Raw genomic sequence first — 72,089 nt, 5'->3', positions numbered from 1 at the left:
TTTTCTAGATACATGTCAAAGCTAGTGGGAGCATAAGTGTTGGTGGGAGCATGATAATTATGATAAGTATTGCAAGTTAGCAATGTTAATTATAGAAAACAAAAGTTTCAATTCGTGAGGTTGCAGGGGTTGAAAAAGTTGTTTTGCTATAATTAAGGGAGAGGAAATTATACTTCATTTCAATTCTAAAAGGCTTAGATTGAGATTTTAATCACCTTTAGTCAAGAATATATATATGAATTTCATGTTGGATTGGTTCAACTTAACAAAATTCTATATATTGCGTTCTCAAAATTTGATTATGATTACGACATCCCTTTTCATAGTCAAATTTTGAGAATATGGCAAACAAAAAAATTATTATGGCAAAAGACTGGTCTAGAACCATGTCTTTATGTGAAACATCATGAATCGTGTCCCATTTACTTTGGGTACAAGATCGATTACATGTACTATAATATTTATCCTTTCTGAATTTTTCAAATGCCTTGGGGCATTAAGAAGGAAAATGTCTAGAATTGGATATGACTAAAGTGATTAAGCAATTGTCGAGGACAATCTGAGGTTTACCAAAGATTGGTTGCTCAGGGACAGTTGGAAGTATAGTGCTAATTTTGGAAGGACCATATTGACATATTCTGAAAAGAGGCATCTCTTATTCAGAAGTGATAGTCAAAATGAGAATATGGAGTTGTCTCCATAGGTGGAAGTTATCTGTGTAAGATTAGAAAACTTAATGCAAGAAGCATGTCCAAAGCAATGTACTTTAAATATGAGACTTAGTTTCCATGGAGTTGATCTCCATTGGAATACCTTATAATGACTGTTGACAAGTCTTTGTGACTTTGTACATATTCATTACAGGAGGGTCAGTGCATATAAGTTTAAAATCTAAACAGATTTCGATAAATGATAGGAATTTGAAATTCTCACATTTTTCGATAAGGATTTGGGAGTGTGAAATTAGAATCATTGAAATTATGTTCAATTGGTTTATTTCACAAAGTAAGGATCATAGACAAACATAGAGTGCATACTTGGTGTATGGCAAAGCTATTGTTTAAGAAAAACATAGTGTACATGCTTGGAGCATGGGACAACTAGTGTTTTTAATTCAAGTATAAAGTTGATAAAACCGAAACAATGAATAATGAGTAATCAGTATGGTGATAAATAAAAGTGTTTATTTATATTCATAGGGTTTGATACCATATTTGATTCATTTATTCTTGTGTTTCACTTTGCATGTTTTGACTTCCAGAATAACTAAGTCGCTCTTCCTGAATGATTAAGTTATTCAAACCATCCACAGTCAGTCATATGTTGGAAGTAGATATGAATCAAGACTGTCATGGGTTGGTTTGTAGAGGTCCAAGTTGGTGGACAAAGTGGTGCTAAAACACTCATGAGTGCTCATAAGTTCTGAGTATTGGATTCAACCCACGCTCATTTGAATCACTTCATGGATTTTATCACGAGTGATCATGAGACGATAATATCTTATATTCTTAAAACCTAGAGATATGAGTTGTTACTATGAGTTGGTTATACATTGATTGCACGAAAACGCATTGGTAACTCAATGTTATAAAACGTGCCTTTGTGTATGATTCAACAAGTAGTAGAACAAGCCATATGAGTCGAAGTTTATCCATTCCTTTTACCTTCGGGATAAAAGCGATATCTGTGGGCCCCTCGATGATTTAGCGATGACACATGTGAGTGCTTGGCCAAGCCAGGACTGATTTGATTTGTTCAATCAGTCAGTCATCATCAATCGAAAATCGGGAAACAACAAATGGACAGAGAGAATGATTATAATCCATGTCTCAGTCCATATGATATCTAGAATGGAGGAATATATGATCCCTTATCTAATGGACAAGTCATTGACAAGGTCAGAGTTCGACAGCGGCTTTAAGAGCTACGATTGCCAGTTAGGTTTTGAAGTCATACTCAATAATAGTTTTAGACTTATCCAAGTGGGATACTGTTGGATTAATGTCTAAGTCCATAACTATATTTGGTATGTACTTGACCCGACCCGGCATGGTCCATTTGGGTTGCACTTCACCGGCATAATTTATATGGATAGTCTTTTGAGAATAGTATATTTATGATTTATATTAATATATTATAAGTTCTAATATATTAATATGGAATCATATTATTTAATTAGTATTGATCAAGAATTAATTTAGAATTAATTAAGTGATCAAAAAGAACTAATTAAATATGGACTCTTATATATATGGAATGAGCCAAGTTCATTTAGGTTGGGCTAAGCTTTCATGGATGGTCCATGGAGCTTTTAACCCATGGATCCTATGTAAATGAAAGGTCATGGGTATTAGGGTTTACATGGATGTAACCCTAATCCTCCATAATATATAAAGGGGTCCTTGGCTCACAAAATTGAAAAAACAAGTGTGTGAAAATAAGAGTGGGCCGATTTTAGTGTGCATACATATTCTCTCAAGTTCTTCCAAGGTGTTTTGGTGATTTGTGATTCCATTTGAGGCTTCCAAAATATTGGGGCTAAGCTTTTAAATCTTGAAGACATCAAGCTACATCAAAAGGTATGTCATCTAACTAGAACTTTGTAGTATAGATGCTTCATAATATGCTAGTTAGGATGAAACCTTGGAATAGTTAATATTTGCATGTATAATAGAGAAAACATAGATCCAATGTTTATAGGGTTGCGTGTACACCATAGGAGTGTTAGAATGCTCAAAACCCAACAGTGGTATCAGAGCCATGGGTTGTTTTCTGTTATATTGATGCAAATGTTTTATTTTCAAGTTGAAAAAAAAAGGAAAAAAAAACATGACGTTTGTCAAATTTTAAGATAATTACTTGTTTTGTGAAAAACGAATTATTTGTAAAATATGAATCATTTGTTATATGAGTTGAATTAGGTCAAATTTAGTAAAAGATAAAATGATATGATTATTTTATTAGTTTTAAAAGTTTGATCTAAATGTTTTAAGGAGTTACAAAATTTGTCATAAAATTTTGGAGCTCAAATTTTTCTTTTTAAAGTTGTGATCTTAAGAGTTTTGAAACTTCCATAAGTTATGGATATGAAAGTTTTTTTTTAATAAAAAAAATTGATTCAAAGTTTTTATGGAGTTACAAAACTTGGTGTTAATGTTTTAAAGAATTCCATAACTTGTTCTTAAGTTATGGAACATGGAAAGTTTCATCATAAAACACCATTAATTCCATAAGTTATGGAATCCAAAGGTTTTCAAGAGTTACAAAACTTACCCTCAAGTTTTGGAATTTGAAAAAAGTTTTTTATGAAAAAAAAAGAATTGATTTCTAAGACTCTTGGGTTCATAACTTAAACAATTAATTAAATGATTTTAATTTTGAATTTAATAATTGGAATTATGATGTTTTGTTGAATAGTTCAAATTAACTCTTATGGACTTTATTAATAGTTAATTAAAGCGTTTAATTAAAAGGGTATTATTAAATCCATAAATAAAGATATGGTTTGAGTTTAATTAAATTAAAAGTCTAGTTTAATTAATAAATTAAACCACCAAGTATTTTAAATGTCTAAAATACACCCTTATACTATTATAATATTAAAAGTTTAATATATTATATGTATAAGAGCAAGTCGTCTTACCATTAGTAGGCCTCATTCACGAAGCCGGTCTATAAGGGGGTATAAGGTTACTGCCTATAAAATGACAGTTTAATGGGTGTCCACTCTCACTCACCGCTTCCTTGACCGGTGGAGGGTCGTTAGCCGAACAGGTAGGACAAGGACTATAATTCTCCCTTCATTATAAGTATAATGATAAATACTAAGGAACTAAACACTTATAAATTCCCAATCTTAGTTACTTAGGAAAATGTGAATAAGGTGCTAATCCATGAAATTACACTTTGCACTTTGTTTAAGCTGTTAGTGGAGCGTGTGTGGTTAACCGGCACACTAACCTGGACTTAACAAGGTAGGCAAAGGGTAACTTAATGTTTATCATAGTATTGTTGGAGCGTGTGTGGTTAACCGGCACATCGATTGAGGGGTAAATATTAAGGGTACCAAGTATATTTGCATGGTTACTTCACACCTTGTTTTGTGATCCTCGGCATCCCAATCACAAAACCTGAATGGCACACTCGAAATTGAAACATGCCATTGAAAAGTTCAATGAATCTCAAAAGAATCTAGGAGTTTCAAAACCAATTAAAACCTAATAATACATTTCGTTTATCTTGGTGGAAATTGGTGAATCGTCATTCACGTACCTTCAAATATTTTATAGCTTGGATTACGGCATCCCTCTTCCAAGTTATAAAATAGTTTGTTGGGTCCTAGCCTTAATATATCAGATTGGGTGTTATATTAAGGACTTAAATCAACTTTACGTGAATTTCTCCCATTGTTGATGTCTGGTTTAGACAACAATGATCTTCCCAAACCAAGCTTTCCTAATGAATATGACTTCCCGAGTTTGGCTCATGGAAGTCATACTTCTCTTCCTCCACCTCCTCCAATTATTCTCCCTAACCCACAAGTTCAAGGTCACTCAAGCCCTAATGGCAAGCAAGGTCTATGTGTGATCACATCTTAGAGATGAAGTCACATATTGACATGCCCGGAGAGTTGGGTGTCAAAGTCTTGAGAAAGTTGGATGTTCAATCACTTTCTAAGTCACATAGTGAGTTCCTTTGGGACTACTATGAAACAAACTATGACATGAACCTTAATGATCATATCTATTTGCTTGGTGCTGCTGAATCAGCAATGATTTGGAACGATAGTAAAGCAAATTTGATTAGAAGATCAACTTCCCAAAAACTTTATGGACAGTGACAATGGTGACACTGGAAATCCAGAAAAAGCATTCTCTTCCCAATGGAAAGGGATTGGCCATAGTCAACCCGGTTGACCAAATGGTAAAGAAAAAGGCTAAGTCTGAGATAGTCTCATTACCAAAGGGTCCATATGTTTATTTTGCCAAAGGAAGGGGCGTTGATTGCAAAGCTGCCAAATTTACCTAAGGATGTTAAAGTCAATAAGTTTGACTCTACATCAGGTAGAGCCCATTATCTAACTCTGTTAAGTTCTATTCTGAGATCCTCATTACATGATGTGACTGGGTCACATGTTGATGTTTTAAGAATCAAAGAATAGAGAGAAATCTTAAAGGAAGTATATGATGATTCTGATCGCGAAGGTGGATTTCGATCGCATCAGAATTTTGAGCAGTTGCTTAAGAAGTTATGATATATTGCTAAGGAATAGATAACAACAATTTTCCATGTGGATTGTATGGATAAGTTTTTCCGCAAAGTTTTAAAATAAAAGAAAATTGTTTAATTTTATTTATTTGAAGTATCCTTACAATGACATTTGTGGAAAATTGTTGCTTATATGATTCCACTGACAGCAATATTGGAAAATGGATTTGATTCTTTTATTTGTGGTAGTGTCTAAATTTACCAAATCAGGAAAGTTCCTCATCACCCAAGTTTCAATTGGACCGAAACTTGGAATCATGCAAGTTGAATAGTATGATGAATGAGAACTTTCAAGCATTGGAAAATTAAGACTAATTACTTGTTCACATGGATGTGTGAGTCAAGTGAAGGACTAAAGGGATCGAGTACACATTCTTGTGCACTGGTCATGTCCACCACAAAGCTCGTTAAGACTATTCGTCATGATTTACTAAAGTTTAGTAAATATGGTTATACTTACAAGTTTAAGTATAATTCTGAAACATTGGAAAAGTCTCAATGTATGGCAGAACGAATGAGAAGAATCAAATTAGGCAGAAGGATAAAAGTTTCTCAAATCTGAAAAGATGGGAGAGTACTTTAGTATCATGTATATATGATCAGCTTAATGATTAAGAGACCTTATCACAATTCATCCTCTAAGTGCATTCTGATAGCTAAGAAGAGGAGTTATGAATTGTTGAAGTGGTTAAATCAAGAAGATGATTCATACATCGTTCCAAAACAATTCTTAGAGTCATACTCCAAGATTGTAACTTGAGTGACATATCTTAAAGAAAGGTTTAAAACACTTGTCAAATGTAAGAGTAAAAGTGTCCTACTCTTGAACATTTGAAATTGGTAAGTTGTGATGTTTTGGATAAAACAAAGACCAACTAAGGCCAATTGTGTGAAGTGCTTGTCTTGATAAAGAATCCGCACAGTGGGAGTCTTAAAGATCCTAAAAAGAATTTCAAGAACTAATCAAGAATAAAAACTGAGGTTCTTCACTAGCACACGACTTGAGGTTTATAACCTATCGCGTTGACATATTCTGTGCCCATTCCAGTTAAAGTTGGCTTTGCATAGGAGTTCTGAAAGTTCTCAATTGGTTGCATAACAACTTGGAAGCAATGGCAGGCCCTGTACTGCCAGGTGGCAAGAATTTAAGATTGCATAAGTTCAGTCCATATGAGTTTGGATTTGTCATTATCCTTGTCTTGTGATTATGGTTTTGACAAAAATTCACATGGAAATGAACACATATACCATAAAATCTAAGGTTCATAAGGTTTCTCTCCGATTCATGAAAATGATGGTGAGGAAACACTTCCACCAAGTAGATTTGAAGCGGATAGAAAAAGTCTAAACAATTGAGACTATGATTACGACATCCCTTTTCATAGTTCTGAAATTGTTTAGACACACATGTGAGCTATCTAAGATAAGGTGTATGATTTTGATAAAGTCTTATCAAAGCAATCTAGTATTGAGCTCTAGAATTCCAGTTGTTTTCTAGATACATGTCAAAGCTAGTGGGAGCATAAGTGTTGGTGGGAGCATGATAATTATGATAAGTATTGCAAGTTAGCAATGTTAATTATAGAAAACAAAAGTTTCAATTCGTGAGGTTGCAGGGGTTGAAAAAGTTGTTTTGCTATAATTAAGGGAGAGGAAATTATACTTCATTTCAATTCTAAAAGGCTTAGATTGAGATTTTAATCACCTTTAGTCAAGAATATATATATGAATTTCATGTTGGATTGGTTCAACTTAACAAAATTCTATATATTGCGTTCTCAAAATTTGATTATGATTACGACATCCCTTTTCATAGTCAAATTTTGAGAATATGGCAAACAAAAAAATTATTATGGCAAAAGACTGGTCTAGAACCATGTCTTTATGTGAAACATCATGAATCGTGTCCCATTTACTTTGGGTACAAGATCGATTACATGTACTATAATATTTATCCTTTCTGAATTTTTCAAATGCCTTGGGGCATTAAGAAGGAAAATGTCTAGAATTGGATATGACTAAAGTGATTAAGCAATTGTCGAGGACAATCTGAGGTTTACCAAAGATTGGTTGCTCAGGGACAGTTGGAAGTATAGTGCTAATTTTGGAAGGACCATATTGACATATTCTGAAAAGAGGCATCTCTTATTCAGAAGTGATAGTCAAAATGAGAATATGGAGTTGTCTCCATAGGTGGAAGTTATCTGTGTAAGATTAGAAAACTTAATGCAAGAAGCATGTCCAAAGCAATGTACTTTAAATATGAGACTTAGTTTCCATGGAGTTGATCTCCATTGGAATACCTTATAATGACTGTTGACAAGTCTTTGTGACTTTGTACATATTCATTACAGGAGGGTCAGTGCATATAAGTTTAAAATCTAAACAGATTTCGATAAATGATAGGAATTTGAAATTCTCACATTTTTCGATAAGGATTTGGGAGTGTGAAATTAGAATCATTGAAATTATGTTCAATTGGTTTATTTCACAAAGTAAGGATCATAGACAAACATAGAGTGCATACTTGGTGTATGGCAAAGCTATTGTTTAAGAAAAACATAGTGTACATGCTTGGAGCATGGGACAACTAGTGTTTTTAATTCAAGTATAAAGTTGATAAAACCGAAACAATGAATAATGAGTAATCAGTATGGTGATAAATAAAAGTGTTTATTTATATTCATAGGGTTTGATACCATATTTGATTCATTTATTCTTGTGTTTCACTTTGCATGTTTTGACTTCCAGAATAACTAAGTCGCTCTTCCTGAATGATTAAGTTATTCAAACCATCCACAGTCGGTCATATGTTGGAAGTAGATATGAATCAAGACTGTCATGGGTTGGTTTGTAGAGGTCCAAGTTGGTGGACAAAGTGGTACTACAACACTCATGAGTGCTCATAAGTTCTGAGTATTGGATTCAACCCACGCTCATTTGAATCACTTCATGGATTTTATCACGAGTGATCATGAGACGATAATATCTTATATTCTTAAAACGTAGAGATATGAGTTGTTACTATGAGTTGGTTATACATTGATTGCACGAAAACGCATTGGTAACTCGATGTTATAAAACGTGCCTTTGTGTATGATTCAACAAGTAGTAGAACAAGCCATATGAGTCGAAGTTTATCCATTCCTTTTACCTTCAGGATAAAAGCGATATCTGTGGGCCCCTCGATGATTTAGCGATGACACATGTGAGTGCTTGGCCAAGCCAGGACTGATTTGATTTGTTCAATCAGTCAGTCATCATAAATCAAAAATCGGGAAACAACAAATGGACAGAGAGAATGATTATAATCCATGTCTCAGTCCATATGATATCTAGAATGGAGGAATATATGATCCCTTATCTAATGGACAAGTCATTGACAAGGTCAGAGTTCGACAGCGGCTTTAAGAGCTACGATTGCCAGTTAGGTTTTGAAGTCATACTCAATAATAGTTTTAGACTTATCCAAGTGGGATACTGTTGGATTAATGTCTAAGTCCATAACTATATTTGGTATGTACTTGACCCGACCCAGCATGGTCCATTTGGGTTGCACTTCACCGGCACAATTTATATGGATAGTCTTTTGAGAATAGTATATTTATGATTTATATTAATATATTATAAGTTCTAATATATTAATATGGAATCATATTATTTAATTAGTGTTGATCAAGAATTAATTTAGAATTAATTAAGTGATCAAAAAGAACTAATTAAATATGGACTCTTATATATATGGAATGGGCCAAGTTCATTTAGGTTGGGCTAAGCTTTCATGGATGGTCCATGGAGCTTTTAACCCATGGATCCTATGTAAATGAAAAGGGTATTAGGGTTTACATGGATGTAACCCTAATCCTCCATAATATATAAAGGGGTCCTTGGCTTACAAAATTGAAAAAACAAGTGTGTGAAAATAAGAGTGGGCCGATTTTAGTGTGCATACATATTCTCTCAAGTTCTTCCAAGGTGTTTTGGTGATTTGTGATTCCATTTGAGGCTTCCACACTATTGGGGCTAAGCTCTTAAAGCTTGAAGACATCAAGCTACATCAAAAGGTATGTCATCTAACTAGAACTTTGTAGTATAGGTGCTTCATAATATGCTAGTTAGGATGAAACCTTGGAATAGTTAATATTTGCATGTATAATAGAGAAAACATAGATCCAAGGTTTATAGGGTTGCATGTACACCATAGGAGTGTTAGAATGCTCAAAACCCAACACGATTTTCATGCTAGAAGTTAGAATAAGGATCTGCTTAGGGTTGCATGCTAGAATGCCTACTTAGGAGAGATTCCTTTTGTAAATGATATGTGAGTTGTTAGAGATGCATGATAGTGTGTAGGATGAGGATCTTCAGGAATTACATGTTAGAATTTCCTAAAATACCTTGTTTCCCGTTGGATTTGTTGCTTGAATGTTGATTGTTTAGTGCTATGTGAAACCTATATTGATATTAATTAAATTCTAATCGAATACATTATGTTGCATGCCACAAAGATTAATTAGTTTTAGAATGCTTGGTTTGACTCTATTGCGCAACCCTTGTTTGATTCCAACCGTTCTAGTGTAGGATCTTTCGGTCGAAGGATTGTTTAATCTTTGTTACATGTAATTTTATTTTTATGATAGTTAATTTACAATGGTAGAAGTTTCTTCTGTGGTAATAGCAGGGTGGGGTGGGAATTCCTATTGACCTAGGAAGAATGTGAGAATATGCTAATATGGGAACTTGCGTAAGAGAAATCCTAGAGAGAGATCTAGGAAGATTAGTGGCATGTACTTGTTCGGGTGCGGGTATATGTGATTAGAACGGTCGGTAGTGGTCATGTGTAGTAACTTAGGAACTTTGAAACAGTTCTTGGGACACGTACGGAGAGGTGTGGAAGTTAGAATGGGCCCATACTACTGAAAGCACATGACCCGTACGGGGATCAAGAAGAGTTGAAAAGGTTTCTAAGGATTTGGTTGAGGGTAGATAGCATGGTTGCCACTATGATTCAATGCAATGTGTTCCTGTATTTATCGACCTTTCGGTTATGGTTGTTCAGGTTGATGATGAGTCTGGTAATTGTTCGGGCCTTAGTGGCCGTGGCAGTTTGGGTCTAAATGGTGCATACATGTGTGAGTTAGTTAATTATAAGGTCCCAGTGGCCTTTCTCGAAGTAGTTCCAGTTCGAGTCGTGAGACTCAAGAAGGAAGCAATTTTGATGGTTGGCATTGGGAATGTGGTACAGTCTCCTAATGGTTCATGTTGACGTTTGCTATGACAAGGTTATACTTTATTTCCAGTCTCCTATGTTCGAAGGAGAAAAGACCTAATTCTTACCGGATGGTAGATTGAAGTAAGGGAAGGTGATTCATGCATCAGTGTCTGCCCAATGAGGCAAGGTTCATCTCGTTGTGAACCATCATCGTCTTACGATGAAGGGGTGGTGGAGACTCATTTGTCCAATAGGTTTGATGCTCGTGGTGGGGACCATTGCACGGTCGAGTCTCCAACCCAGTTTTGGGAATAGCGGGTGTCCCCGATGTAGATAGAGAATATGGTTCCAGAGCTCGAACCAAAGGTCTGTCGGAGGAAGAAAATGTTGGGATACAAACCCAATCCTACATCGGTTAAAATAGAAACTATATTATATCATATAAGGCAATGGGTAATCCTTTCTATCACCAATTGGTTCTAGAAATTGGAATCCCATTGTTCTTCTATGTTGAGTATAGTTAGTCTAGTAGCGATCGTAACAAGTGGTATCAGAGCTACGGTCATAGCCCAGATGATGTGGGCGGTGCATGTGGAGTAGTCCCCAGTAATTCCCGGTCCAACGAAGTTGATCTTGAAGCCTTGTATCAAAAGTCCTCCTGATGGCCCGAAGCCAGGTGAGTGTGTCCCGAGAGTATCAGTGGTATGAAAAAGGATTGGATCTGATGAACAGTCATTGAATGGGAGGCAAAGGGTGGAACTTGGGTTTGATGGGAGGATTGTTGGGATACAAACCCAATCCCACATCGGTTAAAAGAGAAACTATATGCTAGCATATAAGGCAATGGGTAATCCCTTCTATCACCAATTAGTTTTAGAAATTTGAAACCCATTGTTATTCTATGTTGAGTATGGTTGGGCTAGTAGCGATCGTAACAGAAAGATTTGGTGCACGGCCAGAAACTACTGGAAGTTCAAGATTGTTGATGCTCATCAATAGATTAGGGATTTACGATTCTTGAAACAGGTTTGGGAAGGTGCGTATAGGAGTTTATTAGGATTACAACTTAAGGTGTTCTGAAGGTGGCTAGGAGAATACTTGCAGCTGGGACTATAAATAAGGGAGTGGAGAGCATATATTTCTAAAATATCCCAAAAATACGGTCCAAAAATTTCATTTTAAATCATTAATAAAAACCATAAATATCATTCATCATATAAAAGTCGTAAATCGTGTATCTCAAAAATATCATAACATCTGTCAATATATCAAAATCATATGTCAAAACATCAGAGTGAATCCTCCCAGGCTAAAACCTATGGTGTGTGCCATGCAGTCATCCCGAGCTCTTCTCCTTAGTAGCGGAAGTACCTGAAACCAAAACTGAAAGCTGTAAGCACGAAGCTTAGTGGGTCTCCCCAAACTACCACATACCATACACATAACACATATAACATACATTGGGCCCCGCCAGGCTCCATCGGACACTGCCCGACATCGGCCTTGTCAGGCATCGGGCCCCGCCCGACATCAGACCGCATCCGGCATCGGGCCTCGCCCGACATCAAGCAAAACTTAGCATACATACTAGCATATCTACTAATACACATAACATGAGCATAACTACCTAATCATAGACATAAAAACATTCCTCGGGCCCCGCCTGGCATCGGACCTAAAATCCGGAAGCATACAAGCATTCCTCGGGAACCGCCCCAGCATCGGACCGTAGTTTGGAAACATACATATACAAACACATGCAAGAATCACAAAGACATAAAGAATACTAACATTCTTCGGGTACCGCCCCGACATCGGATCGAAATCCAGGAAAACATATAAACCTACATCGGGCCCAGCCCGACATCCGACCTTAATCCGGAACATACTAATACATAAACGGGCCGGCCTTGGTGCCTTCGACCCGTTCCTATTGGAGGAAAACTCACCTCGTATGCTAACTGTGAAATCTCGTGTGAGGAATATCTAACGGCTACTCCAACGACTCCCTGACTATCATTATCACAATAACACTTAGTCAAAATCTGATAATCCTTCTTAGGGTAAAATGATCATTTTACCCCTGGTCAAAGCCAACATTCTGGTCAAAGTCAATGTTCTGGGTTGACTCAACTTACTTGGTTGACCTATCAACTTGCCGAGTTCTATAAATCAAAAACCCTGAAATCGCGATCCAACTCGTCGAGTCATTCCCCTGACTCACCGAGTTCCCTGGCTACTCATAGTCGCGATTAAGCGAGTCAAGTCGTCGATTCATCCTCAGACTCGTCGAGTTCTACCATATTCAGTATCGGGACAACTCGCCCCAACTCGTCGAGTTTCTCTATGAACTCGACGAGTTCCTTTGTCTGTTTAGGTCATCTTAACGGATTAAGCCCCAACACTTCAGATCTGAGCTTCTTGTTTCTCATACACACTAAAAACCCCCTTTTAAGGGTAAAGTTTCCAAGTTTACCTGTTAATACCCTCATTTAACGGGTTTGGCTCAAACCCTAACTCCTTAGAACTTAGATCTTGGTCCACAAGTCATCCATACTCCAAAATAAAGCATAGAAACAGAGATCTTAGCTTAGACATCATTTGGACACGTAAAGTTTCTTCCTTTACCTCCATGCATGGCCCTTTGGGGTTTAAAAGGTCAAAATGACATCTTAGAGCTTGCATGGGGCTCCAATGGCTATAAAGTTTGCACCTTTATGCCATAACAACCCTTCAAGGTCCTAGATCTGGAAGAATACACACTTGGGTCGTCCATTTCCCAAAAGCTAACATTCTTGGACCAAAAACCCCATAAAAGTGAAATGAAGAGATCTAAGAAATCATTAAGCAAGTTTGAGACTTGCTTACCTGAAATTGCTGCAAATGAAGTGAAGTTTCTGGATCTACTCTCTTCTTCTTGAGTCCTTTAGCTTCCTCTTCTTCCACAAGCTTCAAAATCACAAGTTTTCTCTCAAAAAGGTCTCACAAGCTCACACAAGGCTCTAGGGTTTTGGGACTTTGGAGGCTGTAAATGAGGCTGGCATAAGGGGATTAAGATGCTTAAATAGGGTGCAAAACCCTGAAATTAGGGTTTCACTCTGGCAGTCCTACTCGTCGAGTTGAGGCTTCCAACTTGTCGAGTAGACTTCAAAACCCGCGTCCAAATCCATTTCCTACTCGACGAGTTTGGGCCTCCAATTCGTTGAGTTCCTGACTAAAAATGAATAAAATTATAATTTAAAAAAACATACCATGAACCCGATGTTACAATTTCTTTGCAATCTGCAGGAGGTATGTCAAAGAAATTGTCTTTAAGATTTGGAGGAATGGGGTAAGATCCAACATCCTTCTTGGAGGCCAGATGTCTGGATTGGTTGGCAAAAGATTCATGTTGCTTTGAGATCATTGAAATATTGTAACATTCATGAGTTCGTGCAGTTATCAGAAGACCTTATTGCTTGGATTACGTATGATTAGAATTTTGTCTTAGGCTGACTGTCTGTTCTCGTCTGATAGGGTTTTGGGGTAGAGCTATTTATTTGAAGGACTATGTGATTCTATATGAGGTATAGTTGTGAGAGTCAAGGGCTGTAAGTGTTGGTTGAGCCGATTCAGTACTTTGATGTTGTGTACAATAACTGGTGGTAGTTTAAACCTTAAGTGGGGGAGAACTGGATATCCGGTTTAGTTATTCGAAGGACGGTTTGACTTTCGGTTTCAGCATCATGGATCATAAGAGTCTACGGTTCATGTATGCATAATGATTAGCTTAGGTTTATTGATGCGTTAAGAGAGAGGAAGAAGGTTTCTTCTGAGTGCCCGTGATTATAAGTTTTAGCAATATATCTATCAAGGGTTTGTTGGATTTCTATCCCAACATTAGAGGGAATGCAGGAATCGATCATATTGAGGGTACAACTTGGGTAACTGATGGGTTTATGTCTTTAGTGATGCATGAGTTGTACTTACGGTATAGGAGCTGTTGGACAAGGAACTCAAAGAAGTTCCCCTTAGGAGTGTTGAGTATGTTTGCGAGGAAGCAGTTGAATCACCCAAGTCGTGTATTGGAATGTTGGAACTTGGTTAGCTCGTAGCAAGGATCATTTATCTATTGTAAAGGATTAGTAATCACAGACCAGTTTAAGAAACGAGTATGTACGCTTCCTTCGTGGTGTGTTGTAATCAGGTATCGTCATAAGTGTAGAAGTAAATGAGCGTCCAAGAAAAGTCTTATTTGAGCATATGTATATAGTGATTTAGCTGGAATTCATTAGTGCTCCACCAGAATATGTAAGGATTATGGATTGAGGTTGCTTGAATCGTGTTGGGGTGGATGGTTTTAGTAATTATTTCAGACTTCTAAAGTTTTGGCAGGTGATGATAGAAGGTCTAGTTATCAAGAGCAGCATCTCTTCGATTCTACACATGTAATCTTGTGTTGCGAAAAGTTCGGTTATGGAAGGAATTATTGGCTTGTGCATGAGGACAGTTGGTTCGGCTCGGGTTGAGGGTTATGTGGAAAGTCTCGATGCATGTTCTTGTTTGATAAAGGCTTGGGGATTCGAGACACCAACCAACACATGATGAATATTTTCCCAAGTTCCTAAAGTCCAAGTTACACTTCGAATAAAGTGGTATTGTGTTGGTAACTGTGCAGTTAAAATTGATATAAGACTATAGTTAGACCACAATCATATCATGAAGAAGAATGGAGGAATGTTAGCAAATATAGATGGGACCCCAACTGGTCCTTGGTGTTTCCTGTAAGCAAGATGGGTTTGTTATTTGACAAACATCAGGAGGGATGATAACAAGAATGGTGTTTGTATTAAGAACTTATTGTTCAAATGGCTAGATTGTGTCACGACATACGTGAACAGAAAAGTAGGCGACTTATGTAGTTTGAACCTGTCAGACTCTAGATCATGTGTTACATGGATATTATATGAAGAATGTGTGAAGTTGTCCACTAATATTCTCCGGGGTAGGATGGAAAAGGATTAGTATGCTTAACCATGATAGACCCTTCTGGGAAGTGATCAAGGTTTGGATGATCATGATAGACCGTTCTAGGGAAGTGGTCAAGGTTTGGATGATTATGATAGATGTAACACCCGTAGATCCGGGCTAGTCAATTTAGAGACGATGATCAAAAATGAGTTTTTGATGGAAGATTATATAATCTTAACCAAGTTGTAGTATATGTTACAAGGGTTCCGTACATATAAAGAACACCAAAATCCGAGTTATAACGAAGAAGTTATGGCCCGTCGAAGTTTTACGGCAAAACCGGCACGGCACTGGGAGACGTAAATAGTGAATTTACGGTAGAAGGCTTTTTAGCCATAGTGATCTAAACAAAATTTGTAGTATACGTTAAACCAAGAACATACAAAAAAAGAACGCTCAAATCTGACTTCGTATGAGGAAGTTATCAATTTTCTAAGATTTGGCATAGCAGTGCACGACCCGAAACTCGAATTTTAGTTCGAGCGGTTTTTGGCCTACACGACCTAAATGAGAGTTGAAGATCTCATTAATAGGAACTCAACGGTAAAAATACAGACGAAAACGGAGTCCGTATGTAGAAGTTATGAATTTTACGCGGACATTTAACAGTATAATCTCCTCCTACTGTTAAATTTAAGATCAGTTACGAATTAGCCGACAGAGTATAAATAAAAGTTTTAGATCTTGTTTTTACCTACGCGTGGATATAAAGAATGTCGAGAGTAGAGCTCGTATGTTAAAGATATGGACGAAACTTGGTCCCTACTCTTCGAGCGCGATAAATTCGATACAGTTTTGTAAATCTGAGATAGAATGAGAATTAGCTGACGGCGTCTAAATGAAAGTTGTAGTACTCGTAAATACCAACGCGTGGATATAAAGAGTGTCAAAAATGGAGTTCGTATGAACGAGTTACAAATTATAATAGCATATTTACGTATTAAAATAAAGTATAAATCATATATACATACACATACACACACACACACACACACATATATATATATATATATATATATATATATATATATATATATATATATATATATATACAAATGTATATATCATTAGAAAGGTATCGACGATGCGGTTATTATAAGACTAGTGTTGAGTACTTTCGACATTAGTTTAGTACAAATATCGTTAAATCTATTTAAAATAGTATTATGAAGGGGTGTTTAGTCGTTTATATAACTATAAGGTCATTAAGTAATTATGGAGGGTAGTTTTTGTAAATTCAATTACTATAAATAAGAGGCTTGGGCTCTCATATTTCTTACACCATTCTCTTGATTCAAGAGTCTTTCTCTTCTTATCTCCCGAGCATTTCGGTCCCTCGTGATTCAAATTCTCTTTCTGTAGTTTTAGTATAGTAAGGTGAGCGCTGAAGCGCTGCACGAATCTTTCTTAGAAAAATTCAGCGATGAAGTTCTACCCCTGCAGAACCCGACTCCTAGCTAAAACCCCATTGTAAGTAATTTATGTTTACCTATTTTAATATAGCTTATATTTAAAATTAGTATTGTTATTATGAACTTATGATAAATATTTGAGCTATTATTATGACTTATATAAGTGTCGTTATAATATCTTTTTAACTACTCGCGGTACGGGGAATCTGGTTTAAAGGGCCGCATAGGGTTGTTGGATTTCAGAAGTGCTATATGCCAAAATGGTCCTGCCCTCCGGTGTTTTATGTCTGGCCCCTGTCTGTACATAGTGGTTGGAAAGTATTGTTTAAACACTTATATAATAATAATAATAATAAGACTAATAATTAGTCACGGTAAATATTAGACTAAAATCTAGTGGTAATAATACTAGGTTTCGTCGAAGGAAATTATTTTAAAGTAAACGAAGCGCTGTCCGAGTATCGAGTCACCACCTTATCAAGTGAGTGCATAGTTACTTTCATATTACACATAGATATGAAGTATTTTATATAAATTACGTGCTATGTGTGCATATTATCTGTATACTTGTTATTTATGCTGGATGAACGATTTTATACATGTTTTAAATGATTTAAACTGTATATGTATTTTATATCTACAAAATATGTTGGGTAAAACATGGGTAGATGAATGATGAGGGATGAAAGCTAATATAAAGGAACATTGGCAGTATGGACATAGTGCCCTATAGGTGAACATTGGCAGCAATGGACCTAGTACCCTATAGATGAGCATTGGCAGCTGCGCCACAATCTGTAGATGTTTTTGATCTACTCTAAACATCCTAGCAGTTGCGCTCTAAGGATAGTATCGGCAGCTGCGCCTAATAGAGAGCATCATAACCCTGACAGTTGCGCCCAAAGGACAATATCGACAACTGCACCTAATAGAGAATGTCATAATTCTGGCAGCTGCGCCTAAACGATATATTGGCAGCTGTGCTTAATAGATAATATTGACAGCTGTGTCATTGGAAATGATGAACTTTGTGCCTATTCCTTAGGATAATCCTTAGGAATGAATGAACGAGGAATAGCTGATTCTTAGGGTAAATCCTTAAGAGTAAAGAAGATAATGGGGATGGGTAATTGGGTTAATTTTTTGATGATTGAACATAATAATTATATTATTGTGGGTTGAAAACCCTATGTACTCACCAGGTTTCCCAACCTGACCCACTCAAGCTTATTTGAATCACAGGTGTCGATACGAAGTTACATTACACTGAGGGATTAAAGAGGTGTAGATCACTAGTGTAAATGAATGTAAGTTATGTTTATGCTTATGTTTCTGTATTGACAATGACATCCCAAATGTTTTAAAAATGAATAAAAATACATTTCTTCGGAAATGCTTTGATAATGTATTTATCATGTTTTTCTGGGAAAAAATTCCGCAACATTTTTATTAAAAGAGATACTCTGATTTTTATAAAGCATAAACAAAATCGGTCTTTTCTAGCCGTGAAAATAGGGTTGTCACAATTGACCTTTCGAGGGAATCAATAAGCTGGTGTAGGCTGGTATGTGTAAGGAATGCATTGCATTAATAGATAATAACAAGTTGGAAGTCATGTACGTCAAAAGTTTCCAATTGAGTTCATCTATCATTAATGGAATACTAGTTTTGGAAATTATGAGCCTTAGGGCTCATGATAGTTCCTGTTGAGGAGTTATTGGTAAAGACGTAAATCTAACCCAAAGTAATAGTATAGATATAGCACAAGGTTGTGGTTCGCTTATTGTTATACTTTTGGGACCAGTGGTTTAGTGATGACTTGTCAGGAAATCAAGTATGCATTAGAAGCTCATTTTGGGAATGGTTTCCAAATTTAGGAAATTTGTTGAGTTGCTTGGTCAAAATGTTTTTCAGAATACTCGTTTTACTGTAAGGGAGGTTATGTTGTTGGACATGGATTCCATGTAGTTATGAGTCATGGAGCTAATCAGTTAACCAAAGATTGAATTTCAGAGACAAAATTATTAAAAGTGGGGGAGAGTTGTAACGTCATATTTTTTGTACTATTATTATTAAAAGATTTAACAAATAAAAATGGTTATGCAGTTAAAAAGATAAATGGAATAAATAATTAACTAAAAGAGTGACTAAATGTTAAATATATTAGTTTATGTGAATTAATAGTTTCAAAGAGAGTAAAACGATAAGTAAATGAATAAAAAGGAAGTATTTAATAAATTTTAATATTTGTTAATAATAATAATAATAATAATAATAATAATAATAATAATAATAATAATAGTAATAATAATAATAATAATAATAATAATAATAATAATAAGAAAATGGATTATAACTCTAGGGTCTAAATGGTATTTTTGGAAGTCAGAATTGTAAGAAAAATTTGGCTAGAGGTTGAATCAAAAGAATGTGGAACTTGAGGGGCCAAAATTGCCCAAACTGAAAAGTTATTGTCTAATTCGCTGTTAGTAGTACGCACAACATGGGAGGGGGGAGGGGGTATTTCTCACCCTTTTTGGACCTGCGACTACCATACCTTTAAAAGTAGCTTGACCCTTAACCTTTTGTTCATAATATTTGTCCATCAGTATGAATCTCCACCCTCTTGATGCAGGTTAAACCCAAGGGATGTACATGTTTTGTTTCGTCCCTGTGATGGTTCCCGACCTTCCATTGGTGCTGTGGAGGCCAGAGCATCCTCCGACGACCTCTAAACTGTCGGAAAACCTTATTTCCGATATTTTATGCATATAAGGTTGTTTCAGTTGAGTTTAATAATATCGATGCCTTATTCGCTATTGTTTAAGCTTTCTTTTAGTCCCGATAACTCTTAAAATCAAGTGACAACTATTAGAGCCAAGAAAAACAACCCCAAAACACATTAAAACCCTCATATGCTCACTTATTTCAAGATTTTTCTTCAAAAATGTTTATGTGGATTTTCATGAGTTCAATCCAAGTTTGAGGTCACTCCTAGGTCCCTTTGATGTTTAGGAGCAAGATCGTACTTCTAAAAAAAGATTATAGCCTTGGATTGCTTCAAAATTTCATCGTGAACTCGTGTTTCGCATATTGGTTAAATGTATGAGTTCGGTTCTTTTTTGGTTATGTATCTATTTTATACCTTGGACAAGGTTCTAGGAGTAGTACTTGACATTCCTAACTGAATTTTTCTTGTGTTGATTTCTAATACCAAGAAGTAACATCCTTTCATTCGTTTTTTTACTTGAAAACACATAAACCGAAGAGATATTCTTTTGAACATTTTAATCTTTGAAATATGAGTTTTAGCTAATGTTTTACCATTAAATATAACTCATATAATATGTTATAAGGTGGGTTGGGTGGGAGTGCTTAAAACAATAAGTAATCTTCGATCTAGGATTTGGTGTGTGTTTGGTGTGAGTTGGGTGTATAAACCTAAGATTGTCTCTGGAAACATACATATCCTAATACTAGTATAAAAGTTTAAAAGTATAAATGAAGTACTAGATACGTACTATTAAGAATTATCTAAATAGAGTTATTGGTATGATATGTAGGTTCGGAGAGCAAGAAGCCCATCTAGTTAACGACAATGATGATGGTAGGATTCTGCTTGCTAGAATAAGGTGAATCTTCTCACTATACCATGTAGGATGCTAGATTGTCTTTGTGACTCTTACATGGAAGAGCATGGGAGGGCCATGAAATTTGTATGAAAGACCATGGGAGGACCATGACACTTGCATGAAAGACCATGGGAGGACCATGATACTTGCATGAAAGACCATGGGAGGACCATGGCAGGAAGACCATCGGAGGACCATGGCAACCGTATGGAGGACTATGGAAGGACAATAACAATTAAGACTGCATGAGGATTACAACAGCAGGTGATTGTATGACTATGGGAGGACCATAACATTCGCACGTTCTTTATAGTTATGTATGGTATGTGGTATTTTGGGGAAACTCACTAAGCTTTGTGCTTACAGTTTTAAGTTTAAATGTTTCAGGTACTTCGAGTAGCAAGTTGAAGAGTCGGGCTTGATTGCATCGCATTTTCTAGACATTTTCATACTATCCATTTTGATGTTTCATTTACTCTAATGTTTTGATACTATAACTTTTAATATGATTATCTTGGTTTGAATAAATGATATTCGAATGGTTGACATGTTTTTAAAAATGAAAATTTTACTCTGAATTTTGGGACGTTACACTAACATTTGTTTTTGTTACGGTTTTGGTTCCTAATCAATATAAAAATACTAAGTTACTCTTGCTATTTTTCTTTTACCTTTTTAATATTCTTACTTTATTTAAAAAATAATAAAATATGTGTGACCCCGCCACCACATATCCCTCACCATTCTTTCTCTATACAAATATACGACTACCTAAGATGAGAATCCCTCAATCCTCCCCTTTTCTTGCCCTATGCCAATCATCGATCTTCTTTGCCACCACCACTACCCACCCTTCCTATATCTTATTTTTTTCATGGCCACCCGTATCTCCGCTCCGTCGATTTAAATATCATGAGTACAAATAGAAACTTGCTTCGATTACATCTCAGGAGCATAAATCGTTAGACCGTGAAAACCTCATTGGAATTCATGCAGTGAACACCACCATAGATTTCTTCCATTGAAGCCTTTCCTCGAAACTGAACTCAAGAAAAAAAAAGTCACAGAAACCTCCATTGATAGTATCTCATAGATACCACCATTGATTGCTTCCATGAAGCAGAAACCTCCGCCAATACCTATGTTTCACCCTCCCTTAAAGTAACCTAATTGCATGTCTTGTTTCCTTATTCCCTTTTCAGATCTTAGTGGGTGTTTGGGAGTGCTTTTTTAAATGAATTATTAGCATATTGGCTTTTCAGAAAGCCAATAAGTTAAAAAGGTGTTTGGCAAACACTAACTTTATAGGCAAAAAACAGATTTTCCAAAAAGCCATGAATTCTTGGCTTTTCCAAAAAGTCAATAAGCACTTTGAGAAGCTCATAAACACGCCCTTATTCCCGAATGTTTGTAGTTTTTTTATGTGAATCATAAATTGATTGTATTCTTATAGATGTGAGAGAGAGGGGACAATGGGAGTATGAAACAAAAGGTGAGTGTGAGGATTTACCAGAGAAGGTTTCAGAGGAGGTGGGAGGTGGTGATGAATTTTTAATAGGTGAGGAATGAATGATGATGAGTTATTCCAGGCTATATAGGGATGGAGATCCTACGAACACAATTTGTTACAACTGATGACAGTGGCGACAACAAGAGGAAGATGGTGCTGAGGGTATCATACCCTCAGACGATTGAAGAGTGGAAGAAGAGGAAAGTATGGTACATCGACTAGAGAGATAATAGTAGGGGTGTAGGGGTAAGGGTGTAGTGGTGAACCACATATTTTATTAATTTTTTTTAATAAAGTAAGAATATTAAAAAGGAAAAAGAAATAAAAATAAATAACTAAGTGTAACGTCCAAAAATTAAGGCCAAAAATTTTATTTTTAATTATAATAAAAACCATCCTTTGAAACATATCCATAAACCATAATAAAATCAAGTATGATCAAAACATCAAAATACATTAGAGTAAGGTAAAATGCGGAACATCATAATGTGTGCGATGCGATCACCCTGGGCTCTTCCGCTTGGATCCGGAAGTACCTAAAAAATAAACTGAAAATCGTAAGCACAAATCTTAGTGAGTTCCCCAAAATACCACATACCATACATAACAAACATATAATTGGCCCCGCCCGACATCGAGCCCCGCTCGGAACAGATCTGTTAGTAAATAATGGCCCCGCCCGTGATCAGACCCGCCCGGTATACATGCAAACAAATAAACACATGCAAGAATCACAAAGGTAAATAGCATACAAGATAGTCATTAGGCCCCGCCCGGTAAACATATCAGAAAACATACATGCAGAGTCATGCAGACAACTAGCATCCTAATTATAATAAACCATGGGCTGAAATTGGTGCATTCGACTCGCCAAACACAGTGAGAAAACTCACCTCAAGCTGCTGAATCTCTCAGATAAAATCTATGTCTGCTGATCCGGAAAATCCCCACGCTAACACCATCAAATAATATCCAATTAATAATTGGATCTCAACCCATATTCAAGAATCTAAATTACTTGTCCAACATCAAGGGTAAAATACCATTTTACCTTTTCTTACTTGGACGAAAACCAAGGCCCAACCTATTTGCTCAAAAAGCCCAAATTCTTAAATGACATCCCAAATCCCAATATGACTCAACTTCCAAAATGAACCCAAAAACCATCATGACCTAAATCCAAGAAAACCCATAGCCTAACAATGACCTAAAGTTAGAAGTCCAATGGCCTAATAAGGCCCAAAAACTAAAAGTCCAAAATATGGCCCAAACCTGTAAAAGTCAATCGAAAGTCAAGGCTGTTGAGTATCCCTGACGTACTCAGTCTTACGCCATGTGTTCTACCTCGGTGGCCAGTACATGCATCGTACTAGCTGGGTACACCCAGCGTACTATGCAGTTGACCAAACTTTACCATTAAGCACTTAATTGGTTAATTCACTAAGCCAAACTCTCAGATCTGATCCAAATGGTGACTTAACACGTAAACTTGGCAACTTTACTCCCATGCATGACTTAATGGGACCCAAAACTTAAAAAGAACCATATTAGGGATCCTAACACATGCATGGACCAATATAACTCATAAAGAATGCATTTTTATGGTTAAGGGACCTCAAAGATGCTAAGATCTAACATCCATGGCTTCCGGAGTAGACCATACTCACAAATATGGCTTAAGGACCCGAAAATGCACAAATGAAGCCCTAAATTGGATCTAGCATAAGGAATCATCAAGTAGAGAACTTTATACCTCAAATAGCTTGTAAAGATGATGATGGTTTTGGATCTACAATCTCAAGCCACACCAAGACAACCTCAAAGTGTTCTTTTTTCCTTCAAATCACCAAAACTCACTTCCAAGCTCAAAACTCACAAATGGCACTTAAGGTTTCGTTCTTAGGGTTTAGGGGAATGGAGGCTGACCAAAAGATACCACTAAGGCAACATAAGTTTCTTAAATAGGGCACAAACTCTAAAAATTAGGGTTTGTGCCTGCTTAGCGTACCCCCGCATACTCCCACGTATGCCCAACGTACGTGGGTGCATCCGTGACCAACTAATGAGCCAGTACACCCAACATACTCATAGAGTATGCCCAGTGTATTCGGCTAGGGACTTAACATGAAATGAATTTACATTAAGGGTTAAAAAGGAACATACCAATAATCTCGAATGTTACAATTCTCCCCCACTTGAATCAGAATTCGTCCTCGAAGTCCGCTGCCGCAAATAACCCTGTGTAATGCTCCCTCATCTCGTCCACTGTCTCCCATCTCCATTCTGAGCCCTTGCAGTGCTGCCACTGTACTTTCACCAACTAAACAACCTTGTTCCTCAAGTTTTTGTCTTCCTATCAAGAATCTCCACCGGTCTCTCGACATAATTCAGTCGATCATCCACCTGAATATCCTCCAGTGGAACCACTATGGAATCATCAACCAAGCATTTCTGAAGCTGAGAGATGTGAAATGTGCTATGGATCTTACTAAGCTCCTCGGGAAGATCCAAGAGATAAGTAACCCGGCCCATCCGGGCCAAAACCCTGAAAGGACCGATGTGCCTAGGGACCAACTTGCCCCTCTTCCTGAATCGGATGATACCTTTCCAAGGTGACACCTTCAGGAGAACCATATCCCCAACCTGGAACTCTAGGTATGATCGGTGCTTATCAGCATAGCTCTTATGTTGACTCTGTGCTGTCTGAAGTCCACCCCGAACCTGCTGAATCAACTCGGTAGTCTTGATTTTGACTTCGGTACTCCCCATGACTCGCTGACCAACCTCACCCCAACATATCGGGCTCCTACATTTCCTCCCATAGAGTATCTCAAACGGAGGTCGGTCGACACTGGCATGATAACTGTTTTTAAACGAAAACTCCGCCAAATGGAGATACTTATCCCAAGTCCCACCGAAATTCATTACACATGCACGAAGCATATCCTCCATGGTCTGGATAGTCTGCTCGTTCTGTCCATCAGTCTGCAGGTGGAAAGTTGTGCTAAAATGCAGATGAGTACCTAACTCCTCATGGATCCTCTTCCAGAACCTAGAAGTAAACCGGACATCCCTATCTGAAACCACAGAAACCGGCACCCCATGCCATGCCACAACCTCCCTGATGTGTATGTCGGCCAACTTCTCTACATATATACTCTCCTGAATCGTTATAAAATGCGCACTCTTGGTCAATCGATCCACGATAACCAAAATTGAATCCTCTCCGTGCTCTTTCCGAGGCAACTTCGTAATGAAATCCATGGTGATCCCCTCTTATTTCCAAACGAGAATGTCTAACGACTGCATCTTGCTGTGAGGCCGCTGATGCTCGGCCTTGACTTTCCTGCAAGCCAAGCACCTCTCTACATGCCAAGCTACATCCCGCTTCATACAGGGACACCAATAATCAGGATGGAGGTCTCTATATATCTTTGTTGCCTCGGGATGAATGGAAAATATCGACTTGTGCGCCTCCACCATCAAAACCTGACGCGCACCACCCCAATAAGGAACCCACACCCTCATATGGAGATTTAATAACCCCCGACTATCATAATCGAAGGAAGCCACCTAACCCACTATGCACTCACTCTTCCGGTGCTCTTCCTTCATAGAGTTCATGTCACCAAATATTGAGGGCAAACACCACAACCCCCAACTATAAACCATGCGTAGGATAGTTTGCCTCATGAGGCTTCAGCTACCTCGAAGCGTAAGCAATAACGTGACCCCTCTACATCAGAACTGCACCAAAACATGTGATCGACACATCACAATAAACCACGAAATCCTCAACACCCTCTAGCAGGGTCAAAAATTGGCGCCTCACTCAATCTTTGTCTCAGGGTCTCAAAAGCTGCCTACTGCTCAGGCCCCCAGTGAAAAGTGACAATCTTCTTTGTCAACCGAGTTAGAGGAACCACTACCTTGGAAAAATCCTGAATGAACCTCCGATAGTAACCTGCCAACACAAGGAAACTCCGAATCTCAGATGGAGACTTCGGAACCTCCTATCCCATCACGCCTCAACCTTGTCCGGATCGACCAGAATACTGTTCTGGTTGACAAGGTGCCCAATAAACTGCACCTCATGCAACCAGAACTCACACTTGGAGAAATTTGCATAAAGTCTCTCCTCCTTAGAGTCTCTAATACCTCCCTTAAGTGCTCCTCATGCAGCTCCTGGGTCTTGGAATAGATTAGGATGTCATCAATGAATACAATCACAGACCGATCAAGCATCAGCCAGCACACACGGTTCATGAGGTCCATGAACGCGACTGAAGCATTAGTGAGCCCAAATGGCATCACCACGAACTCGTAATGACCATATCGAGTCCAGAATACCGTCTTCTGCACATCCTCCTCTATGAACCTCATCTGATGATAACCCGAACGTAAATCAATCTTAGAAAAAAAAGATGCACCATAAAGTTGGTCAAACAAATCATCAATCCTCGGGAGTGGATAACGGTTGTTCACAGTTAGCTTATTTAGCTCTTGGTAGTCAATACACATCCAATGCGACCCATCCTTGTTCTTCACAAACATGATAGGTGCTCCCCATGGAGAACCGCTCGGTCGAATGAACCCCTTGTCTAATAAATCCTACAGCTATGTAGACAACCCCTACATCTCTAGCAGAGCTAACCGATATGGTGCTTTGGCTATCGGAGTTGCACCCAGAACCAAATCAATCCTAAACTCCACCTGCCTCTCAGGAGGCACTCCAGGCAATTCCTCCGGGAACACATCAGGGTATTCCCGAACAACCGGCACGTCATCCACAGTCGCCTTACTCTTGTCTCGGGTATCCATAACATAGGTAACATATCCAGAACAACCCTGTTGAAGATAATATTTGGCCCTAGCTATTGAACATAAAATCGGCCTACATTGGGCACTCTCTCCCCAAACCACTAACTCTCACCCACTTAGGGTTCGAATGGGTACCAACTGACGCTCGCAATCAATCACCGCCCTATTGGGGATCAACCAGTCTATCCCTATAATAACCTTGTTACCGCGCAAAGGAATAGGAACCAAATCAATCGAATACTTCTTGCTGAACATCTCAAGAACACAACCTCGATAAACCCTCGATACCCGGACAGATCGTTCATCCGTAATCTCAACCTCTAATGGACAATCTAGCTCCACCTGAGCACCATCAAACCTCTTGATGAGTGCAAGGGATACAAAAGACCGGGTAGCCCCCGAATCAAACAATACCAAGGCAGAGATATCATTCACAAGGAATGATCCTAAAACAAAACACATAAATATAACTCTCCCCCAATTGCCAGAACCCTTTGAACCCTAAACTTGCTCCGACTTCCTCTTCTTCTCCATCTCCAAGTCACACACACACTCTCTCTCTCTCTCCCTCCCTCTCTCTCTCTCTCTCTCTCTTTCTCTCTCTCTCTCTCTCTTTCTTTCTTTCTCTCTCTGGCCCTCTCTATGATATCATCCAATGTCTTGCAACTGGATCGAATCATAAACTGTCAGATATCACTCCTCAACATCTCATGGTATCTTACTTTCTTCATCTCCTCATCCGCCACATAATACGGAACTAGCAATGCCCTCTTGTGGAACATCGCAGTGATCTCAACCATCGTCTCAGTTGTCTGGCGGAGATCCTGAAACTCTCACGCCAACTGCTAGACCTTAATCATAGGTGCGAACTCGGCCCGAAATCTCGTCACAAAACCCTCCCAAGTCATGGACTCAATTGCCTCACCTCCCAAGGCATGTCCTACCTCCTCCCACCACTCTCGAGCTCTGTTTTTCAGAAGACAAGAAGCAATTCTGACCTTTTCCCCATCGATACAACTGCTAATGGGGAAGGCATTAGCGACATCCGCTAACCAACGTCTGCTTGCGATCGGGTCCTTCTTCCTAAAGAACTTTGGGGCTCCACATGCCCAAAACTCACAGAAAGTCAAGGTGCGAGCTCCCATCATCGCTACCATCTCAGAACAAAATGATCCCAAACGCTCCTCTAAAACCTCCATGATACCCTCCTTGATCGTACCAAAGATCACAGGAGTCTGCTCGAGTATGCTGCGGGTAATCTTAGACGAAATTAACTCCCAATTTTGATCATCCAACTGTTCGGCTCCAGAACATAAACCTCAACCCTCACCAGCACCAGAACCACTATCCGATCTTCCTCGAAGAGTCACCATACTGAAAATAGACCATTCAAACCATCAGAACACGCATATATATATATATATATATATATATATATATATATATATATATATATATATATATATATCGAGGAGTCTCATACTCTACAAGCTTCCCGGTATCATCGCAACTATCCTTGACTCGAGTACGGATCCTCTGCTTCTAGTAGTAAGGAGTCATACTACCTTCCATATCTATCCGTACTTTCCTCAAGGATCGCTATGAATCCTCCAAGTCACTCCTTATCCATACATACAATCCTCAACAAGACAACGCTCCCAACACTAAATCTCTTCCTAGGTTTTCCTAGGGGAACCACCAAACTACTCCATACCATCAACTACAGAAGGAACTCCCCCTAAGATCCTCTGACTAGCTCATGAATACAATTACATATCACCGACACCAGATAATTCTTCGAATGAAAGGTCTCACAGTACAACAGTTGGACTCAAACAAGAGCTGCGCACTAGAGTTAAAACCTAAGCTTGTAAAATTATTTAGTCTCAATAATATGTAACTTAGTATATTTGCATACTAGTTAGCTGAAGTTTATGGAAACTCCTAAAAGCACAAAGCAAGCAGCATTCGAGCATCGAGTAATCAGAACAAGCATATCCTAAACAGGTCATCCTATCACTTACTGATCAGTTCTAGCATGCAAGTCTACAAGCTCATACAGTAGGCATATAAAGGCATCTCTCCTAGCATTCTATGATGCAATTCCTTAGCAGATCCTTATCCATAACTAGCATGCGATTCACAAATTAACAAATCAAAGCATATCATAAAACATGTATGAGTATTTTGGGAAAAATTACTTGAGCTCGGTCGATTGCATGCACCACACCCTTTTCTTTTATTAGCAAACCCTTTTATAAAACATTTATTTTGAAAAATCTACCAAACCCTCAGTTTGAGTTCAGACACATCCGAGAGTATGCCTGAATCCCTCAAACTAAGGCTCTGATACCAACTTGTAACGTCCCAAAAATTAAGGCCAAAAATTTCATTTTTTAATTATAATAAAAACCATCCTTCGAAACATATCTATAAACCATAATAAAATCAAGTATGATCAAAACATCAAAATACATCAGAGTAAGGTAAAATGCGGAACATCATGGTGTGTGCGATGCGATCACCCAGGGCTCTTCCCCTTGGATCCGAAAGTACCTGAAACATAAACTGAAAACTGTAAGCACAAAGCTTACTGAGTTCCCCAAAATACCACATACCATACATAACAAACACATAATGAGCCCTGCCCATCATTGGGCCCCACCCGATATACATAGAAACACATAAACACATGCAAGAATCACAAAGGTAAATAGCATACAAGATAGTCATCAGGCCCCGCTCGGTAAACATATCAGAAAACAGACATGCAAGGTCACGTAGACAACTAGCATCCTAAGCATAATAAACCATGGGCCGACATTGGTGCCTTCGACCCGCCAAACACAGTGAGGAAACTCACTTCAAGCTGCTGAATCTCTCAGATAAAATATCGGTCTGCTGATTCGGAAAATCCCCGCGCTAACACCATCAAATAATATCCAATTAATAAATGGATCTCAACCCGTATTCAAGAATCTATATTACTTGACCAACATCCAGGGTAAAAGACCATTTTACCCTTTTCCTACTTGGCCTAAAACCAAGGCCCAACCCATTTTCTCAAAAAGCCCAAATTCCTAAATGACATCCTAAAGCCCAATACGGCCCAACTTCCTAAATGGGCCTAAAACCCATCATGGCCTAAATCCAAGAAAGCTCATAGCCTAGCAATGACCCAAAGTCAGAAGTCCAATGGTCCAATAAGGCCCAAACCCTAAAAGAGCAAAATACGGCCCAAACCCTTAAAAGTCAACCGAAAGTCAAGGCTGCTGAGTACGCCCGACATACTCAGTCTTACACCATGCGTTCTACCTTGATGGCCAGTACATGCATCGTACTAGCTGGGTACGCCCAACGTACAACGCAGTTGACCAAAATTTACCATTAAGCAGTTAATCGATTAAGTCACTAAGTCAAACTCTCAGATCTGATCCAAATGGTGACTTAACACGTAAAGTTGGCAACTTTACTCCCATGCATGACTTAATGGGACCCAAAACTTAAAAAGAACCATATTAAGGAACCTAACACATGCATGGACTAATATAACTCATAAAGAATGCATTTTTATGGTTAAGGGACCTCAAAGATGCTAAGATCTAACATCCATGGATTCTGGAGTACACCATACTCACAAATATGGCTTAAGGACCCACAAATGCACAAATGAATCCCTAAATTGGATCTAGCTTAAGGAATCATCAAGTACAAAACTTTATACCTCAAATAGCTTTGAAAGATGATGATGGTTCTGGATCTACAAGTTCAAGCCACACCAAGACAACCTCTAAGTGTTCTTCTTCCTTCAAATCACTAAAAACACTACCAAAACTCACTTCCAAGCTCAAAACTCACAAATGACACTTAGGGTTTCGTTCTTAGGGTTTGGGGGAGTGGAGGCTGACCAAAAGATACCACCAAGGCAACATAAGTTGCTTAAATAGGGCACAAACCCTAAAAATTAGGGTTTGTCCCTGCTTAACGTACGCCCCGCGTACGCCCAACGTACGTGGGCGCATCCGCGATCAACTAATGAGCCAGTACGCCCTACGTACGCATAGAGTATGCCCAACGTACTCGTCTAGGGACTTAAAATGAAAGGAATTTACATTAAGGGTTAAAAAGGAACATACCAATAATCTCGAATGTTACAGTAAGGGTAACTTAGTCTTTTTCATATCGATTAGGGACCAAAAGCGTAACGGAAACAAATCTTACGTATGGTCCGAGTTAAAAATTCTTTATAGGGACCAAGTGCCCAGATAACCCAAAATCACATGGACCGTTTGTGTAATTTACCCTATAATTTATTATTATTTTTATATATTAAAATACGAACATATTTGGGGAATTAGGGATTTAGGGTATTAGTAAACGAACTTTTTAACGAGCTCGAATCGAGCTTAAGTTTATTTAGGTATGTTAGACAGAAAAACGAGCAAAGCTTGTATAATTCTTTACGAGCTCGAGCCGATCTCAGTACAATAACGCTCGAATCGAGGCGACCCGAATCTGGCTGTGCTCGGGCTCGGCTGGGCTCATTTTCACCCCACCTAAACCCGAAATACCTAATCAACACCCTGAAATTTTAATAAATACATAATAAGTATTTATTCACTATAAGGCTAAAAGGAACATGGTAAAAAGAGCTAGCCTATATTTAAATGGGTATTTATTTTCACATATTCCTTAAACTTATATCACACACACCAACTCCCTTTACACCCAAATTGCCACACAGTGATAAACACACAAGAAATTTTATCTACTAACATACTTTGCAACTCTTCCTACAATATCCAGAATCTTCCGAAGATCCAATCATATATTCACGATTCGTCTTACATTCGCCAGCAGCCGCCCACTTGGCGCAGTTCGCATGTTCATCCGTACAGTCATCACTCGCATTATCCTCGGACTTGTCAAAGTTCCTGACATGGATCCACTTTGTTGCTGACCATTTCTCGCCTTCTATCACGGGGCAACTCCCGTGTAAGCTTAATACATCGATTGTAGCATTAGGATAAAGACTAAAGAACAACAATGCATCACCTTTCTCCGGTTTCACTGCAGATTAACATTTCTTATAAACATGTGGATACCTCTATTTCCAAAATGTGTTTTAAATTCATGAGGACAAAACTTTATAGATAAACATGTTAGGGTAAGAACAATACTAAGATGGGTGACCTCCTGAAAAGTCTTTATGTTGTTGTCCAGAGTTGACAATATCTTGTTACGTGCGCTTGAGGTGTTAGATCTTGTTGCAAACATATTGTAATAATAGGTTATCGGTCCCATATGGATAGTTGATTTGGAGGTTATTGGGTTGGTTTGTAAATTTGAATATGGGGTGTTATGTATATAATTAATGTGTTTTGATTTCAAATTTAAATTATGTGTTTTTTAGTAGAACTTTCATGGGATAGAAAAAATTACCAGCATAACCCCTTTTCGCACATTCAGACCAATCTCCATTCGCTTTCGGCTGAGATTCTTTTACCTGCAAAGATCGCAAACAAATGTAGCGGAAAATATAAAATCTATCGGGTGGTTCGGGGTTGTAAATCTAGAAATCATCTTTTGGAGGGTGGAAATTATGTAATGTATGATTTTATGCTAAATTTTTTTAAGGGTTAAAAAAAAGATATAAAAGGTACATTCATTTATTTGTTTATTCTATTATTTTACTTTCATTTCTTCCTAACAACATTATATTTTAAAAACCTACCCAATTTTAACAAAATAATTTAAATAGAAACATATTTTCACTGCACACACCAAAAACACTCATACCTGTGATCTTGGAAACACAGTCTCACCACCCTTGCGTACATTAGAAAGATACATAAGAACAGTGGCAACCCTGTGGCCTCCCTTTACTTGGTTGACTTTATCATGGAAGTAATCCCAATGTGGCTCATATTTTTGACCATGTTCATAATGCAATACTTGCATAGCTTCTCCATTTTCAACAGGAAGAAATGTCCACGCAGAAATCCTTGATTCAATTCCAGCAACAAGTTTATCCTTCAAATCCAAGATCAAACATTATATCGTTCATAATCCTTCATTAATTTTCCATATATTTAGGTTTAATTATGAACAGGTGAATCAGTTTACCTGAGATTTCCTAAGAAACATGCCTGAACTAGTTCTGATCTCACTTGCTACACTCTCTCCAGATTCATTATCTGCAACCTTGGACATTTCTAGCTTATCCTTCGCCTGATTATCCAAATTCATGTGGATTGTCACGATATCAACTTCTATAGTAGAAAATTCCTAGATTATGAATGAATTTGAAAGAGTGAGAGTAGAAACGATTACGCACCAATTCAATGAGATGATCGCACTCTGCATCTGTCAAAAAGTTTCTATAAAGAAACGCCCTGTACAGATTTCAAAATTTAAACTGATGTTCGTGCAATCGCATAACCAAGAACATGAAGAGATGATTCAAACCTTGGACGCCATGAAATTTGGGTGACCCGAGTAGGATCAAAGGGGTGACCATAGGAATCACCATTCGGTAATCTAATAACCGACCCACGTCTGAAGAAACAAAATTGAATTGGAATCCGATTAGAGAGTGATATTAAGTTAATAGTATGAGAATTTGGTGAAGAGGAGATACATTTTGCGGAATCCTGAAGATTCGATGAAGAAATTGCGGAAGAACAGGATGGAACAGAGGAAGTATGGAATCAAAAAGACTCGAAAATCCATGAGGGATCTTTGATAACTCTCAAAAACCCTTTTTGAGAATTATTAGAGGGAAAGAAGGGTTTATGAAATACTTTCGATGGAAAGTTGGCAACCATCTTTTTGATCTGATAATGAAAAGAACTAATTGGGGTAATCAAGAATGGTAGATATGGTGAATCTCTTTAAACGGGTCGGGTCACGTTTCAATACTTCAAAGAGGGCGCTCTGTTGCAGTCTTTGTTTTTGAATTTACATGAGTTTTAGCTCCAAAACTGAAACTTGAAAGAAAGAAAGAAACAGTCAAATAAATTAACACGTCTTTTAATCTCTCACAAGTCGAATCAGCAAGTAATATTTTCATGTTTATGTATTTTGGAAAAAATATGAAAATGGAATAGTTAACGATTATTCTAAAAAGCTATACATTTATAGTTAAGATAAATTTAGATCTTAATCAACAGCAAAATGTATAATCTACTTTCATAGTTAGCTGAGGGGTGTGTTTGGTTCCGGAACCGGTATAAAGGAACCGGTTCCGCTGTTCCGGTTCGGTTCCAGGTACGAGATAGGGTAAATCGGTTTTGGAACCGTTGAGCATCGGAAATCTTTGATTTTGAACCGGTTTTGGGTTTAGAACCGAAAATAACCGAAAACGGGGGCTGATTTGGCGCAGAAAATATAAAAAAGGAGTTGTAATTCATTTACATGCAAGGTGCTGTTTGGGACTTCTATGAAAAACCAAATTAAATGCGTGTATATGATGCTATTATAATAAAAAAAGCATCAAAATGCTCTATCTTTGAACAATTAATTTTTTATAAATACAAATTTTCAGTTTTTTTATATCTTTCAATATGATTATATAATGGTACTTCATTTGTGTCATATTTGGGTAAATAAAGCGATTGATTGATAGTGCAATCTGAATTCATATATAAAGTGATGCATCAATCTCTTCCTAACGTGTCATATATAAAGTGAATTCATGTATAAAATACCAATCTGAATTCATATGTATAGGAATTACGAACGGAAAACTGAACTTGGGTACATCACTTCGGTTCCAACCGGTTCTGTTCTAAGTTCTAACTTAGTTCGTTGTGTATACATGTTACGTGGGCCACACGATGCTGATGTGGAAGGCTTTCATGGGTTTGAACACCGCCTCCTTTTCCGAACACTTTCAGTCTTTTCCAATGTGATACTTTCTACATTACAAGGTCGTAAAGTCAAATAGTCTTCTTCCAAGCTTGCATACGTGGGCCGCCTTCACCTTTTTTTGGATCGTCTTTATTTTCATTTGTTAATTTAACTATATTTGGGCCCACGAGTTTACTCTCTCCCAGTTCAAGTCGAGCACAACCGGGTTCTCGATTTCTCTCGTTGAGTAAACGGTGGTATATCAATGCTAGAATGGTGGTTATTATTGTAAGAGATTTCCATGTAGGGTAAATGTTCATCCCACTTGCCACCAAAGTCGATCATCAAAGATATTAGCATGTCTTCAACCATTTAGATGGTTCTCAAATTTCCCATCCGTTGGAGGATGATATAAGATGGTCAAGTTTTATTTCGTCCCTAATTCTTTTTGCCTAGATTTCCAAAACTATAAAGTGAATGGGGAATCCCTATTCGAAACAATTCTCTTTGATTGCCCCTAAACGGAGATCCAAATTCAGCCCTTGACTATTTTCACCAAATTCAAAGTTTATGTCACCCTAAAATTTTTCAAACTTTTTAAAAACTATGGTTATAATTCTTTTTTTGGGAATTTACTCGTATTTAACAAAACTCGGTCCCATAAAACATTTACATTTAAATCATTAGATGTTACCATTAAGCATCAATACAACCAATATCAAATATATACGAAATTACATCGATACCAATATTAAGGAACTCAACAATTTCCACTCCATCTATTATGACACATCATCTAGCTTTTATCAATCAACACTCTATCCTTATGTATAACTTGGGATATATGACATTAAAAAGAGATACGCAAGACAATATGTCACGTGAGATACACGGGTTTGTGACTCAAAATATTTATCACATTATCATCAAAACATTTCATCTTTGCAAAACATAGTTCAAATAGACATTTTCCATATTCCGTTCCATATCAAAACATTTCATTAGTCATAACATAATTGAAAAGACATTTCTTCTCAAATTTAATTCCATCTTTCGTTAAGGGCTAATTTTGGTGTTGAACCGTTGCCATTTTTATACTTAGGGTCTAGCAATACCCCCAAGTATACACCAAGGTTGAAAGAACAAAATCAGTCCACAAAGCCATCATTTCCGTTAGGACATCTTTCTCGCGAAGGGGAAACGTCACCCCAATAGATTCCTCTATATCACGTTACGGGGACATCATGGCTCGAGAAATATATTCTTATATCACTTTTCGTCTCTTATCATTACTTTCCATAATTTACACATTTCTTTTGTTAGTATCAAAATACTCATTTCAAAGGTAAAACATCTATATTTCAAAAACATTTTGAACACGTTATCAGAACATCCGTTCTTTTAAAACATTCTTTCTTTTCAAAACATTCTTTACTCTCAAGACATCCTTTCAAAACGTTCATTTCAAAAGTATTTAATACATTCATCTCAAAAGTATTTAATACATTCATTTCAAAACATTTCATATATCAAAGCATTGGTCTTTCATTATCATAAAATCATTTTGCAATGTAACCCAAAGTGGGAAAATGATAACATGTACTCACCTAGGTCACCAATGTAGATTGCTACTCCTTTCCAGCTCAAATCCACGAGTAAACACTCCTTAAACACCACCTATACAATGTAAGTGAAGGTCAACAAAATAACCAAAATACCCTTGAGGGTCATAAAAACTATAAACTATTCTAAACATCATTTTTCAACCATTTCTAACTAATGCATTTGAATTAGGTCAAACAGACTCTTAACGAAGAAGTTAGAAATCTTTAAATTTTCAAACAGCCAAATCTACTCGGCCTAAATGAATGGTGTTGTACACATTTTTTCTTCTTTTAATATCCTACTATACATAGTTCTTGAAGGCCCTTTCCAATTCACTTTGTACCATCTGTATTGTTTCTCACACATGATTAAGAGGTATTTTATCATGCTAAAACACTTCATTTAATTCATTAAGTGCTCACTGAAACCTTTAAGGATATGATGATCCTTAAGCTTTAAATGAAGGTTTAGCTAGTCTAGTTTCTAATTTCACATTCTAATTCTCACATAGTTTGTTCCTAACTAATTGAATACCCATGTGAAAGTTGTTAAGCATATAAAACCACCATTAATCTCATTATAAGTAGATAAACTAACTATGTAATCCTCAATTCCATTCCATGTTTCCCAAATTGCCCTTTGGACCAAAACAATCACTAGATCTAGAATTTCACTAGCATCCCTTCATGTTTATGTTCCAATATCATCTCTAGAGTGTCAATTCATATTAATGAATGTCATTCACTTCTAATATGTCAATCATCATGTAGTTATCCTTAAACTTCCCAAAATACTTTTATGGCCAAATATTCCATAATTTTAACTAAAGATAATTCAAGTCTTCATGGTTTTGCATTCAAATCACTAAAATAGTATCCATTCATGATTATGGACTTCCTTTACTCTAAATATTCTCAACTAAAAGGGGGGTTTCATTGTTTTTATCACAAATTCTCCCAAAACCACCTAAAATCCATGTTTATGTAACATTCTACCGTCATGGATGAACTTGAGCATTCCAATTGGATTTGTTGCTATCAAATATCATCTAAGCCAGAGAATACAATCTAATTTTATCATCAATTGAAATTATTCCAATTTCGGGTTTCTAGGGTTCATGGATATTTTACCAAAATCATTAAATCCATCAATGTGATGATTAGATTGAGGTTAGAACCATGGGAACCACTCAAGGGAGGTTAGCAAAACAAATCCTAATAATAATTTGAAGCCAAATCGACATTGGAGTTTTTCCCCAAACATTGAACTCGAAATTTAGAGCTAAGGGATAAGAGATTATACCTAGGAAGCTTTTGATTCCTCTTTCCTTTGCTTGATTGCTCAAATCTTGTCTTGTATCAATCCTTAGATGAAAAACAGAAGAAAATCATCATGAGAGAGTTCCTTAGTTTTCTCTCCAATTTTTTTTATGAATGAGGGGAAATGGATGCATCTTATTTCCGCAACATTTTCAAATTTAGTCCCTCAATATTACTTGTTTTGGCCAGAACCCACATAACCTCAATATTTGTGTTTTTAACTTAAGTTTTGACATAATAAGTCCTTCCTCATCCATTATAAATTTGGTAGTTGTAACGTCCCGGTTTTCAACCTAAATTTTTCATTTGTATTTACTAAAATATATCAGAGTATAATTACATTATGAGGGAACATGTTGTGAACGCGCATATGTACATTCAAACCTTGCCCTTCTCACAAGTCGATGAAGTACCTGAAAAACATTTATATTCAACTGGGCAAACACGAAGCTTAGTGAGTTCCCCAAAATACCATATACCAGAATACATATACATATATTTGAACAATGGCTCCCGTACTTTTTTCGTTCCACCATCAACCCTGACTAAACTTATGTGGGTCTATAGGCTCCCGTACTTTGGTCGGTCCGACATCAACCCTAACTAAATCTACGTGGGTCTATAGGCTCCCGTACTTTGATCGCTCCTCCATCAACTCTAATTAAATCTACACAGGTCTATAGGCTCTTGTACTTTGGTCGTTCCGCCATCGACCCTAACTAAATCTACGCGGGTCTATAGGCTCCCGTACTTTGGTCGTTCCACCGTCACCCTTAACTAAATTATGAAAATTACGCACATAGAGATTGCTCTCTAGATTCTACTGACACATATATAATTTCTACTTTACCAGTTTACACTTAAGCACATAGAGACTATTCTATCAGCTCTACTCTACTAGTTCTCTATCATAACATACATGTACATGTATTGTAATACATAGTATAGTGATATAAATCAACCATATAGTTACTCAGGCGATTGACAGCTATCTGGGTGATTCTACTGGCGATCCAACTGGCGGATAACACGCCTTAGATGTGTGTCGTGCCTATAAGGGTGCACGTCGTGCGCGCAATTCTGTTGACGTCACTCCTACGTAATGTTGCCACGTGTCAAGCTCTCTGTGGTTTGCGTTGCCAACTTTAAGAAGCGCGTGGCGTACTCTCGGCGCGCTCCTCGTACGCCGCACAAAATGCCGATTTTGTAAATTCTATAACTTCTTCATACGAACTCCGTTTTCGACGTTCTACATATCCATGCGTAGCAATCGACGTTCTTTATATTCATCGGCTAATTCTCATGTTATTTTTAAAGTTATATTTTTATGGGCTTGGACTGTTAAAGTCCGTATAAAAATCATAACTCTCTCTGTTAAAGTCCATATAAAAATCATAACTCTCTCTTACGATATCCGTTCTCGACTGTCTTTATATCGACATATAGGTATTGACGAAATCTTCAACTCTCGTTTAGATTGCTTTTCCTAACAATCAACCGATCTTAATTTCGGTTTCTGTGTCACACGTTGTTGTGCTGAAACTTCTAAAAATCATAACTCCCTCCTGTGAAGTCAGATTTAGGCGTTATTTATATGCACGAGTTCGGTTTTTCGATTACTACAAGTTTTATCATGGCTATTTATCCTAAATAGTCTTTTATCAAAATGTCTATTTACATAACTGATCGTTTATACTATAAGGCGAAAATAATGTGTTACAGTAGTCACATCCACTCATTGAGTCAACCCTTTGGTCAACTCACTTTGCCAACTTGACACTTTTTCCCCTTTAACTTTTGAAATGTTATTATTTTCACTTCTAACTTTCTAAATTTCATATCAACTAATGATATGATTATTACATAATGATTTAATTATATAAATAATCTTTCATTTATTTAATTTATTAATTTAAGAACCTACTCTTAAATTTTAAGATGTTATATTTTTTATCTTGATCACATCACTCTTCAGTGCACCAAATTTATGCATCCTTAATCCTTTTAGTGAGGCTTGAAACCAGTTCAATTCATATTGACCTTCATTTAATTAGCTTTTCTTGTATTTTTCGGGTCAAGGCGTTAGCCACCACATTACTTTTCTGACAAGGTGAATTATTTCACATTTTTGCCTCATATGCAAGTCTTTCTCGTGCAACCACATGATGTAGAATTTTATGATATGTGTAGAGTTTGCACTTCGTCCTGTAAAGGTAGTGCATCTATAGCTTCAAAGCAAACACAATACCTACAAGCTCTAAATCATTACCCTTGTATTGTGTATCCTCATATTGAAGTCACCTAGATGTATAGCCATTTATTTTACCTTTTGCATAAGAACACAACCAAGACTCATGTTTGACGTGTCAATGTACACAACATCATCCATTACCTCAGACAAGGAATGGATGGGTTCTTCATACAATTTTTGTTTTAAGATCACAAATTCTTCTTGTTTTTTATAATCCCATATAAATTCACAAATTTTCTTGTCAATGATGTAATTGACTCGACTATATGTAAGAAATCATAGATAAGTCTTTTATAATATCCAACTACTTCATGGAAACTTTTCAATTCATGTTGGATTCTTTAGAGGCTCCTATTTTAGCATCGCTTCAATTTTTGAAGGGTCCATATTAATGTCATCATAATAGATTACGTATCTCTAGAATTGGACTTATCGCACCAAAAAACACATTTTGAAAACTTGACAAAAAGTTGCTCCTTCTTTAAGACTAGTAAGAAATCCTTCAAAAAAATGTTACTCATGTTTCTTTTTCGCTATTGAAATAAATGAATATTTTATCTATGAATGCAATAATTGATTTATCAAGAATGGTCGTGCATATGCGATTCATTAAGTCCATATAAACAATTTGTTCGTTTGTGAGATCGAATGGCATCACAAGGAACTCATAATGATGTAATTAGTTATGAACATTGTCTTTTCAACATTGGATAAATAATCAACTCCTTATTAGTCGAAAAAATCATCAACATTTTGTGGTAATAGTATCAGTTCGGGATAGTGATTTTGTTTAATTCTCTACAATCTATACATATACACATAAAACCATCTATATTCATTATAAATAACACGCTCACTTGTAAGGTGAGGAACAAGGCCTAATTAAGCCTTCTTAAAGAATCTCTTGTAATTGAGACATTAACTCATGCATTTTGGTAGGAGTAAAACGATGGTGTATGGGTAATTAGTGTCATTACTAGAATGAAATTGATACAAATTTTCAGATGCGTTGTGGATGGTAAGCCTAATAAATCATTAGGAAACACTTTGGGAAATCTCAAATTATTTTCAAATCTCCAATCTTCTTCTCTTTTCGACAATCCGTAACATGATCTAGAAATGAAGCAGCACACCCTTTTCATAAGACAAATTTGAGCCTTAACCGCCACGATCAAACTTTGCATATTTTGTTGCGGCTTATCATATACATAAACTTTGTCTCCAATGGTGGCCGTAATCGGGACTATTTTGTTAGCACATAATATTTTGGCTTCATTGGTCTGGAATCGATCCTTTGCTATCATAACATCGAACCCTCTAAATTCCCATAAGCAACAAATTTTACTTGAAGATATTTCCAACAATTTCTAATGTGTCATTCATGTAATATGACATGTTGTAAAAAATTCTTTGTTCGTTATTTCTATCATGTAGGTATCACATAGGACGACAAAAGAATAGTTGGCACCCAAATTGAACAAAACACATATTGGCATAGAATTGCCGACTAATGAACCTATGACGACATCATGAGCTTCTTTGGCTTCATCCACATCCATATGGAATGATCTTCCCATTAATTTTGGTGGATTGTCTTTCTTGTTTGTAGTCGAGGCTAGAGTTTTTACCCGACAGTTGGAACTATAATCAGTGGCAGAGCTACATAGGACAGTGGGGGTACTATAACATCCCCAAAAAAATTGTTTTATATATATATATATATATATATATATATATATATATATATATATATATATATATATATAATAAATTTATTTGTGAACATGTTATATGTTATTGTACCCCCAACTAAAAGGATTGTACCATGTTTTTTAATGTCCGGGATAAGATAACTACAAAAAGTATATCTTGACAATCGTTGTACACCCATATCGAAATTTCTGGTTCTGCCACCGACTATAATGTCCCAACTCATGACATAGGTAACATTCTATGTCTTTGAATTATTTCAATCGAAAATCAAAAGATTTGTTCCCCTCCTTTCCATAGGGACAATATTTTTTTGAACGCCAAACTAACACCTCCTCATCTACTCCTAGAATGACTTGAACCTGAATGATCTTGACTTTGACTTGGTTTCTTGTTGCTTGAAGAGTAACAACTCCTTTTATAAAACTTACAATCCACTGCAATGTCCTTTTTTCCAATTACTTATCTTCCATTGACCCTCTTTTTTATCATGTCTTCCATATCATGAGTGGCAATAATAGCATCATCAAGTTTAATGGGACGTTTAACCTTAATTTAGTATTTTTTTCTAATATTCTAATAGCATGTCAACTAATCCTTTCTCTTTTTAGGGGAACATATCTTCCAAAAACAAACTAATATCCATGAATCTTTCTGTTTCTTCATCAACCAACGTGTTTTCTTTATGAAGGGAAAAGAAATCTTCTGCAATCTTTTTGAGATCAAAGTTAGCACACAACTTAGTTTTCAATCTTCCCAAAAACTCATCTAAACTCCAACTTGGTATTCTTTCTTTCCCAATAGTATTATATACAAAATTCCACTAAAAAATGCTTCACCTTTAAGAAGTTGGGACCGCAAACCCCACATTTTGATTTTCATTGCCTTCACTAACTTCAAGTACTTTTTCTGTTTCTCATATCCAATGCATAGTGATGACGATCAAAACCCTCATATTCATTTGGTCAACATGTAAATAAGTATTTAAACATGCATCTTTTATTTGAAGTTGGATAAGGGCTTTCTCTATAAGGACTTAATAGTTGGGTGACAACATCAGTAGATTTACTCCTTGCACTACTAGAAAAAGTCTAATCTAATACGGTTGAAATTATAAATATAGTACAGATATTGGAACGTACTCTATATGAATCCTCTCAAGCACACAACCATCTAATACACCATATGATCTCATCATACAACCGTACTAGATGTCAAGATACCAAACCCGGATTCCTTCCCAGCGGCCATTCTTGATTACATTCCAGCCCTATTCAACATCCAATTACAAACCTAACGTTCTTTGATTCTAAATAAAGGGGCCAACAATCAAAACTAATATCAACAGACACCTAGAGAAGATCCATCTTAATTTTCCTTGTGAAGCTCTTCTTCTAAATAGAGAACATATGGAGTCAAAACACTAAAGTTTACACAACCAACAAAATCTAATCTTAATGACAATGATGAATGAAATAAGTGAATAGTTGGAAAATTACTAACCTATATGAGACCATGTTACCAACAGTTGGAGCATTTAGCATTCTCATATATAAGGTGATACTCCAAATTTCTTGGCACATTATCTGCAGATTCCTTGACAGTCAAAAGCAAACAAAGCCTCACCACCTAGGGGCACAAAAAGAAAATTAGAAAAGGGAATAATAAGAACAAAATCGTGTGTGCCAGAGGGCAAAAAATACATTCTCCTTCCATTATCAGGATGATGAGTGTGAGCTCTTTCAAGTATCCTAAAAAAGGACACAAAAAGGAATTTTACAACAAAATATTGAAAGGTCAATCCAAAATAAGACTTACTTGCGCACATTATTCATAACATCTTGTGTGATAATATCTATGATATCTTTTAGGCTCTTCTTTTTGCATTGGCACAAGGCGTTCACAGAAAGCTAAAGGAACCCATTTAAATCTTGAATTTAGCATGCCAAGTGTCCTTGTCTAAGGATCAAACAACACATAATGATGATTTCATATGTCTATTACAATATTTGGTAAACTAAATATATATGCGTACTAACCTCACCCAAGTGGATGAAGGGCACATAGATTCCACCAATCATTTGAACACTCTTAAAACCAAAAGGCAAAAAAAAATAAAGTTATTAACTTATATTATATTATTATATGTTAAGAGAACTTAAATAAAAAATTTAAAAAGATATAAAGAAAAAAGATTATTTGTTGTATTATTATAACACACACCTCTGTCATGTCATACCAGTGCAATGACACCTCTTTTGACGTGCAAGTTCCACTTCTTTAATTTGTTTCTTTAACTCCTCTAGAACACCTTTTTTATGCAATAAAACAATGAGAAACATGGTTTTGTAATTTTGTTATTGTTATAAAATACCAATGCTGCAGAAATCGGCCTTGGCGGCCGATTAATCGCTTGGCGGCCTCGAACCGATTACGATTAGGGTGTTTGGCGGAAATTGGTCAAACTCGAGTTTGACGGTCCTTGGCGGTCCTCGGCGGTCATAGGCAGAAAATATTTAAAAAATTCAAAAAAAAAAAAAATAATTTACAAATATTACACCAAAATTTTAAAATTTTAAATTTTTAAGCTTTCAAATTTTAAAATATTATACTAAAATTTTTAAAATTTCAAAATTTTAATATTTAAAATTTCCAAATACTTAATTTTTTAGGAAATATTAATTTTTTAAATAATTTTATTAATAATTTAGGGTTCCCGATTAATCGTCGTTTAATCCCCGCCGAGTCTGATTAATCGCTTATCGCCAGTCGACCGCCGAGCTACCGCCGAACGATTTTTACAACCTTGTAAAATACTATAAAATATATAAAATTATCATACCTTGTAATTGTAAAAGAAGAAGAGATTGAATGTTTTTTCCATTTATTTTTCTTGAATCTGCTGGAATGCCATAACAAGCAATTTCTTTTGTCATATTTAATAATCCCTGAATGGAAGATTATATAACATAATTTTACAAAGATAAAGACATAGTTACACAAATATTAAATTAAACTCAAAATTCATTTTTAATTAAGTTAATGGACATAACCTGAATTTCAAGGTCTGTTACAACAAGTTCACTTTTAAACTCAGCCAAAGCATCTTCTCTCACAAGTAACTACAAATAGATGTAATTTAATTAAAACTCAAAAGAGTATATAAAATTACATTACATATGTTTAATTGTCCTCATAAAGGCAAAACAAAAGTAATTATTTTCAAGATCACTCATCATGACAATTGGATCCCAGATATAAATAACCACGCCAATATTGTAGGTCACTACAAAATGCTCAAATAAATAAGTAATCAGATCTTAATCTAATAAGATCACAATTAAACAAAGTTTGTATATAAGTTTTTAGATATTACTGTTGGGAAAGAACTCATGTAACTCATAGCTGCTAACATGCATTTTCACATTATCAAATCATAAATAAACTTTATATCCTTACTTGAAAAGAGAAAAGATGTCCGTATGCATGCCTCTTCCAACATAGAGTTTTGGCTGTAAAAATTCAAAAAATTCAGAATGAAACAAGAAGCATGTAACATCAATACAAACTACCAACACGTAAATGAACTTGCATGTGCCCACCACATTAGAAGAGTGACTATACACCAATTAGAATGCTCCATATGTCTGAAAAGAAGTAATGAAATAATGTTTAGAAGCCTCTTCCTTATTTACTTATCGAACATAGGGAGTATATCCATAAAACTCATAGCAAATTGAACTTAGAAAGCTTTGTTGAAACTCGATCACTTCACCAAAATCATGATCTTAGGGAAGAACAAAAACCTAATTTCATTGAAGGTAAAACAAACAACATTAAACCCTAACATATAGCATCTGTGAAATATAGTATAGATTAAATCGTACTTGGTATCGGCTTTCCTCGTAGCACTGCTTGATTTGCTTCCTTTCATCGTTTGATCCTGAATGAAACAACCGAAACACAAGTTAGGTCAAAAATCAAGACGAAAATGGTTGTAAGTGACAAAAATTAGAATCGACATTGAGGAAAAGGATGGATAATGAAATAAAAACAAAGACCGAGTAACAACAAAACGACAACCATATCTCCGATCCGATCTGCCATACATTTGATATGAATGCGGTACATATGATCTTTTTCTGCTTACATATTCGATCATATTCCAATAATTTATCATACATCCCGACTTCCCGACCTGAAATCCAAAAAAATGAAAGTCGTTCTATTAAGGCGAAAGTGCTGGTGGTTTCTGTTTGTTCAAAAAGAGGGAGGAGGCAGTGCTCTAGTAGTCGTCGAGGCGAGGGGAGATGATGGTGAAGTGATCGTCGAGAGGAGAAGAGATGGTGGTGCGGCGGTCCTCGGGAGGAGGAAAGGAGTGGTAGCTTGGAGAATGTAGCGGTGAGATGAAAAGACGAGGACTTTGTTCCTTTTGCCCATTTGATTACACCAAAAAGAATGAATGATACGAAAAATAAAATATTAAAATTAATTAAATATGTTTAATGGCATATGAATCATATAAATACACCTATAATTAGAAACCTACATCCCTTTCTAGTACGGGTTTTATTACATCCATTTTATATTATTGTGTATTGTATTAACCTTTTTCCAGTAGTGTTGTCAGTGGCGGAGCTAGTGGGGACTAGCCGGTGTCTGGCCACCCCCAACATTTTCAATTCATCAATTGTAAATATTAGTAGCTCAAAAGAAGGCTCTTTTTCCATGTCTCTCATATTATATTTGATTGGTTGTCAGTTAACTTAAGCCACCGCCACCACTGTCTATTTAGACTTTTACTTTAAATATCAAATAATATACCTTCTATTCATATAATACTTTCATGGTCCTATTTTATGGATTCTCTCTTTTCAAAAAAAAAATCCATTTGTTGAAATAGATTATAACATAACAAAACAAGATGTATAAACCGATTTCTTTTAAATGTTTCTCATTCAAAAAAGTCTCACAAAAATGATCTAAATTTGAAATTCAAATTCTAAAATCATAATCACATCTGATTCTATAAAAAAATTAAAATACTTTGGACCGAGAGAAACGCACAACTGATTTTTAAGACGGTAAAAACCACAAAATGTTAAAAAAGAAAATTTCTAGAATCAAAAAAGTAACCACTCGACAGTATCTCCGCCTCCTAGTCACCGCTTACTAGTACCACCGATAAATAAGCCCCCTTATCCTAAATTTCTAGCTCCGCCCCTGAGTGTTGTAGCATTTTTTGGTGTATTTTGGGGCAGATCGCCCAAAAGTTCGTCCCCAAATTTGGTGCATATCATAAGCTTTTTCATTGCATATCATCATGAAGTTTCTTCATTGGTTCTACCATAAGTACTTGTGGGCTCTTGTTTGCATTAGAATCCTCTTCATTGAAGGTAAAGGGTTTGAATCTTAAGTGACATGACGCAAGAGATTTTCAATTCTCATTGTTCCAATTGTGTTTAAAGTTTTTTGAATTTAGTAGTCCCATAATATCAATTCATAGCATAGAAATCTTAATCCAAATTTGTAACACATATTAACATAACAACTTATATGCATGGATTCCTACATTTAATAAACATATAATTGTCACTAAAAGTGATCATAACATTGTCACTCTTGCCTACTCACTCACATTTTAAATATAGGTGTGTCAAGTTACTAACCAATTCGTTTAATCTATTACTTTAATACCAAGTTGTAACAACCATCTCTTAGCATCGAGAATTAACATAATAAGATGACACTAGTTGTTCTAGTGTCAAGTCCAACGAGAATCAGCATAATAAGATGACAATACCGCATAAATATGTTGCAAAAATGGATTTTGGGAAATAGGTTAATTAACCTGCATTAAGTGCAATTCCTTTCATTTATTCCAATACAAAATCTAAAGTGCATAAAATTAATTTAAAAGAACATTTTCTTTGATCGGTTAGTATTTAGAAGCAATGTTTGATCTTTACATGATTCAACTTGGAAAATGTTTATCAATTTATCTTATATGTTTAACCTGAATAAATTCATACCAATAAAAATTAACATAAGTAACAGCAACATACATTTATCCAAACTAAACTCACAACATAAATTGTAATTTCATTGCGAGGTGGCGCCTTATCCCTTAACTTTAAGGTTTGCTTGTCTTTTAAAGGAAGGTAGTACCACTACTTTAAAGACTTAAACAATACATCAACCACTTATTATAACTTATAAACCTTCTATAAATACATTTTTAAAATCCAAAAACCTATTCAACAAAACAGAAATGAAGCCAACAAGACCCTTTGTTCTTTTCTCAGTTTTCCTTATCTTGTCTGGTAATTTTCCCTTATATTTTATGTAATATGTTAATATCTTTTTTTATTTATAATTTATAAGTATACAATATGATTATAAAAACTATTTTGTTCAACCAATATCCTAATTTTTATAAATCTATAAATAACAAATGTACTCGACAGATAAAAACTTCAAAATTTTCCTCTAAAAAAGTTATAAATTCATTTTTATTTTTTTAAAAATAAATAAATGAAATAAATTAATAAACCCTTTATTTTACAGGGAAAGAGGCGGTAGCCTGCAATTTCTACATCAGCAACAAATGCCCATATCCAATATGGCCGGCAACCGCCGCAAACGACGGCCATCCGGTGTTAGCATACGGCGGCTTCTACCTTCCACCAGGAGAGCAACGCAAAATCCAAGCTCCGGCCGATTGGGTAGGCCGGATCTGGGCTAGAACAGGGTGTAAATTTGGTTCAAATAACGCTCCCACCTGTGAAACCGGCGATTGCGGAGGAAAATTACACTGCAACGGGCTAATTGGGTCTCCACCGGTGACACTGGTTCAATTCGCGTTACAAGCCGACAAAAGTAAACCAAGTTTTTACGATGTGAGTTTAGTCGACGGTTACAATATCCCGGTCTCCGTGACGACGATACCTTCGTCACCGAAATGTCGAATCGGAGGGTGTAAGAAGGATTTGAATGATGTTTGCCCGGAAGAACTTGAGGTTTTGAATGAAAAGGGTGAAGTTGTTGCTTGCAAAAGTGCTTGTTTGGCTTTTGATGATGATAAGTTTTGTTGTCGGAATGAGTATGGAACGCCGAATCGATGCAAGCCGAGTGTGTACTCGAGGATCTTCAAGGAGGTGTGTCCGTCGTATTATAGTTATGCGTTTGATACTCCGGCGCCGTTGGTTAATTGTGTTTCCGATGATTATTTGATAACGTTTTGTCCGGCGACAAAATGGGTTGCAGAGGAGATTGATTCTGTGTAAAATTGTTATTGAGTATTTATTTAGTGACATGTAATTGGTTTTTATTAAAATAAAAGGATATTAATTAAATTAAAACAAATAAAAAATCAGTTTTTGAAAAATAATGGTGTTATTTTATATAAACATATTTTGGATTTGTTCTTAAAACTTAAGAGTTTCTTTTTTAGATTGCTTTTACAAAAAATTTTAAAAAAAAAAACAGCTACTATATTAAATTTCATTTTAAGCGTTTGATATCATTGTTTTTCAATGAAATTAAATTTTATGTGATATTATTATTTTTCAGTTAAATATTTGATTTAAAATCCTTATGTTATATATACTTTCATTTTGCTACATTTCTTACACAAAAATAAAGTATTTCTTGAAATTCACCGAATTGTTTATTTGGATTTTAGACTTGTTTATTAAATTTCAGAGTTTTTTTTTCGAAATCTAGAACTTTTGTCTAGAATCCAAAATATTAGTCCGCAATGTATTTTTTTTTTGACAAAATAGGAATTTTTGGTCGATTCTATTCCGGACTTGTTTGTAATTTTTCAAAAATAAAATTATGTTATTTTTCTTTAATATTTATTTATATATGGTTAGTTTTGTTAATATATGTTGATTTAAATAACCAAAATTAGATGTAAATTTAAAGGAAATAAATTATTTTTTTTGTTTTTGCAAAATGACAACTATTCAGGAATAAGGTATTTCCTACACGATTTTGCCTGTGTTCCCCGATAACCCGATTGTTATTGTGGTCCCCCATGTATATAACATTTCATACATTTTGTGCCAGATTTACATTTTGGATTCTAGAAAACCTTCATTTGGTATATTTGAGACATTTCATAGTATTGACTTTTATAAAGAAAAAAATGTATTTATATGGTAAATAGCTGACAATCTTATGGGTAAGTTATTTTAAACATATTATTGTTAAAGATGTAGTCTAGAATACGAATATTTTATCCAAAACATGTAGAATATGTCTGCAATGTAATGCATTTTTTAATAAAAAAAATATGTTAAAGTAGTAGTTGTTATTTTAAGTCTTTTATTGTAACATTATGTTTTCACTTAATGACCTGTTTGTTTCTTTTATTTATTTATTTGCATATTAAAAGGCACTCAATTATCTAAAATAACAATAATATTAAAATTAAATAAGTAAACGTACAAAAATAACTATAAAATGTCAAAATTAAATTAGAGGGGCTAAACTAAGATTTTCACGTAACCTAAAGACAAAATTGTACAAATGGTCCATGTGGTTTGCTTAAAATTGTCACTTTGTTCCAAAAAGGTTTGGACTAGCACCAGAGGTCCAAAGTTTTCATTTTGTTGCTTGTTTGGTCCAATCTGTTTTGATTTTTTTTCAAAATGACGGATTTGCCCCTGTTAATATGATTTTCTTTTTTTCTTATTTGTTTTTCTGATTTTATATTTAAAAAAATAAAAAATAAAAATAAAATAAAAATAAATCAGTCTCTCTCTTATTTGTTTTTATTTTTCTGATTTTAGATTAAAAAAACAAAAAATAAAAATAAAATCTCTCTCTCTCTCTCTCTCTCTCTCTCTCTCGTACATCTTCTCATCCAACATCATCCATCTTCAACCTTCAACAAACCTCATCACCAAATCACCTTTAATCTCATTCCACCTCACCATAACTTCAACGCCTCCACCATAAATTTCCAGTTGCCAAGAGCCGCTTCGATTCCACACTCACCTATCAACGTCGATTACCTCGAAACAGAATTTAGCGGCCATTGCACTTCCTTCACAAACCTCGGAGAAAGTTCACGATAAGCAAAATGAAGGGATTTCATGGTCTCCCACTATCTGGAATCTTTGCAATGTTGGAGGAAGTCCAGACAATTCAGGTGAATACTCAATTCACGATATCTATTTTTCGTTCCTCTGTATGAATGAATTGAAATTGCCCTAATGTTCTTAGGCAGAACTGATAAGTAGCAATATAGAAGACAAAATTGAAATCAAACAAATTATAACTTTGAAAGAAGATGATATAAGCTTAGAGATTGTGATCACGAATTTCAGATCTTCATCACTCCAACTAACGGGATCGATTATCGGTCACTTAGTTATGAGCACACTGGAAGCATCATACGCCATCCGGCTCGAGAGAGCAAATTACTTCGTTAAGCCACAAATTTTCTCAAAATCCAGCATTATTCCTCCTGATATCCACAAGAATGATTCGCGTCAATTAGGGTTGAAGCGACTGCTATCGGATTAGGGACTCAAGCCCGAATCAGGACTTGAAAGATGAAACATCAAAAAAATGGGGAAGAAGATTAAGAGATTGAAGGTGAAGAGGATGATAACTACAAGAATTTAATTGAGAAACTAAGCTTGATCTCTCGTTCAATGATTTAAGTTGTGAAATTCCCGATGAAATTTGGGGTATAAAGAAGATGGAAGCGATTAATCTCGAAGGGAGCATGCTCGATTGGAATTTAAACTCCAATTTCAGTGATTTGGAAAACTTTAGGGTTCTTCAACGATTTCCAGCGACGGGTGTGTTGGGTTTTGAGCATTCTAACACTTCCTAAGTGTACATGCAACCCTATTAAACCTTGGATCTATGTTTGTCTAAGATACATGCAAAATATTATTTTCCAAGGTTTATAACCTATCTAGCATGGCATGGGGTACTTTTAACCATAAAATAACTAGATGAATTACATACCTTTTGTTGATTGTTGATTCCTTGGAGTTTGAGAGCCAAGCACCAATAATGTGAATGCCTCAAATGGAAATCACAAATCACCACAAACTTGGAAAATGTATGAGAGAGTATACTAACTCTTGATTTTGGCCACCACACTTACACACACATTAGTGTCTTTTTCATGCAACATAAGCTTGTTTATATAGTGTACATGGTTAGGGTGAAACCCTAATAACCCATGTCTTTTCCTCTTCCAAGGATCCATGGGTAAAAGCTCCATGGATCATCCATGGACTTCCATATAAGCTTAGCCCATTCCCAAATGAGTGTTAGCCCACACTATATAAATATAATAGCCCATGATTTAATTAGTCTTCCTTTTAATCACTAAATTAATTCATAATTAATTCAAGATTAAAACTAATTAGGTAACATGACTTTATATTAATATATTATAACTTATAATATATTAATAAATCGTAAGTATACAACTCTCATAAAATTATCCATAACCAGTTCGGGTGAAGTGCAACCCAAATGGACCATGCCGGGTCGGGTCAAGTATATACCAAATAAGTTATGGACTTAGACACCTTATCCAACAGACTCCCACTTGGATAAGTCTAATAACTGTATTTGCCTATATTACTTCAGGAACCAACCGGCAATCGTAGCTCTCGAAAACTCTTGTGAACTATGAAGCGCCATTTTAGATAAGTGATCATATAATCCTCTGCTCTCATGATATCAGCCGGACAAATACATGGAACAATGTCTTACTTATTGTCTAGCAGTTGTTTCTCAATTTCCGATTTGTTTGACAAAGAACTTAACTGAACACATCAATTTAGTTCTGACCGGGCCCGGTACATGGGTCAACACAAAATCATCGAGGGGTCCAGATATCGCTTCTATTTCTAGAAGGAACAGATAAACTTCGACTCATATGCTTGTTCTATTACTTATTGAATTGTACACAAAGGCACGTTTTATAACATCAAGTTACTGATGCGTTTACGTGCAATCAATGCACAACCAACTCATAGGTAACAACTCATATCTCTAGGTTTGAAGACTTATATGATATTACCATCTCACGATCACTCGAGATAAATTCCATGAAGTGATACAAGTGAGTGTGGGTTTATTCCAATACTCATAACTTATGAGTACTCATGAATGTTGTAGCAACCATTGCTACGGCTAAACACCTTTAGTCATCTACAATCCCAATTCATGACAATCTTGATTCATACCTACTTCCGACGTATGACCGATTGTGGAGGTTTGAATAAATTAATTATTCCGGAAGTCAAAACATGCAAAACTGAAACAATAGTAAATAATTGACAATGATAGTAACACTTTACTCATAAATAAATCACACATTTTATTCATCATCAAACGTCGATTACATTTTACAAGTTTCAGAAAAGGCTATCTAATCTGTAAAACTAATATCGTCCCTCAGCCCGATGCGCCTCGCATGCTGCAAATGCTTAACCCTCGTCAGTCCCTTCGTAAGGGGATCCGCAGGGTTCTCATCTGATGATACCCTCTTTGCCACGAGGAGTCCCACTTCTATCTTGTGTCTTATGAAGTGATATTTTCTGTCAATGTGTCGGGATCTGCCATGATCTCTTGGTTCCTTGGCTAAGGCAACCGCACTATTGCTGTCACAGAAAATCTCCATAGGCTCCTTAATAGCTGGTACAACTCCAAGGTCTCCGATGAAGTTCCTCAGCCATGTCGCCTCCTTTGCCGCTTCACTCGCTGCTATGTACTCTGATTCACAAGTCGAATCAGCTACAGTCTCCTGTTTGGAACTCTTCCAAGTGATTGCCCCTCCATTTAAGGTAAAGACCCAGCCCGACTGAGAGCGGAAGTTATCCCTATTAGTCTGAAAGCTAGCATCACTATACCCTACTACTCTCAAGTCATCACTCCCACCAAGGGTAAGGATCCAATCCTTAGTCCTCCGCAGGTACTTGAGAATATTCTTTACCGCAGTCCAATGAGCCTTGCCAGGGTTCCCCTGATATCTGTTGACCATGCTCAAAGCGAAGGCCACATCAGGACGGGTACAAGTCATAGCATACATGATCGAACCAACAGTGGAAGCATAAGGTAATCGACTCATCTCAGCTATCTCATCTTCTGTACTCGGGCTCTGAGCCTTGCTCAGTTTGGCATTGCTTTGGATCGGTAATTCTCCTTTCTTAGAATTCTGCATGTTGAACCTTTTCAACACCTTATCCAAGTAGATACTCTAACTAAGTCCAATTAGTCTTTTACTCCTTTCTCTTAATATCCTTATCCCTAGGATATAGGTAGCTTCTCCAAGGTCCTTCATAGCAAAGCACTTCCCAAGCCAGGACTTAACCTCCTGCAAGGTTGGGATGTCATTTCCTATGAGTAGTATGTCATCCACATACAGTACCAAAAAACTAACTATACTCCCACTAGCTCTGACATACACGCAGGACTCATCTTCACTTCTTGAGAAGCCAAACTCTTTGACCTTCTCATCGAAACAAAGATTCCAACTTCGAGATGCTTGTTTCAATCCATAAATGGATTTCTCAAGCTTGCACACTCTATTGGGGTACTCTGCACTGACAAAACCTTCTGGCTGATTCATGTAAACATCCTCAGCCAACTTTCCGTTAAGGAAAGCGGTTTTGACATCCATTTGCCATATTTCATAATCATGAAATGCAGCAATGACTAGCATAACCCTAATAGACTTAATCTTTGCTACTGGTGAAAAGGTTTCATCATAATCAATTCCCTGAGTCTGAGTAAACCCCTTCGCAACCAGTCGAGCCTTATAAGTGTGCACCTTCCCATCCATGTCGGTCTTCTTCTTGAAGATCCATTTGCACCCGACTGTCTTACGGCCTGGTACATTGTCAACCAAGTTCCAAACTTGATTGTCATACATGGACTGTATCTCGCTGTCCATAGCCTCCTTCCATTTAGCAGACTCTGGGCCTGCCATGGCTTCCTTAACACTGTTAGGTTCATCCAGATTTACCAGTGTACTGTCACTGATAAATGTATCACCTTCCGTAGTAATATGAAATCCATAATAAAACTCAGGTGTATTCCTAACCCTTGTGGAACGCCTCAGAAGTATAGATTCGTCAGCTGGATCAACAGGAATTTCCTCCTCAAGTTGATTGCTAGTGTTTGAGGTTCCTTCACCAATTGAGTCTTGAATTTCTTCAAGGTCAATTTGCCTCCCACTATCTCCTTGGCTTATAAATTCTCTCTCTCGAAAGACCCCTCTCCTAGCCACAAAGACCACATTCTCACTGGGTCTGTAGAAGAGGTAACCAAAGGATTTTTGTGGGTAGCCGATGAAAATACACCTTTCACTTCGAGGTTCGAGCTTGTCATGAGTTTCGCGCCTCACGAAAGCCTCGCAACCCCAAATCTTGATGTGGTCCAAATTGGGAACTTTCCCAGTCCACATCTCATGAGGTGTTTTGGCAACCTTCTTTGTAGGGACTAGATTAAGGATGTGGGCGGCAGTCTCTAAGGCATACCCCCAAAAAGAGATTGGTAGCGAAGCTCGACTCATCATAGAGCGAACCATGTCCAACAAAGTTCGATTACGCCTCTCAGCTACACCATTCAGCTGTGGTGTCCTGGGAGGTGTCAATTGTGAGACAATCCCACACTCCTTAAGATAGTCGAGGAACTCAGTACTAAGATACTCACCACCTCGATCGGATCGAAGCATCTTAATGTTCCTGCCCAATTGATTTTCTACTTCCTGTTTAAACTCTTTAAACCTTTCAAAAGTTTCTGACTTATGTTTGATTAAGTAGACATAACCATATCTACTAAAATCATCAATAAAAGTCACATAATATCGATTAGCATCCCTTGTGGCGGTTTTGAATGGTCCACACACATCAGTATGTATAAGGTCCAACAAACCCTCACCCCTTGCACAAGTACCAGTGAAGGGTGATTTTGTCATTTTTCCAAGTAGACAAGACTCACAACTATCATCCGACTTGAGGTCGAACGACTCCAAGACTTCATCCTTTTGGAGCTGGCCTATGCGTTTCTTGCTTACATGTCCAAGACGACAATGCCACAAAGATGCTTTATCCAAGCTAGTAGAAGAATCAATACATAATACATTATTTCCTAAATTATCTACAACCGATACAGCTTCATACACACCATCACAAGGTAATGCTTTAAAATAAAGAATATTATTAAAGAAAGCATTAATACTACCAACTTCATTATCAAAAGAAAAGGTAAAACCTTATTTGTACAGAGCATGAAAGGAAATAATATTCCTCGCCATTTCAGACGAGTACACACATTTATTCAAATCTAACTTTAACCCACTATCTAGCAACAAAGTATAAACTCCAATCTTGGTAACAGGTGCAACCTTCTTGTTCCCCATGATTAAGTTTATCTTTCCGTGCTCCACATCCTCACTTCTTCTTAGGCCCTGCAAGTCACAACAGATGTGAATACCACAACCTGTATCAAGAACCCAAGAATTAGAATATGGTGAGTTATTAGACAATATAGTGTAAATACCTGCATGGGATGGTTTCACTTTCCCATCCTTGACATCCTGCAAGTACTTTGGGCAGTTTCGCTTCCAGTGCCCCTTATTTTGACAGTAGAAGCATTCAACATCCTTAGGGTTGGCAGAAGGAGTGATAGAACCACCTTTGGTTCCAGATGAGGAGCCTTCAAGGGACTTTCCCTTGGTACCCTTCGAAGGGTGCTTCCTCTTCTTCCCTTTGCCTTGCCCGATAGCCAAAACAGGGGTAGTAGTAGGAGTAGGAGTAGCAACCGACTTACTCTTAAGACCACTTTCGGCAGTCTTCAGAAGTCCTTGAAGCTTACTGAGTGTGACTTCCTCCTTGTTCATGTGGTATGTCATACGAAATTGATCATAACACGATGGCAAGGAGTGCAAAATGATATCAATTGCCAACTCCTCAGGGAAGTTCACATTCAGTTTCATTAGACGGTCCACATACCTTTGCATTTTCTGCATGTGGCTCGTGATTGGTTCGCTATCCTTCATACGGGTAGTGATCATGGAGGAGATTATTTCATACCGCTCTTGACGAGCACTCTGACGGTACCTTTCCATCAGATCCTGATGCATCTCAAAAGGGTAATAGTCCTCATAGGACTTTTGGAGTTCAGCTGTCATGGTGGCCATCATGATGCATGCCACCTTGGTGGCATCTCTTTCATGTGCCTGATACTCAGCGACCTCCTCAGGAGTAGCAGTGGACTCATCAAGCTCCTTTAGCTCCTTATCGAGGACATATTCCTTGTCCTCGTAACGAGTAACCATCCTGATGTTCCGGATCCAATCCATGAAGTTGGAACCATCAAAGATGATCCTCCCACAAAGGTTCATGAGGGAAAAGGAGCCAGTAGGGTTAGAGCCCGAAGCTTTGTTGTTGGAAGACATCTGAAAAGAAGAAAACAAGTTTAGATTAGATATATCGAATCCTTAATAATACACCCAAATGTAATATTAAGGCTAGGATCCAACACAATATATTATAACTTAGAAGAGGGATGCCGTAATCTAAGCTATAATATATTTGAAGGTAGGTGAATGACGATTCACCAATTTCCACCATGAAAACGAAATGAATTATTAGGTTTAATTGGTTTTTGAAATTCCTAGATTCTTTTGAGATTCATTGAACTTTTCAATGGCATGTTTCAATCTCGATTGTGCCCTTCAAGTTTTGTGACTGGGATGCCTAGGATCACAAAACAAGGTGTGAATAACCATGCAAATTCACTTGGTACCCTTAATATTATCACCTAATCAATGTGCCGGTTAACCACACACGCTCCACCGATCTATGATAAACATTAAGTCACCCTTCGTGATCCTTACTAGTCCAAGTTAGTGTGCCGGTTAACCACACACGCTCCACCAACGACTTGGTAAGGTACAAAGTGTGAATTTCATGGGTTAGCACCATATTCACATTTTCCTAGAGTAACTAAGATTGAGAATTTATAAAAGGTTTAGTTACTTTATACTATTCATCATACTTTTAATGAGAATTTATAAGTCCTTGTCCTACTCGTTCGGCTAACGACCCTCCACCAGTCAAGCAAGCGGTGGGTGAGAGTGGACACCCATTAAGTTGCCATTTTATAGGCAACAACCTTATACCCACCTTATAGACTGGCTTCGTGAATGAGGCGTACTAGCGGTAAGACGACTTTGATCTTATACATATATATAATAATTAACCATTAATGTTATAAATAGTATAAGGGTTGAATTTTAACTTTTAAAACTCTAAGGGTTTGGAATTAAAGTATATTAAAGTGTGTGTAACTTTACAAATTCCAAAACTTGAGGACAAGTTTTGAAACTATTCAAAACTTTTCATTTCATAACTTATGAATTAAAGGTTCATAAAAATGAAGACTCTTCATTTCCATGTAACTTATGTGTTTTAAGTGTGTGTTTAAAAGAAGTGACCTTTGGATATCCATAACTTGAGGACAAATTATGGACTCCATTAAAACACATAAATGATCAAGAATTAATCCTAAACAATTCAGCAAATAATTCCTATCATCTTCTAAATTCATAAGAACATGAACATGATCATCAAAGTTTCAAAAATTATATGAACACATACAAAGCATGAAATTTTGATATAAGCTATTGTAAATGGATTAGAACAACCATTACACCAACTAAAACAAGTTTTAAAACACCAAAACAGTTTAGGGTAATGTTTCTAGTCCATTTCCAGCAGCAAAAGTCGAAAATCTGCATTCTGAGGCTCCTACTCGCCGAGTGCACGAACCTACTCGCCGAGTAGGATGAGTTTACACATGAACTCGGCGAGTCCCCCCATGGACTCGGCGAGTTCATCAGTCAGACAGCAAAAAATTCGATTTTTTCCACTATTTTGCATCAAGTATCAAACAAACAAGCCTAGGCTCTGATACCACTGTTGGGTTTTGAGCATTCTAACACTTCCTAAGTGTACATGCAACCCTATTAAACCTTGGATCTATGTTTGTCTAAGATACATGCAAAATATTATTTTCCAAGGTTTATAACCTATCTAGCATGGCATGGGGTACTTTTAACCATAAAATAACTAGATGAATTACATACCTTTTGTTGATTGTTGATTCCTTGGAGTTTGAGAGCCAAGCACCAATAATGTGAATGCCTCAAATGGAAATCACAAATCACCACAAACTTGGAAAATGTATGAGAGAGTATACTAACTCTTGATTTTGGCCACCACACTTACACACACATTAGTGTCTTTTTCATGCAACATAAGCTTGTTTATATAGTGTACATGGTTAGGGTGAAACCCTAATAACCCATGTCTTTTCCTCTTCCAAGGATCCATGGGTAAAAGCTCCATGGATCATCCATGGACTTCCATATAAGCTTAGCCCATTCCCAAATGAGTGTTAGCCCACACTATATAAATATAATAGCCCATGATTTAATTAGTCTTCCTTTTAATCACTAAATTAATTCATAATTAATTCAAGATTAAAACTAATTAGGTAACATGACTTTATATTAATATATTATAACTTATAATATATTAATAAATCGTAAGTATACAACTCTCATAAAATTATCCATAACCAGTTCGGGTGAAGTGCAACCCAAATGGACCATGCCGGGTCGGGTCAAGTATATACCAAATAAGTTATGGACTTAGACACCTTATCCAACAGGGTGAAGGACCCTGGAAATGGTTTGGTCTAGGCTTTTAGTATATTTTGTTTGGAATGAGTCTGTAATAGTATTTATGGGTTGTTTGGTGTTTGTTGAGTGTTTTGTGTGTTTACGACCGTAAACTGTGTTTACGGCCGTAAACACGTTTACGACCGTAAACTCTGTTTACGGTCGCAAACCCAGTTTACGGTTGGGTCTTGTATATATAGAGGAGGTGTTAGTCTTTTAGTCGTTGTTGATGCCATAGAGTCCATCGAGTTGTACCAGACGATTTTCTCAATATAATCGTGTGCAAGCTTGATTTCTTTTCATCTTATTCTTATTCTGTGATTGATTGTTGCTTAACTACTGGTAAAGATCCATATTTGGACCTTACAATTGGTATCAGAGCAGAAACCGGTGTTAAAGCTTCTTTCAATCGATTTTTGGGCTATTTTTGGGTTATTTCAACCGATATCTTTGAAGTTCGAACCTGCTGTTAGTGTTTACGTGGTGAAGGGAATCGTTTTAACTAAAAAATCGTGTTCATAAGGGTTTTCTGGGAGTTTGCTATCAACCGTAAACTCCATTTACGGTTGTTGAATCAAGAACATCAAGAACCGTAAACTCTGAATCTTCATAAACCGTAAACCAATTTTCGAGGACCGTAAACATATAAACCAGAAACTCACAAACCGTAAACTGTTCAACCGTAAACACAGTTTACGGTCGTAAATTCAGAACCGTAAACTGCAGAACCGTAAACCCTGTTTACGGTCGTAATCATCTGGACCGTAAACTCAGTTTACGGTCGTAAACCATTTCAACCGTAAACTAAAACTTTAAACTTAATTTGCTTAATTTCAAATGGATTCTCAAGGTCAAAATCATTTCCATGAACTTGACACTGTTATGGGCACCACTACACGAATTCCAAGATTGATGTATGCGGATGGTTTCCCCGAATGGAAGTATAGAATTGAAAAGTACATCAAAATGAAGGACTTCAAGGTATGGAGAAGCATTCTCAGAGGCCCTGTTAGAATCACCACGATAGTCGCAGGCCAAGTGATTGACAAGGAGATTGAAAATTACACTGATGATGAATTTGAGAAAATTGAGGAGCAGGAGAGGGCCCTAGCCACGTTAACCATGGCATTATCTCCTGATATTGCTCAAGGTTTTCGTGAGTACACTTCAGCTAAAGATCTATAGGAAGCCCTAATTGAAGTTTATGAGGGCAATGAGGATATGAAGGAGAGTCGCCAGGACATGTTGAGGCAAAAGTTCAACATGTTCAATTACATTCCAGGAGAGTCTCTTGAGGCTCAATTGCAGAGGTTCACAACTCTCACAACGGATATGAACATATCTGGGATCTACTTGACCAAGTCAGAAATCAACAAAAAGCTTCTCAATGCTCTTCCCAGATCATGGGATATGAATGTTGCTGTGATCAAGAAGACTAAGGACCTAAACCGCCTCACTCTTGCTGAAACCATGGCAATCATCAAAGCCTGTGATATTGATGACAAACAGAGAGAGATCAATCACGTGAGCTCATACTCTACTGAAAATCTTGGGATCTCATCCAACAATGCTCTTTCCTCAATCATGTCCTCTTCAGGTCAAGGGTTTACTGCTAAACCACCTCAGACTCAGACCTTCGCTGCTGCATCACCTATTCCTCATCCTCAGAATCAATCTTTTATCTCCCCTCAAGTTGTTCCTTCCCTAAATGTGCCTACAGTAGCCTCTTCCTCAAACCCTAAGGATATTGATGAAAATCTGGCTCTAGCTACTGGGCTTGTTAACTGCTATAATGCTTTTGTGGCTGGAGAGCTTCCACCTCAGCTGTCATTTGCTGATCTGGACCAGATTCATCCTGAAGATGTAGAAGAGATGGACATCACATGGTAGATTGCTATGGCTGTCTTTAGAGCCAAGCAGTTTGCCAAGAAGACAGGGAAAAGCAACTGGGGTATGAATGCTGACAAGAAGGTGGGGTTCAACAAGAGCATGCTGAGATGTTTCAACTGCCACGAGCCGGGTCATTTTGCTCGTGATTGTCCAAAGCCGGATCGCAGGGACAACAACAACAGGACGATGGTAGCAGTGGGAAACAACCGTGCCAGTGCTACAGTAAATGGTGAATCTGCTATGGTCGCTCAGTCCTTTGACTGGGAGGACCAGATGTAGGCTTTGAACATTTCAGGGCCAGAAATGCTCACCTTGCACAGATTGATGATGCTTCTTTGCAGACTGATGCAGCTGATCCCGAAGCAGAATGATGGAGCTGCAGTTTGCTTTCATGGCGTCTACTTCTTCTGAGCCTAAGAAAAGCGAGGTAACCCTACCATCTTGTTCTTATGCATGTAAAGAATATGTTAAAGTTCTTCGTGATGAAATTCAATTATTGCGTAGAGAAGTAGAGGACCTTAGATATGAGGGCTACCAACTTAGGAAAGGACAAAAGCCCCTTAAAGCCCAATTAGAAGCTAAGATAAACGATTTTAGGAGAATCCAGGCAGAGTACAGTGACAAATGTGAACTGTACAATTATGTTAAAAGACAAAATGATGCGCTAACTGCCGAGCTTGATACATTAAAGGAAAGATTTGATTCTGCGAACTTTGCTTTTAAAAAATTTGATGGATCAAGCGAGGTAGTTGGTAACATGATCGATCATTGCATGGATTTTAAACGAAACCAACAAAAGGGTTTGGGATACGATAGTGTGCCTCCTCCTTATAATCATACCTATCAATATCAACCCTTGTCCAAAGATGAGATTGCCAATGAATCTTTTATGGTTTATGGCAAACCATCTGGCTTCGTATCAGGAGGATTTATAAATGTTGAAAGTACTGACGCTTCTACTTCCTCTACAGATCAACCCTTAGATCAGGCGAAGCATGGCGTTGGAGTTTCCGTTTCTGTTTCTGTTCCTATTTCTGATGTTTCTGTTTCTTTTTGTGATTCTGATGTTAAGATTGATAGTATTGTGTCTGATGTTTCTACTTCTGTTTCTGCTGAATTTAATTTCTTTGATGTGTTTGATGAACTATTTGGTAATTCTGATGCTTGCAATTCTCATGAAAAATCATCAATTCCACATGTCATACCTTCTGAGGCACCCTCACTTATCTCACAATCTGTTTCTCATGAATGCTCTTCTGAGAAAAGTGAGAGTGTCCATCAAGAAAATAAATCTGATAAATGTAGCACAAGTTCAAATAATAAACAGATTTGTTTTAATTGTGGCATTAGTGGTCACATAGCTAGGAATTGCCATAACAGGATCTTTGTGAACTATCTGTCACCAAGAGGAGAGAACGAATCTCGAGGAAGGTCTTTAATTAGAAAATCCTCAAGAAATCGTTCTCGAATTGATGATTGGAAAGATGACCGAAGTAGAAGAAGGGCTATTTTTCAAAAGAATGAAAAGGTTTTTATGAACAAAACTCAAAAGAGCTTGCCAAAACCGAACAAGGCTCCGCCAAGATCGGTTTCGTCAAAAAGCAATTCTAGATCTTCAACCACTTCTGGTAGAACATCCAGAAGCTTTGTGCAAGCTCCTAAGAAATCTATTTCCAAACCACAAGAGAATGTTGTAAAACCTAAACTTCAATGGAAGCCCAAATCACTCTCTAATCCATCTTTGCCACCCTCTGAAGTGATTAGGAATAAGGATCCTAGTTTAAAATCTTTAAATGTTAATTCAGAAAAAGTAAAAAGGAAACCCAGGACTGTAATGACCTGGGTTCCTAAATCTAAATGATTCCGCTCATTTTGCAGGGACAGTTGCGGAGGAATGTCGTTCGTCCCTGGTACGTCGACAGCGGCTGCTCCCGGCATATGACTGGAGACATATCCCAATTGAGCGAAATTCAATCTTTTAATGGGGGGTATGTTTCCTTCGCGGGCGGAGATGGAGGAAAGATCACGCAAAGAGGAACTGTTACTAATGGAGTGTTAAGCTTTGAGAATGTCAACTTCGCTCCCGAGTAGCACAGCTTGTTGAGCGTTTCCCAAATTTGCGACAAAGGCTACTCCACCCACTTTATAGACAAGGAATGCATGATCTTAAAGCCAGGCATTGTCATCCCGGAAGAATGGATCCTAGTCAAATCTAAGCGGGATGGGAATGCTTACATTATTGACATGAACACAAATCTCCCTGAACAAGTCACTTGCCTCTTCTCAAAAGTCGTCGAACAAAATGCAATGCTGTGGCACCGAAGGCTCGGTCATGCTAACGCGAAAAACTTGAATCGTCTTGCCAAGAATGAGATGGTCTGAGGCCTACCCTTCAGAGACTTGATTACATTTGAGAAGTGCGTTTCCTGTGCTCAAGGCAAACATCATAGGAAACCACATCTGCCCAAGCAAGTCAACTCAATAAGTCAAGTGCTCTAATTGTTACATATGGACCTATTTGGTCCAGTCAACGTCCTGAGCATCAACAGAAGCTCATACTACCTCGTTGTGATCGATGATTTCTCTCGGTTTACGTGGGTCTTCTTTTTATCCAACAAAGCGGGGGTTGCTGACTTGATAAAGAAGTTCGTGGTGATAATTGAGAAGCAAACCAATAATTAAGTGAAGGCGCTTCGTACTGACAATGGAACTGAGTTCAAGAATTCGATTATTGACCATTTTTGCGCATAAAAGGGGATAGTGCGTCAATATAGCTCTGCTCACACGCCTCAACAGAACGGTGTTGCTGAAAGGAGAAATAGAACGTTGGAAGACGCCGCAAGGACGATGCTTTGTGACTCCAAACTACCTGTTTTCTTCTGGGCCGAGGCGATTAACACTGCTTGCTACGTGCAGAATTGTGCTCTAATCAACAAAGCATAGATGAAGACACCGTATGAAATTCTCTATGGACACAAGCCCTCTGTCAGCCATTTCCGTGTATTTGGTTGCCCTTGCACCCTTCTTCATTTGGAATCCAACCCTAAATTCAACGCCAAAGCCGATGATTGTTACTTTGTAGGGTATGCTGCGCGCACCGCGTATAGGGTTTACAACAAGAAGACTAAGCAGATAGTCGAATCCTATGATGTATGCTGGCTGGAGGAGAATGAAACAGACGCTCGAGTGGGTCCCGACTGGTTATTTGATTACACATCGCTTTTCAAATCTTTAAATGTGTCTTCAGATAGTTCAAGTGGATCCTCTTCTGGTTCGAAGATCGTGTGTGAAGACGAAGACGAAGAAGTTGTCTATAGACCTCCAACGGTTGAGGGGGAGTCCTCTGCTCCATCCGAGGGGGAGTCCTCTGCTCCACCTGAGGGGGAGCCATCTGATCAACCTAATAGTCCAGAGTCTAAAGTTCAAGATGGAACTCCTGATGCTGATGCTACGCCTCTTACTCCTATTGAAAGAGAGTTCATGTCTAGAGACGCTTCCGCTACCACTTCAACGTTTATGGAACTCCTCTTTCCAGAAGAAATTGCAAATGAGTTTGTAGCAGATTCATCTAATGTGAATCAATCAGCAAATGATGGAGGTTTCAATATTCACACTCTTCTTGTTTTTATCAATGATATCAGCCAATACATACCCTCTCGTGTTCAACGCGATCATCTAATCGATAACGTCATTGGCCAGCTGGGAGATGGAGTTAAAACCAGAAGTCAGAGTGGAGACGTTAATGCATGTCTCTACTCTTGCTTTATATCTCAAATAGAGCCGAAGAATGTTGACATGGCTCTGAATGATCCCAGCTGGGTGGATGCAATGCATGAAGAACTCAATCAGTTTGAAAAGCTCGGGGTTTGGAAGTTGGTTGACTTACCGAAGGGCAAAAGGGCTCTTGACACGCATTGGGTCTATCGTAATAAGCAAGATGATTCGGGTGTAATCGTGAGAAATAAAGCAAGGTTGGTGGTTCGTGGATTTCGACAAATTGAGGGTCTGACTACACTGAGGTGTTTGCTCCCGTGGCTCGGTTGGAGGCTATTCACATTTTTCTCGCACATGCTTCCTACATAAATTTCACGGTCTACCAAATGGATGTCAAGACTGCCTTCTTGTATGGCAAGGTGAAGGAAGAAATTTATGTTGATCAACCCCCTGGGTTTGTTGACTCAAAGTTCCCTAATCGTGTCTACAAGCTGGACAAAGCATTGTATGGGTTACATCAAGCTCCTCGAGCATGGTATGCGACTCTAACGAAGCATTTGCTCGAGCATGGATACTCTCGCGGCACCATTGATCAAACTTTGTTTATCAAGCATGTGGGTAATGATCAGATACTAGTTCAAATCTATGTTGACGACATTATCTTCGGGTCCACCTGTCCACAGCTTTGCAAGGAATTTGAAGGCGTGATGCAGAAAAGGTTTGAGATGAGTTCTCTTGGGGAAATGACCATGTTTCTGGGGCTTCAGGTCCAACAATCTTCTACCGGGATCCTAATTCACCAAGCGAAGTATGTGGATGATATGCTGGAGAAGTTCGGGTTCCGAGACGCGAAACCTGCTCTTACACCCATGGCGGAGAGACCTTTACTGACTCCTGATCTTGAAGGCAAATCCGTAGATCAGACGTATTATCGATCAATGATCGGATCGCTTATGTATCTGACTGCAAGCCGCCCAGATGTAATGTTTGCGGTCTGTCAATGCGCACGATACCAGGCCAATCCTAAACTCTCTCATCTTAATGCTGTTAAACGGATTTTTCGGTATCTCAAAGGTTGCCCAAAACTGGGCCTTTGGTATCCGAAAAATCCTGAATTTCACCTTTATGCTTTTGCAGACAGCAACTATGGCGGGTGTGAGCTTGATAGAAAATCGACTTCAGGAGGATGCCAATTTCTTGGAGATAGACTGGTCTCATGGCAGTGCAAGAAGCAGCATACGGTCTCAACCTCAACAGCAGAAGCGAATATGTCGCTGCGTCTGCCTGTTGTTCTCAAGTCATATGGATCCAACATCAGATGTTGGACTACAGTTTGAATTATCTAGAAACCCCAATCTTTTGTGATAATGATGCTGCTATACAAATCGCTAAAAATCCGGTCCAACATTCCAAAACCAAGCACATTGATATCAAAATTCATTTTATCAGAGATTGCTATGAGCGTTCGCTCATTAGGCTAGAACATGTCCACACTGACAATAATGTGGCGGACTTGTTCACAAAGCCTTTTCACAAAGCTCGATTCGATGTGCTTGTGGGATTTTTAAAAATGATTCATTTTGAGGATTAATTTTTAGGTTTTCTTAGTTTAAATTTGAGCATTTCAGTCATTTCATTCTCTTCCATGCACAAATTTAGGGGGAGAAATAAACAAAAATCCAAAAACATTAAAAATTCAAAAATCCAAAAATATTTTGTTTATGTTTTTATTTTTTCAGAAAAACATTCAAAAATCCAAAAACATTCAAAAATTTCAGAAAAATCAAAAATATTGTCGCTAACAGTTTTGCTTGTTGATGAAGGACTGGGAAGTGATATTATCAAGTGATAACAGACAATTTGAGTCTGCGTAACGTACCCAAAATTGAAGGGTCTTTACTCTAGGCTGATGCGTCGGTAGGCACGAAAGATTCTAAATGGACTCGACTAGGCAGAGTTGAACTTAAGAAATTCATAGACTTGACAAATCTTGACCTACTTAGATCCGTTTAGCCTGACAATACGACGCTCGGATAGGTTGAGCAGGGAGATATATATGGGAATCTACTCGTCACATTAAATGAACCCGTACTTGGAACCGTGGATTAACTTTTCCTTGATGTGCGGATTCTGTCCTTAATTCCGATATTGATGGGGCGACTGGTAAATTCCGATAAGTTAGGTCTGTAGAAAATTGTTTTCTTTCTCTTCCTATCTGTTAGTCATATGTTGCCTCCTCTGCGTGATTGGAAGAGATCCGACCTGGACAGCAACATATGCAAATCTATTTCTCTGCATATTAAATCTATGAAATTCTTCCCATATGTTAGCCATATACTGTCTCCTTTGCGTGACTCATAATCCGACCTGGTACACAGTATATGCACCCTTCTACATCTTAATCCCTCTAAAAACTATAATTAATAATAATCTGAATTCATCTTCTCTCTTAATGATTGTCTGCTCACCCGATGTAAGGAGTACTCTGGAAGTTCTTGATTACGGGGGCATATCAGGAAGCGGGAAACATGTTCCAGTACAATTAACAATAGAACACTTACAGATTGTCTATAGATCTCGCTGCTCAATTTAGGTGGACAACAATATCCCTGGTCGTCGTCAGATGAATGGCCCTTAAGATATAGTATCTAGGAACTTAAGCTCACCTGTCTTGTAACCAATAGTAATGTCCAAAATCTGTCATAATTTTTTTGTGTTTAAGTGGACCACAATACCGGCGATCGACCAGATAAAGATGTGAAGATGAAAGGTACCGACAAGCGGATTAAGGCTGTCTAACAACTTTGATCCCAGTGTCACAAGATCTTGTCAATAGTGTTGAAATAAATTTTGTTTGTTCAAAATTTAAATTTTCCTTTATTTTTATTTTTAATTTTTATTCTAATTTTATTTTATTTTTATAATTGTCAAAATTTAATTTTTAAATCTTTTAATTCTTAAATTTTAGAAATTAGTTTATTTTTAGTTTAATTTTAATTTTAATTTTATTTTTATTTTAAATAAATCCTCGAAAGACTTATTCTTAAAAATTTTATCGGGATAAAAGACTATGATTTTAACTGTGTGGGAGTCAGGTAAATTTCGAAGGGAGTATAAAAGGAAGAGTTTACTTCCGTAAACCCTTTTCACTCCCTTTCCTCCCTTTACAGCCGCAAATACCTTTTCTCTCTCTACTCTCTCTCCTCGAATTTTTTTTGTGAGATCTTGTGAAATCGACCAATACACCTCGAAGGTATGATGAATCCGACCAAGGATATGCTTTCTGTTCGTCATTCCGACCAAAAACGAAGGAGTAATCGAAGTTTAAAGTTTGTCGGCGTTTACTGTTCACGAGGAGTTTACGGTTTCGGAACATTCATGAACCGTAAACTCAAAGTGGTCTTACGACCGTAAACCTGGATTTTGGTCTTACGACTGTAAACCCGAGTTTTGGTCTTACGACCGTAAACTCCAGTTTTGGCCTTACGACCGTAAACTCCAGTTTTGGCCTTACGACCGTAAACTCAGTTTACGGTCAGTTGACCAACTTTGACCGTAAACCCATGTTGACTTCCTTTGACTGTAAACTCCAATGTTTGACTATTTTGACCATAAACTCCAATATTTTGTAGTCAAACTATTTTTTTAAAAAAGCCAAAATAAATTGTCTAATTGAGAAAACTAAATGATTTAAATTGTTAAAATCCTATGTTTTCTTACTTGGCTTGTTTAGTGTAGAAAAATGGCAAATCTTAAGTTCGCGGATATGCACAATTTGGCAATCGTGTTGGATGATCCTCCAGTCGCTCATGCGAAGTTCAAATCCATGATCTACAGGCTAAGGGAGTGCTGCTTATCCTATGCCATCACAGTAAATCCCGTCATTTATCAGAACATCATCCGGGAATTTTGGCAAACTGCAAAAATGGAAAAGGTCAACGGAGAGATAACCATTGAAGCCATAGTCAAAGGTTGCAAGATCAATATTACGGAGCAGTACATCAGAAATACTTTGCTTGTCGTCGATGAATCTAATTTCCCTACTAAAATTGGAATTGAAGATGTACAAAGGGTTCTTGAGAGGATGGGATACGAGGGTATCTACCCTCCCACAGTAAAGAAGCTCCTGCCTCCTTACTGGCGATTCCTGGCATACGTGTTCGTGAGCTGCATTTCTGGCAGGAGATCAGGAGCCGATGAGATCTCTCTCAGGAACACCGGGGCAATTGTCTCCTTGGCTGCTGGCATAAAGTTTAATTTCTCAAAGTTCATTCTTGATGAGTTCTTGGTGAACATTAATGCCATTACCTGGGGGACCAGAGATGCATTTCTACTTTATCCAAGGTTTATCCAAGTGTTTGTCGACGATCAGTTTCCAGAAATGGTCAAGGATGGTGACAAGTTGGATATCAAATCCTTGGGCCCTCACACAGTTGGTCTTATTAATCAAAATAGAAAGGGCAAAGTCGTTTTTCAAGGATTGCATCCTCTGGTCAAATTTGGAAAATTCGCTGAAATTGACGAGTCTTCTGAGTCGCATGGAACGTCAGAGAAAATGTCATCTGAGCCAACTTCCTCCGAGAGGGTTATTTCTGAAAATGTCATCACTGTCTCAGATCATGAAGAAGAAGAAGATCCAGCTGTTAATGCTGATGTAGCTTCGGAACATGAAATGACATCCGCTCGGGTTCAAGAAGATTCTCACAGGGGGTCGGGATCAGAAACTGACTTGTATGAAGACCTGGATTTCACAGGTTTTGACAATGATGAAATTCCTGTTAATTTTGGGAGTAACGAGGATTTCCTGACAGAGGTAAACCTCAATGAGCTGCTCAACAATGTCAATGAAGTTGCTAAACCGGCAACTGAGACAAGGGAAGAAGAAGATGTTCTTGAAGCTACACCTCCTCCAACCAAAACATCAACGGAAATAGCAATTCCTATGGTGGTGACGTCAGGGATTCCTCCCCTTGATGTTATCTTACCTACATCTGCGCCGATGGAAAGTGATCCTCCAGTCACTCAAACTACACCTCCTCCTAGAAAAAGACGCAGATTTGACCCACGACTGGTAAATCTAAGTGCTTCAGCTCCACCAACAACAACCCCTGTCATAGTCTCAACTGAGCCATTCAGTGAAGGTCCCAGTACCTTTTACGAAGCCGGTGGCTCGTCCTTCCAAACCGACTTCTCTCCTCCCAGGACAGAGCTTGACGCTACTTCTGTCAAGTTAGCAACGCTCTTGGCCAGAGAACCATTTTCAACATCACCCCCACGTGGCAAAGGAATCTCTATAGGGGGTGATAACACAGGAGAAGAGGGTCTTACACTTCTTGGTCTTCAGAAGCAGGTCGATGCTCTGAGTCAGAAGAATGTCGAGCTGGATCAGAGGAATATTGAGCTTGACATTAAGGTCGCAGGCCTTCAAGCTGAAAACACACAGCTCAGTATTCAAATGGCAGAACTTAATGAAGAAAATGCTGCGAAGACCAAACAAATTACAGATCTCCAGACTCATTTCGGCCTTCTGACCGCCAGTTACTATGACCTGAAGAAAAAGCTGGAAGATAAGTTTGGGGGCGAATTCAAGTCATCTGTTGAAGAGCCACAGATTTATCTTCCTAATCAAGATGCTCCCATCGCTCCTACAACTATAAGAACCACCACCGTCGTAGATCGCTTCGAAAAGGAACCAGAGCAAGCTCCACGTGGAAAGGCCTTAAAACGCAAGAAGTCGACCCAGAAATCTGAAAAGGGTCAACTTCTATTCAAACAAAGCGCATATCATATGGCGCCCTGGGATAAACAACAGGTTACTGTTACGGATCTGGGCGAAAATCGCTTCAGAGACACTTATGGTGACAGGTCTGGAATCATCTCATGGGGATTCCACGACGCGATGAACATGTTCATGGTTAGGAGAAAGAGCGGCAAAAATGAACTATACAAAGACGCTCATGACTTTAACTCTTTCACCAAGATTGATCTTATTGAGTTGTCTAAAGCTCTTTTCTCCAATCCTTCAAATAATTCCAGGCGAGCCAGTTTAAATCGTTTTTGGAGGATCAAGTTGCCAAAGGATTTCCTTCGATGAAGACTGCTCAGTCAATCGCAAGGTCCACCACAATGTGCTTGATCCCCAGACAAATCAGCCACTTAGGCAAGTGATGTGGCCAGCTACCGCACAAGTGAAACGAGTCCCTGTTTTTCAAAACTACCCTGATGGTTCTCTTACATCCATGATGTATTGGGTATATGATGAATTAACAGATGCGGTTGTCATCAAGCTTAAGGTTGATTGCATCCGTCTCTATGATAAAAGGGACTTGCTTCAATTTCACAAATGGGACATACATCATCTTGCTACTAAACAGATTAAGGTGGCTGAAACAATATTCGAGCCCGCGGCGAAAGAATATACGGCGATGGTGGCTGAGATCATTAAAAAGAAGATGTGGAATGGAGCAATGGGAACGTCGGATGTTCTGGTGGTCGACAAGGATTGAGTCTAAGCTAGAACCAAACCAAGGGGGAGATTGAAGGACCCTGGAAATGGTTTGGTCTAGGCTTTTAGTATATTTTGTTTGGAATGAGTCTATAATAGTATTTATGGGTTGTTTGGTGTTTGTTGAGTGTTTTGTGTGTTTACGACCGTAAACTGTGTTTATGGCCGTAAACACGTTGACGACCGTAAACTCTGTTTACGGTCGCAAACCCAGTTTACGGTTGGGTCTTGTATATATAGAGGAGATGTTAGTCTTTTAGGGGTTGTTGATGTCATAGAGTCCATCGAGTTGTACCAGACGATTTTCTCAATATAATCGTGTGCAAGCTTGATTTCTTTTCATCTTATTCTTATTCTGTGATTGATTGTTGCTTAACTACTGGTAAAGATCCATATTTGGACCTTACAACGGGTGATGTCTTTGATATATATATATATATATATATATATATATATATATATATATATATATATATATATATATTATTTTATTTTTTTAAATCTAAAATCAAAAAAATTAAAACAAATAAGAGAGAGAGAGAGAGAGTGATTTATTTTTATTTTTTATTTTTTCAAATATAAAATCAGAAAAACAAATAAGAAAAAAAAGAAAATCATATTAATAGGGGAAAATCTGTCGTTTTG

General features: G+C 37.3%; 2 protein-coding genes, 2 long non-coding RNA genes and 1 pseudogene across 5 annotated transcripts; 2 read left to right on the top strand and 3 right to left on the bottom strand.

The window, feature by feature from the left end:
• Positions 1-31,525: 31,525 nt before the first annotated feature.
• LOC145162912 (putative prolyl 4-hydroxylase 7) lies at positions 31,526-33,618 on the bottom strand. Its single transcript, XM_079081888.1, has 7 exons — positions 33,506-33,618; positions 33,334-33,423; positions 33,203-33,260; positions 32,992-33,096; positions 32,665-32,898; positions 32,308-32,371; positions 31,526-31,935 (listed from the first exon to the last, which is right to left on the bottom strand). The coding sequence occupies exons 1-7, from the start codon at positions 33,595-33,597 to the stop codon at positions 31,637-31,639; spliced, it is 942 nt and encodes a 313-aa protein (XP_078938014.1). The 5' UTR covers positions 33,598-33,618; the 3' UTR covers positions 31,526-31,636.
• An 8,577-nt stretch (positions 33,619-42,195) lies between these two features.
• On the bottom strand, positions 42,196-44,542 carry LOC145162911 (uncharacterized). Its single transcript, XR_013739428.1, has 6 exons — positions 44,444-44,542; positions 43,825-43,912; positions 43,641-43,691; positions 43,420-43,560; positions 43,105-43,230; positions 42,196-42,995 (listed from the first exon to the last, which is right to left on the bottom strand). It is a non-coding gene; the product is annotated as an uncharacterized LOC145162911 (long non-coding RNA).
• A 513-nt stretch (positions 44,543-45,055) lies between these two features.
• Positions 45,056-46,001, bottom strand: LOC145162910 (uncharacterized). 2 transcript variants are annotated; one of them, XR_013739427.1, is made up of 4 exons: positions 45,685-46,001; positions 45,489-45,544; positions 45,204-45,248; positions 45,056-45,113 (listed from the first exon to the last, which is right to left on the bottom strand). It is a non-coding gene; the product is annotated as an uncharacterized LOC145162910 (long non-coding RNA). The 2 variants fall into 2 exon arrangements; XR_013739426.1 differs by having other exon boundaries at positions 45,489-46,001.
• Positions 46,002-47,849: 1,848 nt separating this feature from the next.
• On the top strand, positions 47,850-48,977 carry LOC145167123 (Pathogenesis-related thaumatin superfamily protein). The gene is made up of 2 exons (XM_079086218.1): positions 47,850-47,924; positions 48,169-48,977. The coding sequence occupies exons 1-2, from the start codon at positions 47,873-47,875 to the stop codon at positions 48,885-48,887; spliced, it is 771 nt and encodes a 256-aa protein (XP_078942344.1). The 5' UTR covers positions 47,850-47,872; the 3' UTR covers positions 48,888-48,977.
• A 1,594-nt stretch (positions 48,978-50,571) lies between these two features.
• On the top strand, positions 50,572-51,278 carry LOC145164532 (uncharacterized; annotated as a pseudogene).
• The last annotated feature ends 20,811 nt before the right edge of the window (positions 51,279-72,089 follow it).

The sequence above is a fragment of the Lactuca virosa genome, chromosome 3, assembly GCF_052849685.1.
Source record: "Lactuca virosa cultivar CGN04683 chromosome 3, Lactuca_virosa_CGN04683_v6, whole genome shotgun sequence".
Classification (NCBI taxonomy): domain Eukaryota; kingdom Viridiplantae; phylum Streptophyta; class Magnoliopsida; order Asterales; family Asteraceae; genus Lactuca; species Lactuca virosa.
This window is presented reverse-complemented; position numbering and strand designations above follow the sequence as displayed.

What these genes read in the sequence shown, in the direction of transcription:
- LOC145167123 (XM_079086218.1), top strand. Translation starts at nt 47,873, where the DNA reads ATGAAGCCAACAAGACCCTTTGTTCTTTTCTCAGTTTTCCTTATCTTG. An exon ending in AGTTTTCCTTATCTTGTCTG is followed by an intron (nt 47,925 to 48,168) that starts GTAATTTTCCCT and finishes TTTATTTTACAG; the next exon opens with GGAAAGAGGCGGTAGCCTGC.
- LOC145162912 (XM_079081888.1), bottom strand. Translation starts at nt 33,597, where the DNA reads ATGGATTTTCGAGTCTTTTTGATTCCATACTTCCTCTGTTCCATCCTG. An exon ending in TCTTCAGGATTCCGCAAAAT is followed by an intron (nt 33,424 to 33,505) that starts GTATCTCCTCTT and finishes TTGTTTCTTCAG; the next exon opens with ACGTGGGTCGGTTATTAGAT. An exon ending in GCGATCATCTCATTGAATTG is followed by an intron (nt 33,097 to 33,202) that starts GTGCGTAATCGT and finishes TTGGATAATCAG; the next exon opens with GCGAAGGATAAGCTAGAAAT.